General features: G+C 36.1%; 5 protein-coding genes and 3 pseudogenes across 9 annotated transcripts in view; 3 read left to right on the plus strand and 5 right to left on the minus strand.

The window, feature by feature from the left end:
• Window positions 1-6109: 6109 nt before the first annotated feature.
• LOC143549779 (multisubstrate pseudouridine synthase 7-like) lies at window positions 6110-15886 on the minus strand. Its single transcript, XM_077040590.1, has 19 exons — window positions 15715-15886; window positions 15349-15427; window positions 14016-14207; window positions 13758-13943; window positions 13122-13205; window positions 11876-12012; window positions 11710-11772; window positions 11127-11214; window positions 10934-11037; window positions 10736-10838; window positions 10563-10636; window positions 9408-9472; window positions 9116-9291; window positions 8252-8319; window positions 8102-8162; window positions 8006-8043; window positions 7079-7147; window positions 6793-7003; window positions 6110-6292 (listed from the first exon to the last, which is right to left on the minus strand). The coding sequence occupies exons 1-19, from the start codon at window positions 15798-15800 to the stop codon at window positions 6263-6265; spliced, it is 1914 nt and encodes a 637-aa protein (XP_076896705.1). The 5' UTR covers window positions 15801-15886; the 3' UTR covers window positions 6110-6262.
• Window positions 15887-19974: 4088 nt separating this feature from the next.
• LOC143549756 (3-hydroxyisobutyryl-CoA hydrolase-like protein 1, mitochondrial) lies at window positions 19975-25781 on the plus strand (annotated as a pseudogene). The gene is made up of 14 exons (XR_013138192.1): window positions 19975-20182; window positions 22327-22432; window positions 22565-22645; window positions 23758-23826; window positions 23915-23978; window positions 24065-24144; window positions 24239-24322; window positions 24407-24491; window positions 24581-24666; window positions 24758-24940; window positions 25015-25113; window positions 25184-25285; window positions 25382-25423; window positions 25507-25781. The product of XR_013138192.1 is annotated as a 3-hydroxyisobutyryl-CoA hydrolase-like protein 1, mitochondrial (transcript).
• Window positions 25782-26050: 269 nt separating this feature from the next.
• LOC143549757 (putative mitochondrial import inner membrane translocase subunit TIM21) lies at window positions 26051-28538 on the minus strand. 2 transcript variants are annotated; one of them, XM_077040581.1, is made up of 7 exons: window positions 28315-28538; window positions 28102-28250; window positions 26989-27167; window positions 26865-26913; window positions 26660-26779; window positions 26402-26577; window positions 26051-26319 (listed from the first exon to the last, which is right to left on the minus strand). In XM_077040581.1, exons 1-6 carry the CDS (start codon window positions 28454-28456, stop codon window positions 26419-26421), a joined length of 798 nt encoding a protein of 265 aa, XP_076896696.1. In that variant the 5' UTR covers window positions 28457-28538; the 3' UTR covers window positions 26051-26319; window positions 26402-26418. The 2 variants fall into 2 exon arrangements, with proteins under 2 accessions (XP_076896696.1, XP_076896695.1); XM_077040580.1 differs by having other exon boundaries at window positions 26051-26577.
• Window positions 28539-30212: 1674 nt separating this feature from the next.
• LOC143549759 (cell number regulator 6-like) lies at window positions 30213-33530 on the minus strand (annotated as a pseudogene).
• Window positions 33531-35688: 2158 nt separating this feature from the next.
• On the plus strand, window positions 35689-38443 carry LOC143549760 (putative 2-oxoglutarate-dependent dioxygenase AOP1; annotated as a pseudogene). Its single transcript, XR_013138193.1, has 3 exons — window positions 35689-36169; window positions 37117-37439; window positions 38132-38443. The product of XR_013138193.1 is annotated as a putative 2-oxoglutarate-dependent dioxygenase AOP1 (transcript).
• Window positions 38444-40047: 1604 nt separating this feature from the next.
• LOC143549761 (type III polyketide synthase A-like) lies at window positions 40048-42253 on the plus strand. The gene is made up of 2 exons (XM_077040583.1): window positions 40048-40597; window positions 41132-42253. The coding sequence occupies exons 1-2, from the start codon at window positions 40177-40179 to the stop codon at window positions 42109-42111; spliced, it is 1401 nt and encodes a 466-aa protein (XP_076896698.1). The 5' UTR covers window positions 40048-40176; the 3' UTR covers window positions 42112-42253.
• A 3577-nt stretch (window positions 42254-45830) lies between these two features.
• Window positions 45831-46647, minus strand: LOC143549762 (ethylene-responsive transcription factor ERF034-like). The gene has a single exon (XM_077040584.1). The coding sequence runs from the start codon at window positions 46451-46453 to the stop codon at window positions 45839-45841; it is 615 nt and encodes a 204-aa protein (XP_076896699.1). The 5' UTR covers window positions 46454-46647; the 3' UTR covers window positions 45831-45838.
• Window positions 46648-66949: 20302 nt separating this feature from the next.
• Window positions 66950-71685, minus strand: part of LOC143549781 (dnaJ protein homolog 2-like) — a 4984-nt gene continuing 248 nt past the window's right edge. Inside the window, exons 2-8 of one of the 2 annotated variants that reach the window (XM_077040592.1) lie at window positions 70803-70969; window positions 70527-70704; window positions 70279-70417; window positions 69168-69301; window positions 68939-69081; window positions 68125-68323; window positions 66950-67434 (exon numbers count right to left, since the gene is read on the minus strand). In XM_077040592.1, coding sequence (XP_076896707.1) covers window positions 67103-67434; window positions 68125-68323; window positions 68939-69081; window positions 69168-69301; window positions 70279-70417; window positions 70527-70704; window positions 70803-70952 — 1275 coding nt within the window. In that variant the 5' untranslated portion in view covers window positions 70953-70969 and the 3' untranslated portion in view covers window positions 66950-67102. Of the gene's footprint in view, window positions 67435-68124; window positions 68324-68938; window positions 69082-69167; window positions 69302-70278; window positions 70418-70520; window positions 70705-70802; window positions 70970-71685 lie in introns of both variants that reach the window. The other variant, XM_077040591.1, reaches the window with a different exon arrangement.

Genomic DNA, 71685 nt, shown 5'->3' on the forward strand with positions numbered 1-71685 from the left:
TTGTACTCTTATACATAATGATTATTTATATTGTTAATATATTTTTAGCACATTGATCTTTCATTTTAGATCAATGGGCAACGGTGCAAAAAAATAATAGAATAAATGGTCATAATATACTAGAGTACAAATAGTTTAATTTTAATAAATGTAGAATAAAATCAATAAATATTATTTTTTTATCGGCTATATATAGTACCAAAACTTGTTTCATGTGATAAACAGAAAATTATCTTCCATTGCATTTTTTTCTCCATTCTTTTACAATGAAGGTTTCTGGTTTTCTTTGGGTGATGATGATGGTAATCATGACAAATTTTATGGTGCAAATGTATGCAGATATGGCGGCACATTGTGACCCGAAGAAAGTACTTTATCCATGTTTTCCCTTTCTAATCGTTAATAGTACAGAAGCTCTACACGAAGAGTGTTGCAAAGTTCTCCATGAACAAGAACATTGCCTTTGTTACTACAACCAACCCGGACCAAATCAAATTCCCGGTATTATAGAAGCTGCAGTAGGTTGTAATATCCAATCGCCGTATTGTGTATTTGATTAATTTGATAAGTTAATCTATGAGAAGTTATTTGATTATGGTTTAATTAATTATGAATAATTGTTGTTACGAGCTCATTTGAATAAAATTTAATATATGTTGGACTCAAAAGTATAATTTGTTACATCGTTTGGGTTTTAATATTTTATTTGGACCAAAGATCCAATGAACGGAATATTAATCAAAATGCATAGACAAGATTGTGTGTTCATTTTTTCCATTCTAATTCCATTAAAAAGTTTATCAATCATACACGTTAAGATTACTTTTTTTTTACCACAATACACATCCTCTCTACTCTATTCCTTTAATCACCACACCTACACATAATCTGAACCCAAAGCCACATAATCATTGGTTGGGGAGTACCCATTACCACAACAATAATACAGTATTAACTTTTAACATCATAAATTCTAAATATTAATTAAAAAATGATAGGCAACAACATCAATTGACTACTGATTTATACTGAAGACAATAATATCCAAACCCGGGACTAATTAGTTGGGGAGTACACCACTTACTACAACAATAATGTTAAACTTTTAATGCCATAAGTTTTAAATATATAAGTAAAAAAGGATAGGCATCAACATTAATAAATTGACCATTGAGGCTACGTTAATAGTCACATCAGCGCCATATAATCATCTTCACTGTTCAATCTTTGTCTCATTTCTATTATGTTGTTAACCGTTGTAATATAATTTTAATAAAACGATTACAATAAAGTGACAGACAAATGGGCAACAAGCTGCGCCGCAACACAATCTTTGCTAATTCCACCATTTTCCATTCCTTTTTTTTATTTTCTATTTTTATATTGCAGAGAGAGAGAGAATGGTTTGCATGGGCTAGACCATTTTAACCGTTCACCACGCCATACGTGAAATGGAATTAAGGAGCGTGGTTTTATATATGACCATTCTTGACCAATTTGTGCCACATATGACCATTCTTCTCCCATCATTCACACTTATCCTATAGCCTAATTAAAATTTAAGACAATAATATCTAAACCTACGACCATTTGGTTGGGAAGTACGCCTTTTACGAAACAATAATGTTAACTTTTAACGTAAGTTCTAACTATAAATAAAAAGGATAGACGACAACATTAGTTGACAATTAATAACCATTGTCGTCTCCGAAGATCGTTAAAAAGTTTTAGGCTGTAGGCAAGAAAAGAATTTGTGTCTAAGTAAAAGAGGTTTTTAATTGGATTTAAACAATAAAATTTTCAAATGAACTTACTTGGTTATGATTTATATTGTGCAATATTTACTATTTTTATTATATAAATTGTCTTAAATAATATTTATTTATTTTTATTATATAAATTGTCTTAAATGAATTGAGTAAACAAGAGAATACATAATTAAAAAAATTAAAAATAAATTTGCATGTAATAAGAAGATCGAAAAACAAAAACACATCATCATATTATGCATGATCTCGTGGGAACAGAGAGCAAGTTCTAACTTGAACATGAAGCAACCTTTTCATACTGAAAATATTGACACACAAATATATAAACAAGAAAATAGGAAAAAGAATGCTTATATATGAATCACCAAAGGTCCAAAACCTTAATCTTAATCAGTATTCATTCTCATCCCAATGGCTGCCCAACTATGCAAGAAACCATTACCTCCACTTTCATTCTCATAAATTATTTTCTTTTATTAATATAGATATATTATTATTATTACTCTTTTGTTTATTTAAAACTTGTTTAAGGATCGATTATAACTTTAGTTTTCTTTGTTTTTTTGTTGCATTAAGGGGGTGTTTGGGATTCTTTATCTTATCTCTCTTTATAACTTTTCATTAAGTTAATAAGTTACAAAAGTGTAACTTATGGACTTTTCCTCTCATAGTATAAACAATCCCAAACACCTTATTACTTTTTAAAAAGTTAATAAGTTATAAGTTGGTAAAAATAAGCAATCCCAAACACCCCCTAAGTCAAAATCTTTAGTTTGTCTAAAAGAACTTTTACTCGTTTATAAATAAAGATCTTTTAACCTTCATAAAAATAAAGTAATTTGTAATTTGACCTTATTTTCAATACGCTTCATTTATTACATCTATTATACTGAATGATGTGTAAACATTAAATACGTTTTTGACTTGAGAAAGTCTTAAATCTAACTGTAAAATGGTGTCTCATATCTGACCAATACATTTCTAGCTGTTTTTTTATTTATTTTATTACCTAAGGAAATTAGAAATACAAAAATTAAAAGAAAATAAATTACCAAGGTCAAAAGCATAAGAATAAAAATGAAATGTTTACGGGTTTAGTACAGGTAAGGGGTATATATGTTTCATGTAATTGGATTGGTATCACCTAATAACACAGCTAGAAAAGTTGTTAACTATTCTCATAGTTGGTTACTTGTCCGGATACTAGTCTCGTCATTGGTGTCTAATGTTTCGGGTATTTTCTTCGGGTTCAAATCCAATTGTTATTTGTAACTCATAACTCCATTTTAAAAGTTATATTTATTCTTTTAAATATAATATTTATTGATTTTGCTTCACATTTATTAGAATTAAACTATTTGTACTCTAATATATAATGATCATTTATATTGTTAATAATTTTAGCACCATTGATTGTTCATTTAATCCATTGGCAATGGTGAAAAACTATTAATAGAATAAATGGTCATAATATACTAGAGTACAAATAGTTTAATTTTAATAAATGTGAAATAAAATCAATAAATATTACTTTTTTGTTGGCTATAAATAGTATCAAAACTTGTTTGTGATAAGCAGAAAATTATCTTTCCTTGCATTTTTTATTCGTTCTTTTGCAATGAAGGTTTCAGATTTCCTTTGGGTGATGATGATGGTAATCATGACAAATTTTATGGTGCAAATGTATGCAGATATGGTGGCACATTGTGACCCGGAGAAAGTACTTTATCCATGTTTTCCCTTTCTAGTCGTTAATAGTACAAAAGCTCTACACGAAGAGTGTTGCAAAGTTCTCCATGAACAAGAACATTGCCTTTGTTACTACAACCAACCCGGCCCACATCAAATTCCTGGCATTATAGAAGCTGCTGAAGGTTGTAATGTCCAATCGCCGTATTGTTTATTTAATTAATTTGATAAGTTAATCTATGAGAAGTTATTTGATTATGGTTTAATTATGAATAATTGTTGTTACGAGCTCATTTGAATAAATTTTAATATATGTTGGACTCAAAAAGTATAATTTGTTACATTGTTTTGTTTTAGTATTTTATTTGGGACTGAAGATCCAATGAAAGGAATATTAATTAAAATGCCTTGACAAGATTGTGAGTCTTTTTTTCCTTCAAGTGTTATAGTGTACACACAAAGAGAATAAAAATTACAATGTAAGAAACTCATGTAAGAAACTTAGGCCTTGTTTGGTTTGTGAAATTCAATCAAGAACATTTTGAAAAATCAAAATAGAAAACAATAATTGATGAATTCAAGGAACTGAGATTGAAATAAAAAAAAAGCATACTAATTTCATTATTCCTTTACCAAAGCTTAATTCAGAAAGTGATATATTTCAAAAAAAAATGATGTCACAGTTTAAAACAACTGAACCAAAAATGTATCAAATTCAACCAGAAGTTTGGATAAAAAAAACGAAGATGGTTATATTTTAGACTTGTAAATAAAGAGAAAAGGAGTTGTAATGATATTTTTTTTGGTACAGGGTACTTCTGTATTTTAAGTTTTTTTAACATTCTGATGTCATTAACAAATTTATCAACCAAACGAATTAAAATTTTTTTAAGGATTTACTTCAAATTCACATTCCAATTCATTTACACAGCATTCCGCGAACTAGGTGCCCCTTAATTATCATTTTTAGGTTTTCTTTAGCTCGGCAACTCAAAGCTCTACTTGTAAGTTACATATTTTTCTAATTATTGGACTTGAACTCTCACCATTTAAAAAGAAAAAAGTTTTATACGACAAGTCGATACCGTTATGTCAAAAGCTCTTTAGTAATTATATATATATATCTTTTAGTGTTTTGTATATTCACAAAAGTTAAAAATAAAATTTTACAGCAACACACACTCTCTACTATATTCATATAATCACCACACCTGCACAATATCTGAACCCAAGGCCACTTACCATAACGATAATGTTAACTTTTAATGTTATATAAATTCTGGATATTAATAAAATGATAGGACACAACATTAATTGACTATTAATTACAATTGAACAAATAATATCTAAACTCACAACCACTTAGTTGGGAAGTACACCACTTACCACAACGATAATGTTAACTTTTAATGTAGTAAGTTTTAAATATAGGTAAAAAGGATAGACGTCAACATACTTGACTATTGAGGCAGTGCGCTGGCGCTAATAGTCACGTCAACGCCACCTAATCGCCACCTAATCATCTCCGACATTCAACCTTTGTTATCTTCACCGTTTTCTATTGTTTTTTTATTTATTTTTTATTTGTATATTGCGTGCGCGCGCACAGAGAGAGAGAATGGCCTGGGTTTACAAAAGTTTACAAAAGCAGGACGACTTCCCTCCGAACGTATACTCTATTCGGTCTAAAGGTATCGGTTTTACCTCATACAAACATTGTGTTAAGTGTATGTAATCTTGATATAAGCATTGTTATTCCTCTTAGTTGTTTATTTATTTATTTTTTATTGGCAATGGTTGCGGTAGCGGCGGTGGTGGCAACAGTGGTGGTCGGTGGCGGTGTCGGGGTAGTGATGAGAGTGTGGTGGAGGTGATGTAGGGTGAAAGAGATGGTGAAATGAATGTTTAGCTTAGCTTTGTAATTTGGCTTCGTCAAGTGGTTTGATGATAGTAGGCGATTCAAGATGGCTAAATTGATATACCCTTTGAGCGGGTTAGACTCCAATTACATAATATAGAGAACGAGACATTATTTTTTTGAGACAATTTTATATAATAGTAACCAAGTTTTAAAAGTGTTCTAATTAGATCATTCAACTTTAAAAAGTGTTACAATTAGATCAATCAAATTTCATATTTTATTAAATTAAAGGTTTTAACATGTTCTTTTAACGTTTTTATTTTTTGTTTCACATAGGAACTCTTTTCATCTTTTTTTTTTATGTTGACGTTGAACGGTGACGTTAATTTTTATTTTTTATTTTTGAATTTTAATATAATTAACGTTTTTTTAATTTTTTAAAAAACAACTACATATATTGGAAATTCCGACCCCACATCTTATCCTTCATTTCTTTCTTAACAAACAAAAAAATCGGTAAGACTCAATTTCAAGATTTAGTGACCCGATTTGAGAAATATGCATGAGTGACCTAATTAGAACGCTTTTGAAAGTTAGTTACTATTTTATGAGATATTTCTTATTTTTTTATCGATTTTTTTCTTAACATTCAACAAAACTAGGAGGCCTTTTATAAGGCTTACAAACAAAGAAACGTGCATATGCATGAGCTACCAAAAACATGGTCAATACCACGTACGTATATTCATCCAATAATGCGGATTACACACGCATTATCCGATTAACTAAATGCTAAAAACCGGTTTCATCCCGAACCTATTGAGGCCTCCATCATTTATCAGTTGTCCAGATATGAATAATTTTTGCCAAATCCAAAAGCATACTCAAATCAACTGTTATAAAAACAACAAAATTTCATGAGCCAAAGCGTTTTCGGACAAGTCTACTGATTTAATGCCTTGTGGAAAGCAACCTGTGAAATCAAAAACCCGTAAGCACCCATGCAAACATAAACACGTGACGAGGAGACAACCAAAAACTATAATCTAGTTAAATCAGGAATGTAACTTTAGTTAAAGACTTGTGGAACCCACACCAACTTTATCTTCAACCTCCATCGGGTCCATTTGTGGGTCCCACAAGTCTTTATCGCTTTTTATTTTTATTTTACTTGGGACCCGCCTGGTTTTTTTAATGATATATGTATTTATTTTTTAAACAAAGGGTAGTTTGGTAATTTCATTTAGACTTAACTGGAAAATTAATACAACGATGTTAGATGCTAAGGACCATTTATGTTATGAAAATGCAACTATCGGGCCCATTTGTGAATATTTTTACAACCACAGGGATCAAATATGTAGTTATTAAACCTCCGGGAGCAAGCGTGCAAAAACCGTAAACCACAGAGACCAACCATGCAGTTAAGTCAAAAAAATAAAAAAAAAACTTGCTGTCGTGTATAATACTTACAGAAGTTGATGTTTTGAGCAACTCCCTGATTGCCATAGTCGCATAGCAAGATGCTGCAAGTGTGAAGCTCAACTTGAGGGCTAGCTGCTCCGTCAGCAACTCGTTTTCTTGCAACACCGCTTCTTCATTTGGTGTTTTGTTGGCATTTGTAACTATGTCTAAATCCGTCACTGTCAACGGGATACTTACATCTCTATACTTTATCAACTCCCTACAACAAACAATCTAGATTTAAAATTTCATGTATCTCGTGTATACATATAGAAAAAAGGAAGAAGCGAGTAACCATTCAAAATCCTTTGCTTTTCCAAATACGCGCCGATAAGCTCCAGTCATGCTGGTCAACGAGAACTCCCTATCATATTTTTAGTAGCATTTATTTATTACAAAAATACAATAATTGTGACAATGCTTATATGCACATCCATCTTAATACATGTACTTAAATTTAATTGAGGATTGGTATTTGGTATTATTGCTCACTGAATATGTTTTTTTCACCAATTTTAATGCATTGTTTATTTAACTTTTATCCACAAAGAAGTATGTAGGGCTGTAAACGAGCCGAGTCGAGTCGAGCCAGAGTGTGCTCGAGCTCGAGCTCGGCTCGTTTTCTTTATCGAGCTGAAAAATCGAGCTCAAGCTCGGCTCGTTTTAAAGCTTGAGTCGGGCTCCTTTAATTTGTTTAATTTTTTTTTATTTATTATTTTTTTTATTTTATATTTTACAAATTTTGATATATAAAAGACAAAAATTATAATTTTAGCATACATATTATATACAAATTATAAACTAGAGAATTTATAACTTTATATGTTTTATTTTAGTTATTCTTTTATAAGGTTTTAGGTATCGAGTGACATAATATATGTATAATTTTTATTTATTTATTTCTTGGCATGCTATTATTATATATAGATATTAAAATTTAGGGTTTAATCAAAACGAGCCAACGAGCCGAGCTAACAAGTCAAGCCAAGACCGAGCCACGAGCCGAGCTGACCCTGGCTCGAGCTCATTTAGGATCGAGCTTTTACAAGCCAAGCTATTTTCGATCTATTTTTAAGCGAGCCTCGAGCCGCGGGCTTTTTGAACAGCCTACTGATATCCAGTTTGCTAGCACCCTCTTAACAAGAGGATATATAGTGTATCATATGGATGTAATGCAAATCATGTATGCAAATAGAATAAAAGACGAAGCAGAATAATTTACTTGACGTTATGCGTACTCTCTGTCAAGCTGACACCATCCTGTCATGGAACATACATTATATTCGAGATTGATATGAGATTGTAGTAAAAAACACACCTTGTTGGCCAAATGTTGATAATACTGTTCAATGTCGTTATGTGGATAAATTACTCTTGAACTACCATATAAAAATGTCAAATATAAATAAATAAATAAATATTCAACAAACCAAAAGTTTGATGTAGCATCAAGTGTGAAGTTCCTTACCCAGGCAAAGGAAGGACAACATCGGTATAAGTGTAACGACCGGAAGCAAGATCTTCATTGTTGACAACCTATAAACAATAAAACAAACGTATTCATAATTAACAGAACAAACATGAACAGAGTTTGAGTTAATTTATTTTCGTGAACGTTTAGTAATGTGTTCACTTATGTTCATTAATTTTTGTTACGTTCGGTTTCAGTTTTGGCATTAATATTTTTTGGTTTATTATCCTAACATTAAACTTTATAGATTTATTAACTTTTATTATTTTACTAGCTTAACCTTTATACAAAATCTCGTAAAGCTAAATTAATATTCCCAAATTAATATAAGTTTGTTTGTATTTATTTATGTTCATTTGTGTTTGTTTACGTTTGTCTTATTGTCTATGTTCGTTTATAGAGTTAATGAACGAACATGATTGAATTATCTATAATAGTGTACAATTTCTATGCATATACTTTAGAACACAATTTAAATTTTATATAGAATTCAATTCTTCTATAAGGAAATAAAATATTTCAATAGTTCAATACTAGTTAGATGATTTTCATTATCTAATTATATTAGTTTTATAAATATATTCAAAGAATAGTAGATTAATAGTAACAATTAAACTAATATAATTATGTAACATAATATATTTAAAAAAAATTCATTATAGTGCGCTTTTTTATTTTCTCAGGCCCTAGTTTCTGGCGCCTAGCACCTTTGATAACTATGAAGAACACGAAACTTCGCCCAGTATATGTTCACGAACCGTCTGTTTGTGATAAAAGCTAAACGAGCGAACACAAACAAGGTCTCGTCCGATCCGTTTACAGCTTTAAATTAGCATCTTGTATGGTATAATTTAATCTGACCTTAACCGACGTGTAATTTTCTTCAGATGCATGTGCATCAGCCTCATCTAAATGGTTATTTTCAGAGGAATCATTGCACACAATGTCTTCATATTCAGAATCATCAACTTGCTTAACTTCGTTACAACTTTCCTCGTTGCAATAAACTAAATCCCCTAATACTACTTTATCAATCCCTGAAAAAACACAAATTTTTTTATACAAGAAATGTAATGCACAAAAATACATTTACAGGAAAGAAAAACATAAGCTATTGAAACATGTTTTTAAAATAATCATAAATGATTCAGACCGTATTTTTGCACTCTCATGCTAGCAGCATGGTTCCACAGATAGCTTTGGTAACTGTGCACATACCTGAAATGTAGACAAAAATCCATTTTATATGACAAAACATAAAGCACAAGTAGTTTGGTAAAATAGGCGGGCCGGGTCAAAACGGGTTCAGGCTAATGATGGGTTGGTATAAAAAAGATTCAACTTGGTTCGGGTCAGAATTGGCTGGTTTAAGAAAGGTTCATCTTGGTTTGGGTCAAAACGGATTCTGACTATAATAGGTTCCGGTCAACTTAAAAAAATGTATCAAATGACTAAATTATCAACAAAAATAACAAAATCATAGCCCTATTGCAGTATTGCCAACACAAGAGCCAGCAGCATCAAAAAGCATAAGTTAAGACTCAAACATCAAGAAATATCAATGGAATTAGAAATGGTAAATTACAAACAAAGTGGGGGCCTAAGAAAAAAAAAGCGCACTTGAATAATTTTTTTTAAATATATTATGTATTAGAAATATACTACTATTCTTCATATTAAATAAACAAAAGCCATTATATAACATTTAATATCACCATTTTAGTACCAAAATTCTAAAAGAATCCAGATTCAAGTTCAGTTCCAAAACTTGAAAAACAAAATGTTCAAAGTAAAGTACCAAAAGTTCAAATACCAAAATGTTGAAAAGATGAAAACCAAAAGTTCAAAAAGTAATAAATAGTAAAGGTTCAAATGAGCATTGTTCTTGATCCGTCATCAATACCTATTGAGGTGTCATCAACTTCAAGAAGCGAAGGCCTAGGAACTCAAGCGCATATATTGGGCCTCACAAGAAAAATGGGCCTAGGCGCAAGAAGCGAGAGCTTTTAATAACTATGCTTTAATTCATGATCCATTTCTTGAGGTTGACTCTTAATTTATGTTTTTTATGCTATTGTCTTTGGTGCTGGTGATAGGGATATGATTTTGTTCTATTTTTGATAATTTAATCACTTCATACATTTTATAAATCGACCCATCTTGACCGAGCCTATTTAGCCAGAACCCGTTTTGACCCGAACCAAACTGAACCTTACTTAAACCAGCTCATCCTGACCCGAGCCCATTTTAACCGGAACCCGTTTTGACTCAAACCTAAGTGAACTTTGCTAACAAAAGTGATACTTACATCATTCTAAGGGTCCTAGGTACAGCCTTCATAGCTTGCAAGTAGTTCCCGGGACTCTTTTTTAAACACTGCAGCTGATATAAGAGAAAAACATAACTAGTTAAAAAAATTTAAAAAAAAAAATATTAATTACTAAATAATAACATACGAAAGGAAATTAACAATAAACTTACTATGGCCTTTTCAGCTACCAGAAACCGAGGAAGTTGTCTCAAGGTCCCATCAATGTCCTCACTTTCTTTATAGTATTCCCTTATCCTCCTTATATCATCCCTTTGTGTCCAAAATATTATATTAAAGAAAACAAATAATCATGAAATACATTTTTCAAATCATTCAAATAACTTCACGACACTCAAATTGAAAGGATATCACCATCCCTCGGATCAAGAATCATGCCAACTGCCTCTTTCCATTCTCCACGAAGCAATTTAGCACCAATAAGGTGAGTAGGTACAGAACCAGTACCGAATCGCTGTTCCAAGATAAATGGAAAAGCTGATGTGGCAAGCAGAATAAAGTAAAGAAAATTGGAATAATAAACACTTAACAGAATATCAGTACCTGCATGCCAAAATAGTTTATGAATCCATGTTTTCCTAATGCATCTGCTGCTGCCTTTACCGTATCCTCTGAATCTGCAGCCACTCCCCTACAAAAAATTATTAAATAATCACATTTCTTTATGCAAAAATTACAAAAAATTATTAAATAATCACAATTCTTTGTGGAAAAAAATAATGTTGTAAAACTCGCTAGGCGGTCCCTAGGCGGCCGACCCCCTTGTAGGGAGTACTCGGAGGGTACTCGGCTTGTACTCGGACATGATAAATATAACATAAAATAATTATTGGATATTATATATATGTTAAGATAAGCATAATTCACGTCAAAATAAGCATAATTCATATGAAAAAAAATAATTCAAAAAATTCATGTTTTGTTGTTATTTTTAATTTTTTACTAAAAAAAATTATAAATAAAAATAATAATAAAACAATTGTGGCCGAGTAATCCCGAGTACTCCGACTTTTGACCGAGTTGGACCTTGGCGAGTAATGATGGCCGAGTTGGGAAAAGGCGGCAAGGTTGTTGGAATCAGCATAATGTAATTAAAATAATGAATCTTATGAATTTATGTACAAACCTTAGTGTGACTGTGAATCGGTTCCCGTGGAGTTGACCAAGAACAAGCCCTTCGTTGACATAACTACATGCAACACAGTGACAGATTCAGATTCTATGTGTTACGATAAAGATAGATTAAAGATGACCAGACCTAGAGGTTTAAAGTTTAAACTTATTGCGCTTACCAAAAGTTACCAACTTTAATTCCGATTAATCTTTTATTTAGACTAGCCAACTTATTCGCACGCTGCTTGAACACGGTTACTTGCTGAGTTGTTACTGCACGCTTGTCTTTTGTACCAGAAAATCCAAATGACCTTGGCTGTAAAAGTTAATATTAGTAACTGCAAGTGTGCGGATTGTTTATACATAAGACCAACCTTATAAAAACTAAATAACCGAAACGTGAGCACCCTTATTAAATAGTATAGAAGGAGAACAATTATGTTTGTTAAATTATATATTAATTTTTTTTTGTTGTCTTGTCAAAAGTCGAAACCGGTTTGAGTCATAACCAACCGATTTAAAACATGTAAACTTTTGTTTGCATTATCAAGAGTTACAAGTCGAGACGGCCCCAAAGTTGTTATCCTAGATAGTGATGGTAATCTTTCAAAAGCTACATCGAATGTTGTATACAAAGAAGCAATGTTGTAAAAGTAGGTTTCCAATGCCGAGTACTCCCCGAGTACTCGCTACAAGGTATGTCGCCGAGGCGAGTTTCTTTAATTCCGCCTAGTTTCTAAGAATTGACTAAATGTGGTCAACCTTAGTCAGAATCGCAACTAGTCGGTGAATTTGGGCCGATTTTGGCTTAATGACTAACAATTTTTAGAATAATTTATTACTTAAAAATGTATTTCTCTTATTTGTATTGATCTTTACCTATTTTGTTATAAATATTAGTAAATTTATGATATTCGACATATATATAATATCCAAAAACTAATTTTTTTTAGATTTACCATGTCCGAGTACTCCCCGAGTACTCCGAGTACACCCAACACCACAGTCGGCCGCCTAGGGAACGCCTAGCGACTTTTACAACCTTGCAAAGAAGTATTTAGAAATTTGTAATAAATTTTTATATATTTTTTCATCTTTCATGTCATATTTAAGTTAACTGATTACAAATTTATTTGATTTTCAAAATTTCTTACATTATACTTATTAATATGTTTTAAGAATAAATTTTTTAACCTGTGTGTCACACGCCATATAGGCTAGTTGTAACATAAAAATAGAAACTTTTATGACATTGTACGGGATATTACAAAACAAAAGTGTCGCAAAATTATATGGGATGCAAGGATTAACATTAACGTAAAGTAGTGAAAGAGAGAAAGCATATACTAAAAAAACTATTATTTTCACCCATTCTATCGAATATTATACCAAATAATGAGTAAGCATCACAGTAAGAAGCAAAACCTGAATCCCAAGCATCTTTCCAATCACGCCTAATGCCTCTTGTGTATCCTTGTTTTCCTTACATAGATGAAATCTGAAAATGCGCTTTCATAAATATAAATGAGACATGATTGACATTTCAAAACCGATTATATAAACTTTCTAGTTGTTATAAACACCATTAGCTATTGCCCATTAATTTGTAAATAAATGCTAATAATGCACACAAGTGACCACTAATTAATATGTAGGGTGAGGTTACTGTACAATAATTGCTTAACGTACGATAGGTACGCGACACGCTCAAAGGCAAAAATACTAAAACACTCAGCCAAAAACTAAAACTCTCAGCCAAAAACCTAAAACGCTCAGCCAAAAAACTAAAACGCTCAAAAACGGTTTTCATGAAGAAAAGTGAAAAATTGATCGATTAACGATCCAAAATTGTTTATTTCGGTGAACCAATGATTAATTGGATATGTATTGACGACTTCGAGATCTTGTGATGTGATTTCATGGATCGAATTTATGAATATAAGTATTCTTGTACCTAATGTACGTTTAGCAATTATTGTATTCTATCTTTTCTCTTAATATGTATATATGTTTATGATCTAGCAAATTGTAAAACTCAAAAGTAATAATGACCTGAGGAACTTCCCAATGATTTGGCCAGTGATCTGAACCCCGACTATCATAAGGTGTGTCACCTCTGCCTTTGCGTTTCTTAGAACCGCCATTGGAATTGAATCTCACACGAATGCATTTTGATGAGGGATCCGGTCCATCTACTGTGTCGGTAACCAAGAACCTGAGTTTTTCTTTAAAGAAATTATGCATCGCCTGCGTAAATAATGAAATTCAATTACAAGACATACAAACGCGCGCTATTAATTAATAAATAAATATTCATACGGTTCGGTGAAGTTTATCGGAAGATGGAGAAAGAAGAATGGAGGTGGGTCCCCGTTGATGTTGATGTATGAATTCCTTGAGGGAATGGGCATCGGAATCGCCAGCTAGAGCTCTAAAGGATTCGATTTCAGTATCATGATTAGCGTTGAGTTGATCTGTTGCGTTGGTTACAGGTTCCTCTGCTTCTACTATCTGCTTGATAATAATAAAAAATATAATCTTAAATATATATATAAACGAAACATCTCTACATTCTCTCAAGCTACCAGATTGCTTTATTTGTAAATAGAAACTTCTCATGCATTTGACCCGAATTCACGGGTATGGGTCACACCAAACCCAGATAGCCCTTAAACGGGTTATAACATCTCATTAAATTAAAAATTAATCTTATCAAATATTTGATATGAAAATCCTATAAAATAGGAATATAATAAAAATTAATATCCGAATTAAAAAATAACAATATTAGTTATAATTAAGAAACAATTTTATAGTAAAAAAACAACTGAGTCATGGGTCTCACCAAACCCCAGATAGCTTTTAAACCCGAGTTATAACATCTCATTTACTTGTGAAACCCTTTAATCATCAAATCCTAAGTTTATTATTAACTTCCTTACAATAAATAAATAAAATTAAATCCAAAAAAATATATAAATATTAGAAACAAATAAAATAAAACAACTTTGTAATACGGGGGATAAAAGCTAGTATAATATAGGTATATTGGTTTTTATTAATCCAAACTATTGTTTGTGGTCATTGCCGATCCCAATTAACGAATTGGCTGCTGACGGTCCCAATTTTTAACGTATTTGTTCCTAACGGTCCGCGACTAACAGAATCCTAGCGTCGTTAGTTGTAGGTCGCCTGAAAAGTCACATTTTTTGCCGAAAAACACCACCAAAAACAACGCCACAACCACCAATTGACTCACCGCCAACCAATCACCACCACTTGAGCATCATAAACCGATTACGACGATGGTTCTCAGGTTCCGTCGACCTCAATAATTTGCGCTTTTACTAGAAAACGGTTCCTAAATGTCCGATACGAAGTTACCAAGATGTTTGGGACGAAAATGTTGAGTTTTCAGGAAAAAAATGTGAGTTTTCCAGCAAAAAAAAAACGTTTTTCCGGCGTGTTAGAATTCTGTTAGTCGCGGACCGTTAGAAACAAATACTTTAAAAGTTGGGACTATCAGTGACCAAAAGATAATAGTTGGGATTGATAAAAACAAACATACCTATAATATAATATAGATAGATGATTAACAAATAAATAAAAGTGAAGATTATATATAGAATAATGATATATCTTGTGAACCTACCTCTGGTGGCGGTTGAAGTGAGATCAAATGAACAACATTCCCGTTCAAATCCACTTCGTTTACCACAAAATCAGAATATCTGAAAAAATAATAATAAAAATAAAAATAATAAAAATAATAATAATAATAATAATAAATTTAGCGAAAATGTGAGAAGATGCTTATAATAATAATAATAATAGCATTCGAGCTGAACAGCACTAAAGTTAGCTGGAACTTTAATAATAATAATAATAATAATAATAATAATAACAGTTATGAATCATGCCCCAAAGTTAGCTGGAACTGTCGAAAGCCGATTGCTTTGAATGAAGTAAACAAAATAATAATAATAATAATAATAATAATAATAATAATAATAAAGACCTTTGCTTGAGAATGGCTTGGAAACCAGGGAGGGGTGAGATGAAGCAGGAGATGCCTACGTCGGATTCTTCAAGGGGGGATTTCATTATTATTGATTGGGAGTGATGGTACTTGGAATAATAATAATAATAAGGTTTGGGTTTTAAAAGCAAGAGGTGCTGCAACAGGAGGTTTAAAGAGCGTTTGGGTTTTGGAATAATAATAACAAGGTTTCTTTTTTACTTTGAAAATTTTCAATAAAAAATAATTTTGAAGGTTGTAAATAATATATTTTTAAAATAATTAGTAGTTTTTAGATAAACGTGTAATAAATTATAAATTTTTGTTAAAATAAGTTTGGAGTGAGATATAATGATCATGTAAACAAATTTTAGTATTCTAAAAACTTTAAGCGAACAAATAAAACTATAAAATTGACGGAATATGAAAAATATAAAGGGTAAAAATAATTGTAAGCTTATATTTATGTGTTTTGTCTATAAATTTATATATTTGTTCATATATAATTATATATATAATAAATTAAAAATATTCGAGCCGAACTGAACCGAGCAGATCTTTGCTCGTTGCTTGGCTCGTTTACAAACCGAACCGAGCAGAGCGGCTCGTTTTCAATCAAGCAAAAAACGAGCGAGCGGCGAGCGGTTTGGGTGGCCCTAATTTTAGGGAACGGGTTCAATCGAACACGTAAAAAAAAGCTTTTTAGTATTATATATTTTTCAATTCGACATCGTTTACGTAGAAATTTCAACATCGAATCCGTAGAAATGTTTCCGTTGAACCCTTAGAAACCTTGACAACGAAATTAACCCACATTTCAATTATAAGTAATTTGATTTTTCTATACTTTTATTATGTGATTTGACCCGAACCACTTAACCGGACTAGACAAAAAAACAAGAACTTTAGTGATAGACAATCGATCGTTCGCCCCTCTAAAATTTTCGAAACCCGTAGAAAAAAAATCTTGGCTACGCTGTTGTTCCCAAGTCTCATTTAACGAGATGAGGGGAAGGAATGAGAGCTATGACAGAAAAGAAAGCTAGGGGAAGGAATGAGATTTATGACATAAAAGAAAGTGAATAAGTCAAATGACTTCTTCCTAGGCCTATTAGCGAACCTTCTCTCCAGGCATTATGAAACTAGAAGTATTCTTGTCATTGCTTCGACTCATATTCCCCAAAAAGTGGATCCCACTCTAATAGCTCCGAATAAATTAAATATGTACATTAAGATACGATGTCTTATTCTTCCACAACAACGAAAGCACTTTTTCACTCTTTCACGTACTGGGGGATTTTGCTTGGAAAAGAAGGCTATGGGAAGGAAAATGTGTGATTTATTTCATGTTTCTGAGTTTAATAAAAAGGAAATTAAATAAAGGAAACTAAACATTTTAGGTGTTTCTGAGTTAAGAGGAAAAGAAAAGAAATATACAATTTTCTTATTGTACTCTTTAAATAAACTATAAAATGGAGTTAGATATGATAGTAATTTAGGAATTGATATGAAGTTATTATTAGGCATAAATCTTTTCGCTCCTAATCTCTTCAATTTGGGAGGGTGATAATATGCTCAAATTTTCTATTCTTTTCCTTCTTTTCCTCTCTCCCATTATTTTCTTAAAAAATCTATATAACATGATTTTTTTCATATTTTTCACTCTTCTTGCAGAATGCGAAGGCTTAGTCTACATCTTCTACTACAGATGTCTGCAGATGTGGTTCGCATATTATAGACATTTTACCTATAAGAAAACAAACATCACCTACTACTGTGTAACCAATCCCTAATTTCCTTATTGCTCATTTGCAATTCCAGTTTGAGATGTATATTTTTAGGTTTCATGTGATTCGGGGGGTTTCCAAACTTGCTTGTTTTATTTAATTAAACATATCCCTTAAATAAGATAAGTTGTTGCTCTGATGGCTAACATGTGTTACGTTAATATTCTGGTTTTTATCATACTTGGGTTCGAGCCCTATTCCTGGTGACTACTTAACCAATTACTAGTTTTAAAAATCCCCATATTTTAAAATCCCCGTAGATGCACATCACGACATTTGAACTAGGTTGAGAAGTACACTAGTTATACGTTAACTTTAAACGTGATAATTTCAATAGATAAATAAAAACGATGGAAAGTAATATCAATGTAATTGGCCTTGTGGTTCAATCGCATATTCGTATGAGCGTGATAGTTGGTTTGAAATTTTTATAGTCTTAGATTCGAAACCATGCTCAATGGAGTTTTCCCACAATGGTGGGTTTTCTCTAGATGGTTTACCTGAATGAGTCAGACATGAAACGTCAAAATCAGTCATCACATGTCAAAGAGACATTTGGTATTTGACAAACCTTTTCTGAAAAATGATATTAGTTGGGTACTAATTACATTTAAAGACAATGATATTATTTGTCTATTAAAATATTTTTTAGGTAGATAAATATCATTAACGGTAAGTTTAATCATTTTCCTTGAACAAATAAATATCTTCTAATGGTCTAGGTTCACAAAATCCTTCTAGGTAATAGCTTAATATGGGTTTAAATGAGCAAAGCCACTCGTAAGTTACTCGTCTATTGAAGATTGACTCGTCTGTTTGTCGAGACTCATATAGTAAATAAGTTTAAGCTCAAGCTTCACACGTGCCAAGGTCGAGTTTTTTCGCTAGCTTAAACAAACTTTCTAGTTAGATACTTTTTATTTGCTATATATAATCGTTATTACTTTTTATAGTTGTACAAGAAATAACTGTATAGTATATTTATGCTATATATTACAATTATACTTATAAATATATATATAATATTAAAAACCAAATTTATAAATTAAATAATTAAGTATGTAACATCTAATGAACAAGCTAAGCCTAAGTAAGCTTAAGTTTATAAAACTACTCACGAGTCGAGTTTGAATTTTATAATCGAGTTCTAGTGCTTTACTAAGGGGTAATTTGTTATAGTATCTCCATTTTAAAAGTAATAAATGTGCTTGGATATGCGAGAATTTGCAATGAGAATGATGTAACCAAGCTTGTAGCCGTTAAACATGATATGATAGGGAAATTCGGTCAATGTGCGGCAACATTCCTCAGATCATTAATTTCATATATGTCACCGGAGCGCAAGTGTTTGGAGGCGACAACCGAAACTCGTTGTCAAATGTCGGTTTTTTGCTTTGTTAAAATCCATAATAAGAAAAAATTGTATACATTTATGAACAATATAACTCTGTGATTTCGTTTTTAGTATATGTCTAATAATATTTATTTTATAAAAAAAGTAATATTTATTGATTTTGTTTTGCATTTATTAAAATTAATTTTTTTGTAGTATAGTATATTATGACCATTTTATATTATTAATATTTATTTAATCGCCATTGATCAAAAAGTGAACGATATATCAAGGTTTTCACATCTTGATTTTTCTATGGTTATAAATAGCATTGCTAAACTTGTTCAATACTTCAATTTAAGACTATAAGCTTAAAAAAGTATCATCTCTTCATTTTGCAATGAAGGCTTCAAGTTTTCTTTGTGTCATGGTGATGGTAGTCACAATAAATCTTATGGTGCAAGTGCATGCGGATGTAGAGGAACATTGTTATGTGGATAAAGTACTTTATGCGTGTTTTCCTTATCGATTCGTTACTAAAATAGACAATCCACCTTCAGAGTGTTGTCAAATTCTCCAACACCAAGAAAATTGCCTTTGTGACTATCAGGAGCCTGGACCACTTCATATTCCTGGCATTGTAGGAGTTGCGAAAGGTTGTAATATCAAACTGCCTACTTGTTTACATAAATATTAAATAAGTTAATTGTTGAGAAATCATTTATATGTTTTAATGAATTATGAATAATCGTTTATGTAAGCTCATTTGAAGAGCATTTAATGTACTTAAAAGTATAATTCGCTACATAGTTTTTATCTGATATTTTATTTGAGACAAAGATCTAGTGACACATGTATAGTCGGTTTAGTTATAAGTTATAACAGATTATGAGTCACATAGTTTAATAGTTAAACATTTAAACCACTTGTCCACTTATACTCACATAGCTTTATAGTATCTTTAATTTAATTATTCTATAGTCTACACAATTTAGGCAATTGGATAAGCCTTTACGTGGACTAAGGGAGATAAACATCAAAGATTGTGATGTCGTGATAGACTTCTTCTAAAGTTCTAATCATGTTGTATAAGTATTTATGAGTACACATCTCTATTCAAATCTTATGCTTAATACATATATGGAAGCAAAACAATATAGCGAGTCTGAATGTTTGACAGAATACTAGCAAGATCTATCATTGATGCGCTTTTTCGACGTTGTTTAACTCGCTCGTATATAAACAATTGAAGCAATTGAAGAGGATTATTTGGTAGATCTATTTCATGAGGGTAGAAAGTATATCCGAGGCGAGGTCCACTTAATCGAAGCTTAATATCATTAATTAGGTGAGTTTCATTTGCTTTGTAAATAGTTTACACATGTTATAGAAAATGTTATTATAGTACATCAAATACCACTTCTTTATAATTACGAAGCATATGTATAATAAATAACACGTAATTACATATATAATTACGAAGTATTATATATGTTATTAGACATAATTATACATGATGTGTGAGCATTTAATAAATCGTTTTCATATAATAATATTGTATTCAAGTGAAAGAAAATAAATAAAAATAAAATAACTTAATACAACGAAGTATATAAAAATTATATGTGCTTAAAGGTAGTTTAATTAAAATAAAAGAAAATTCAAAATTGTGGTTATTTCAATTTTGTTTTTTTGGTTATAATTTAAATCAAATTATTGATGAAATTGTCATCTTCTAATTAAATCTATTAAGTTACATTATTTTCCAGATTCACTTTACATCTCATCTTAAAGTTTACTTATGTTTTTATCCGAACTATGTTAATATATTTTATTGAGTATGTGAGCCATTTTAGGAAAACAACTATGTAAGGGACATTATAATATGTGTATGGGCATAGCTTTACGACAAACATGTATGTTTGACGTTTAGTTGTGGTGGTTTGGACTGGTACAATAGTGAGATGATTTGTGTATTTAACTGGTATTTGATTATGTGGATACTATTTTATTTTTAATTAATATTCAATAACTATATATTTATTGTATTTAATACTAGAATTATTAGAGATACGACAATACGACATAAATCATTCATATCAAGTTTGATAGATTAAATTAATAACTAATACTATTAAAGTCTTCTGATATTTAATATCATGTAAATTCATCTCTTCAAATATCAAAGTCTTATCACCACTAATCCGAGAAACAAAATTCTTTTAATTGAAATTAAAAAAAATATGCTACAAAATTATTACAGAATATAAAATATACATTAAATATGAGTCTAAACTAAAATGTATCTGGACTAGATAAGGAACATCGAACATGCCATGAGACAAACACCTAAGAAGATGACCCCATACGTCTATAAATGATTTAGAAAGTAATAAATAAATACATTTTTATTTTTAACAGCCAACGAATTCTCCAAGTAAGCTATTTATTAAATTCATCACAACAAGATACACTCGCATTTCGAGTCGGGAATAACCTTAACCTAAAGTGAACACCCGCTCGAAGGCACGAGTTCAGTTCAAAGATCCAATTAGTTGACGCCATCTACTTGGCTAGTCTCTCATCATCACTCTGGCACCGTTGAAACTAAATGTTGGCGACGAGAATCAAACTTGGATCACATAAAATACCAAGTCTATTTCTGATCACTTCACCACCAGCACATAGGCCTGGAGTCAATTACTTAAATATAAAAAAACTCATATATTGTATTATTACTAGTTGGGTGCCCGCACGATACTGCGGGATATGCACGCAAACATGACATCGAACGCCTAAGCGGTGTTATTGTTTCTGTACGTGTGTGACTGCACAATAGTATGTGCATAACCCGATGATTGTATGCTCGTAATGCGACATTGGAAGCTTAACCGGTGCTAGTAAGCACGTCACACAACGATTGTAGGTGCGCACATAACGTTACATTAAACGTGTCTTGACCTACAATATGTTCCGTCTAACACTGTTCTAACCCCAAATCCGTTATAACTTGACCACTTTCGACCCGAACCCCTCCCGACCCGACCCAAACCAAACTAAATAAACCTTTTTTGTATTGAACTATTCCAACCTTAACCTTTAGACCCATGACCCGAACGACCGAACCCGTCTGACCCATTTATTGGTCCTTAATGGTAATCACGTAACACGTTAAGTTTTTAAAATAAAAAAATATAGCAATAACATACTCAAATCAAAGAGAATAAAATACTCATATTTAATGTTTTAAAAAAAACATTAACGTATGAAAAAATTAATAAACTTTTAAACATCACGGGGTAGTTGGTTTAAAATAAGTGATACATATCTAACAATTTTATAAATTTTTGAATAAATTAAAATCCACCCGAATGATTTTGTTAAAAGACAGAATTACCCCTTACGGTTTAAAAAATACAAAAACATATATATGTATTAAAAGTAGAACAGAAAAACATATGCTAGTTTGTGACCTTCATTTTTCACAGAGAGATGCATGCAGAGCTTAGCTAGAAGATCACGTCACCTTCAATTTCACCTTCGTTCCAACGAATTAGCACTTACAGCAACATCAACACCAGCAGCAACGCTTTTCTATCCGATCATCAATTAGTTACCACCGGCGATCCTGATTCAACCGTAACTCCTCCTTAGTTGTTATTAATATATTCATCACACACACACAAATCCATGATAATGAATTTAATAATGATAATGAATGAATTTGCAGGTGTTAGTTGAAGGCAATGCATGTTCCAGATCCGTCCTGCTTAATAGACCGTCGTTCCTGAATGCGCTTAACACCTCCATGGTATATATATATATATATATATTATTATTATTATTATTATCAAGTAGTGTAATTATATAGTGTAGTAGTGTAATTATGTAAGTTTAATTGTATAGAGTAATTATAATAACAATTATCATCATTATTATTATTAATTGCTGGCCGCCCTTTCTGATGTGGTGTAGTGGTAGGAAGACTGAGATCTTTATGATTTCCAGTTCAATCCTGAGGGCGTCCGGGTTTTACCATCAGTAGGCCTTCGGGCTGTAACTGGAGATAACTTGGAGGTGCTTACGGCTGGGTTGGGCCAACTGACAGTGGCCTTTTGCCATTGGGTCACCCCGTACGGAGTACCTAGGCGTTCTATGTTTGTTGGACGTTAAATAAAAGTTAATTAATTGCTAATCTAGTTTAGTTAGGTTATTATTATTATTATTATTATTATTTGCTGGTGTAGTTAAATTTGGTTATTTTTTTAATAGGAAGGGAGACTTAGATTTAATTAATTTTTTTAAATATGTTTGTTTGGAGGTCAACTTGATTATTTAATCTGTCCATGTTTCTGCTAATTTCTCATTTTTCATCCATGTGGTGATTTGTTTATTTCTTGATATTTAAATGCTTAAAATGCTTTGTTTGACTTATATGTTAACTGCTCTACTTTTTTGTAAAAAATCAAGATGATATTTATACTACATGTTTGACTGATTTTAAATAAAAAAAACGTTTGTGCGTGCGCCTAGGCCCTCAGGCGAGGCGTTTGTTTGCCATCCAGGCGATCAAGCGACCTTCGGCCCAGATTTTGGTCAGATTTCAGCCAAATCCTAAAAAATTAAGCAAAATTCAGAAATTTATGGGTAAACTAGTCGGAAACATCCTAAACTAGCCTTAAACAAGCTTAAAACATGTCGAAAAGCCTAAAAAAGGGTATGTTATGCTATACACCTGGCGTATCTCGGGCCCTGGCATTTAAAGCGCGTAGGCCCAAGGCTCAACCTTTGCGCCTTTGACAACAATGCCTTAAAGTAGAACATTTCGCCTTAATTAAACAGCATGTTGTTTGAGTTTTCCGTTGGTTTTCTTCTTGTTATCGGCTATAATTATGTTATTTGGGCACTGCTGGTGCTGTTCAGGGAAAGAGGTTGCAGAAGCTATATAAAAGTTGGGAAGAAAACCCCGATATAGGCTTTGTGGTAATGAAGGTAATTCTACAAACTAATACCAAACATTTGGATTCAGATTTTTACAAACTAATACCAAGTCACTGATAGTTCTGCGTATCTTTTATAGGGCAGTGGTAGGGCTTTTTGTGCTGGTGGTGATATTATTTCTGTTCATGATATGATAAGAAAAGGTATAAAGAGAAACCACTTATGTCGGTTTAAAGTTGGTACACTTGATATTATTTCTTACTGATAGTCTGATACAATGAATATGCAGGTAATATTGAAGGATGCAAGGAATTCTTTTGGACTATGTATAGCTTTATGTATCTTGTAGGCACATATTTAAAGCCACATGTAAGTAGTATACTACAACTCTACCTTCATGTTTAATCGGAAACGACGATTATTGAAACCAGATTGGATTACTGGTAGTTACTATTATCCATAGGTGGCTATATTGAACGGGATTACCATGGGTGGAGGGGCTGGAGTGTCCATTCCGGGAACATTTAGGGTTGCAACTGATAAAACTGTAAGCGTTTTTATACGCACTTTCTTTTTATTTCTATGTTTTTTTATTTTAATATGAACACTTGTAAGTTATAACATACTGCAGACTTTTGCTACGCCTGAAACGTTAATTGGTTTTCATCCTGATGCTGGAGCTTCCTTTCATCTTTCGCATCTTCCCGGTTATTTAGGTACTAAATTTACTCGTACTTTTCAAAATCGATTAAACATATGGTCAAAGGTAAGTGATGCTGAGTTTTATAAATTAATTTTTATGCAGGGGAGTATTTGGCTCTAACAGGAGATGCGTTAAATGGAGTAGATATGGTTGCATGTGGACTGGCTACTCACTATTCACCCAGTGCAGTAAGTTCTACTCATGACATATTAATTTTTCTTAATTTCATGATAACTATATATTAGTATATAATAAACTGTGATTTAAATTTCTTTGCAGAATGTTCCAGCACTTGAAGATTGCCTTAAGAATCTAGTAACCGATGATCCTTCTGTTATTGAAACGTGTCTATAAAAGCACAGTTATATTGACTTTCCGAATAATGCAAGTGTTATCAGGAGGACCGAGACGATTGACAAATGTTTCAGCTTTGATACTGTTGAGGAAATCATTGATGCTTTGGTAACAATGAAACTGTTGACTTGCATATTTGGATTTTATAAATAAGTTTATTAATAAAAGGGTAAAACCGACAGGAAAGTGAAGCTGGAAAAACTAATGACGGATGGTGCAAGTCAATATTAAAGAAACTAAAATACGCATCACCATTGAGCTTGAAGGTTGCTTTCAGATCTGTAAGTGTCTTCAAGATTTAGCTTCTTTATAAACTGAGTTTATTTTTATTTTATTTTGTTTTGTATTCAGATACGAGAAGGCCGGTTACAGACTTTTGATCAATGTCTAATTCGTGAATACCGGATGTCATTACAAGGAGTGGTTGGACATGTATCGGGTGATCTCAATGAGGTATATTATCACTTATTCACTTCTTCATCTAGTCATGTACCAATGAAAATCATATTTTAAAAGAGTATCACATTATCGGGTTAATATCTTCGTCAGGGTGTTCGGGCACGACTGGTGGATAAAGATTTTGCACCAAAGGTATCAACTTTTTATATCTTTTTCTTAAATGTTTGTACATCTTTGTTTATATGAACTTAGTTTTTACTTTTGAATATGTACAGTGGGACCCACGAGCTTAGAACACGTAACGAAGGACATGGTGGATCAGTACTTCTCTCGCCTCACTCCACTAGAGCCTGATCTGGATTTGCCTACGAAGCAACGAGAGGCATTTACATAAACGATAGCATGCTGGTAAAAGGGTACGGATTAGGGATGAACATAATTAATTTCTTAGAAAGTGAGAAAGCCATCAAGTTACGACACATGTATTTTTGGCAAACGATATAAATGTTCACATGTAATCACAAACCATTGTTTTGTTAAATGCATCACATACCAGTTTATATAATCTCGTACCACCATCGCAATTGTCTAAAACCACCTATTGAGAATCGATGATCGAACTAATCAAAGCCGTTTACCTTTGGTTATCCAATAACCAAAGTGTTTTGTCATGGTTCATTTTAAAACAATAACCGAACCAAACAAAACCGACTCATGTTTACCCCATTATAAAACGGCTTTTTGCGCCATTTCAGCTTTTAAAAAAAGGTCACATTAGAGAACCTAAATATCAAGAAAATAAATCAGTACAAGTCCAGGATTCAATAACCTTTTTTCCCATTCAATTGCTTCCTTTCAAATCAACCAAACAAGATTTTTATCATCCTCATTCCATTTACTACCTATCAAACATAACTTATTCGGGCTATGAAATAATTAGTGACAAAACCACCACCATTTGACACAAAAAGAGAGTGATAGAAAATGATACAAAATAGTCAAATGGAAAACAGACAACAGGATCAAACCCATTCAAGTGTCTTAAGCTTTTATGTATCATCAAAACAGAAGAGTGCGCTATCATTTGCCTGCATAAAACACAAAAAGAATCCGTCATCATCACCATTAAAACAGGCTTGATTGAAAATAAATAATTTATGTAACCTTTACATGGTGCATTTGTTTAATCAAGCGGGAATATAAGATTCAAGCAGCATCCTTGATGGGGATGGCGAGTGAATCTCAACTTGAAGATACATAAACTTCCATTGCTTATCCTCGTTGTCTTTAAACATTTCGCTGAAAACCTTACCGGCTCCGTGTGGGCCCCGGATGTAAAAATTAACCTACAATTATCCATTAACAAAATTAAAAAAGACGCGTTTTCCTAAACATAATTATATTATTAAAAAAAAGTTAAAGATTTACCTCAACATGCTCAACACCATCATCGTCCTTCCAGACTCTATTAGGGATTCGTTGGCGAGCCGCACGGTTTCTGGTTTCTTGACCGTATCCAGTTATAGGCGACCCGATCCTGACCCTAACCTAGTGTCCATGATAGATATTACGATAAATAATATTATATTTTTGATAAAAAAATGTTGTATATGAAACACGATAATGACGAAACCTGACTATCATCTTGAATCCTGCGCAGAGCCTTGTTAAAAACTTTATACCTAATGAACAAAAAATAATGAAAATCAGTAAATAACAAAGTATAAAAATATAAAACTTATGCTACAGAGTCATACTCTTTGGGTTCAAATATAAGTTCTTTAAATACACCATATCCTGCTGCAGCAGCAATTCCAAGTCCTGCCAGGATAACAACACTATACGAAGCTCCTTCAGTAAATGTCATTGGCTTTTCGGGTATGTTGTAAGTCGGTGCATCAAATGGATCTTCAACAGTTGTAACATCTTTCCTACTCTATAAAGTAAGACCAAAAACAGTTCAACACGTGTTGATATTAACATATAAAAACTTATAAAATAAACGACTTTAACAGTCTATTTTCTAATTCGCATCAATTAAACTCGTTAAGAAAGATTAACAGGCCTAGCTAGTCTCTTTCTGACACTTTCATACAACTTGGTTCACTCAAGACACTAATTTACTGCCTCTCATTACAGTCTGCTAAATAAATATCAAATATTGTCAGCCAATAACTGTTTTCTTTAACTTAAACACACAATCAAGCATTTGCAGACAAATATTTAGGCCTGTAACCGTACTGAACGAACACGAACAGGGGCATGCTCATGCTCGTATTCATGTTCATTCAATTAGCCTTAACCGAACAAGGACATATAATCGAACACATTTTTTGTTCGTGCCCATCCATTAAGAATATGAGCATGTTCGTATTCGACTATTCGTTCATGTTTGTCCATTTAAAACCTAAAGCAACAGTTCACTAATGCAAACAAACACAAACGAACATAAGTTAGCACTAATAAATACAAAAAAACCTAAAGCAACAGTTCAAAAATTCATCCAAAAACACATCTAAGCAAATTAAGATTTAATGTCATAAAACTTTCTTGTAATTAGATAGACCCTATTCCTTCACAAATGCAAACTCTTACTTTTTTTATTCACATAAATATAACTACTTGTGCATTTATTATAATTTAAATGAACCTAAACGAAAGCACATAAACGAACATAACAAGCATAAATGAGCAAACAAAATGTGTGTTCATGAATGTTCGGTTCTGCAGTTCGTTTACAGGCAGTGTTGTAAAAATCGCTAGGTGCTAGTCAGGCTAGCCAGCGACTAGTCGGGATTTTTGCAACACTGTAATTACAGGCCTACAAATATCACTAATTTCTATCATAACAAAATAACACAAAACACAACCTGCGAGGCATTCGCATTCGCATTGGCACTCGTCGACCGCGACGCTTTCGACGCAAACGATCTCTCGCCATTAACCCTCACATTCCCACCTCCATTAACCCGAGCAGCATGGAACCGAGACCTTAAAAACCCCAAAGCACCAAACTTTCCTGCAAAAAACCACACAAATCAATAAAATAAACCAAACCCATTAACAATTACACAAACCCATACCCGTTTCTTGTCTATTTGGTACTATTGCATCGGTTGTTAACCGCCGAATCGCAGTGGCAGTTGACTGGGAAGATGGAATGGAAGACCAGGATCTGTACAAGGATGTTAATTTGTGTAAAGAGCGTGTAGATGATCGAATCATAGTGTTGATTGATTGATTGATTGATAATGATAATGATAAACCCTAGTTTTGAGATTTGGGGGTTTTTGTTAAATAGTAAAGGAGAGAGAGTTTGAGTTGGGGAGGTTATGTCGGATATGACTTGTGGGGTGGGTCAGTTTTCCGCGTGTCGGTTTTTAAGTTTGAGTTTGGCTCGTGTATTATTACTGGTCCCAACATTTAGTTTTAGAGAGGTGATGATGGAGACTAGACGAGCATTTGGTTTTCATTAGTTGGATTCTTGTACTGACCAAATTTTATTTTACTGTATTGTCGTGGAGTCGGGAGAGTGTTTACGGGCGTTGGTATTAGATGAGGGTTTTTCCCGGATCAAAACACGAGTGTACCCCAATTTGATGAATTTAGTCAGTAGTTCATTTGAAGGACTAGTTGACCGTTTAAAATAAAAGGTAAAGCTTATGAATGGGTCCGTCTTGATCCACCATGAATTTTTTAACGAAATAAAATGGTTATAGATTGTTAGAGGAAGAACCAGACATTTAAATATTTTCATATGCTAATTGTCTGAAATCTCTCTTATTTTTGTTAATAAAGGAGAGGTTGGGAGATAACTCTTGAAGTGAATTACTAGTCGGGCCAATATGCGAATCAAGCATAGCTTTTATAGTTGCTTTATTTGTTTGAAGTTGTGTAAACCAGGACTAGGACTCCTGGTCCTGGTCGAACTAGAGATCTTGTGATTGGTGTGGAAAGGAAGACTTGTTCATAACATAGTTCAAGTCTAGCCTAGTTGCTCCCCATTTAGGTTCTATATATAGTTAAAGAGTGAATTCATGAGGCGATAAGGGCTTTAGGCGAAAAAAGCTTGGTTGTATTGACTGCAAGCGGGGATTGTTAACGTACTGACTCATGCTCAAGATCTGCTTATGACCCTTCAAGCCTATAGTTCTAAATAAAATGTCCATTTTCCCACGTAGTTCGTTGGTCAAACCAACAATTCTCTTTTTGGAACAATTTGCGAATCGAACAATGATACGTTTTTTAATTGTTTTTATATAGTTTGAGAAAAAAACTTTTAAACAATCCTAAGTTCGGCTCAAGCACGTGATGTACTTTAAAACGAGCCAAAGCTCGATTGTACAGTGTGAAACTAATACATGAGCCTAAAAGAGCTTCCCATACGAAGTTCGAGCATGAACTCGATAACTGAATGAGCTTTATTTGAGAATCAGGCTCGTTTCAAGTTTTTATCAATCCTATATTGAGTAAGTCGCGAATGACTTGACTCCTTCTCATCGCTACTTTCACTTTTAATATGTACCATATTTACCTTTTTATTTTTATGCTTATTTTATATTTTTCATATACATTTTTAGTTTCGGGAGAATTTTATTGTATTTTATTTATTTCACACACCTATTCGATACCGATAATAATTTTAATGAGCTTTAGCTCAAATGACATTTGAGGGGAAGTAAAGACTTGGATAGGAGGTCGCAAGGTCTCAAGTTCAAATCCAATCCCAACCAGGTCTTACCACAGTACCGTGGGCCTTTGGGCGTGGGTTTTCCTGGAACATGAGATGGTAGGCTTCATTACCCAACGTTGTCTACTTTCACGGGTGTATGAGGTTGCCTTTTATATCAGGTTACCTCGGGCAGTCGGACTTTATTCGTTGGTCGTTAGAAAAAAGATATTGTTAATGATGGCGTTAATGCTACATACACTCACAAAAATATAATGACATTTACGTCGCTAATGCACCACCCTTGGGGATATAATTGGCCCATGTGAATGGATTTGCAAAGAGGATTGTATTAGACCAAATTGTCCGTAAGGACCTCGCACGTCGCTAAGGGCTTTCTAGCGATGGAGGATTGATAAAGGATGTTTGTATGGTTAAAGAGAAAATAAGTGTTTTTTTAAGATTTATGAAAAGTTAATGTGACAGCTAACTAAGTGTGTATGTAAGTACATTTAGTTCTTTGCACTTATGATGGTTTAAAAGGATGATCTTAACTAATAACAAACAAATGTACAAATTGTAATGAATGGTTTTCTTGGTATAGAGATTATGTCTCTAGAGAGAGAAATAGATTATGAAACCTGTACCATAAATTAACTATGTTAACTCATTTCATACAAGTAAACAACTCATTACTACTTTTTTTTTCTAAAACTTGAGCACGATTATCTTAAGGATTTAAGATGTCTGCATGCGTGTTTTTCACTCATATACTAACCATCTGAAGCTCTGCATTCTTGGCGTTTTCACCTTCTTGTTGGGAAGACGAAGCACGTGATGAAGAAGTAGACACATCATCTTTTTCATTTCGTTCAACAATGGTCTTCATCTCTTGAACATGAGGCGGGCTCATTAAGGTCTTTTCAATGTTCTCGGCTAGATGCAACTTCATCTCACGATGCTCTTGACATAACGCACACCAATGCAAGCAACAATGTACTGCACAAGGGTCACAAGGCGAGTTCTATACAAAATAGTAAACAAAGTTAAAGAATATGCATGTAGCATTAGTTAATTTTATGATATGAAAATGCTACACAATATACCTTTAGGTGATATTTTCTTTGTAGTGTTTGTCTTGCCATACCGGTATAAATACCACACATCCACCAAGCAAAGAAAAGACACTCGGTTAGGAGACAACGTGCCAGGGTCGATTCCTGGGATGCACGCAGTTATTCCGGCTAAGGCCATGCCACCTTCGACACATAAAGCGTGACACATACATGCATTGTTTGCCGGAATCTCTTCATTTAAGGTCTCTATGTTACGCCCAAACAACATACACGGACAAAAAAGTCCGGTCACGCCAAAAACAATATTCAAACAAAATGCTACAAATTTAAGACATTTGATAGGTGTTTTTGGACCTTCTTTTTGTGAAAGATGTTTTGCATATGAAACATAGTGAACTCATGATGAAAGATGGCAAAGTCAAAAGAGTTGATCATATGAAAGTGATCCAATTGAAATCCTTTTTTCTTTTTCTTTCTCCCCCCTTTTCCGCCGACTCTTTGGCCTTAAGAACGCTGGTTTTAAGAATGAGTGATTGCCCTTCTCCGACCCTTACTGTCCAACCTGAGAGCGGACAGCTAATGCGTTCCACTTATTGAACAGGGTTCTATGGTCGGTCCGTGACCCCTGGATGCCGAAGGCGTCCTTGGGGTAATCTCGTAGTTCCTACGGGGTGGAGATGATGGGGTCGGTCCATGGATTTTCCTTCCTTTTGCCATATTTCGCTCAAAGGGTTGAAGGGAGATAGTGCATCAAGCTGTTCGCAAGGGCCAACTTGATCCTCTTCCCCAGGGATCCCCGATAAAGGAACCCTAGGAGAGCCGCCGACTCCAACTACTGTCCATGTACGATCCATACTAGATCTGACCCTTTTTCAATATAACATGTAATTTGATTTTTCCTAAATTAAAATATGCAGTTTTTATAATAGTTCGAGATAAATTTTATTAATAACCAAGTTATACTCAAAATCAATTATCGTTAATATTGTAAATTAAAAAATATAATATAGTTTTAATTAAACTCAGTTTTCAATAAAATTTATATAAGATTTTCTGTAAACATATCTTTAAACAATAATCAGCATAAACTACTAGACAAATTCTAATTAGATCATCGACGGTCAAATCCATTGGTGATAATGACACTCTTTGTTTAGTCGTGTTATTTGTTAATTGAAATATTAAAAATAAATAAATAAGAAGAAGATGAATTTCAATTGGAGTTCACGCTTCTTGTGTAAATCTTGACTTTTCTCATCTTTTTATATAAGTTCGTTATTTGTTTGTATAAACTCAGGGCCGGCTCTAGGGTAGTGCGAGCTGGACAACCGGCTGAGGCATATAAATTTAGGGGGCCGAAATTTTTTTATGCATATCACCCACGGTTTTTTTAGGAGGTGGTAGAGGTTTTCCAGCAAAGATAAACTGTTGAGGCACAGTAAAGAAGAAGATGATGTTAATTTTGAGAGAGAATATTATTTTATTAATTGAAAATGATGGTCTCTGATTCTCTGGACTCTTTTCTGACACCAATACTCAAGAAATCAAGAATCACTTTATACACATACGTTTTTTTCTTTTTAGTTTTTTTATCTAACTTCATTAAAGAGGTGATTTATGTTTTGTTTTTATTTAATACTAAATGATTTGATACGCCTTTAACATTTTTATTCTTTTAATTTTATTAGATTATTATATCTTTTATATCAAAATTTTTTACTTTATACTTACTATAAATTTATTCAACTTACTCTATTTCTAATTAAAAAGCATGCTTATTTTCTTGGAAATATTTGCCTAAAAGAATATTTTTTAAGAAATACCTTGAACAATAGTTGAGTTATTCGAAGTATTATCTTTTAAATACCAATGAATCCAAAACTCAAATACGCTAAAGGAATTTTTTTTTTAAATTATTGGTGATCATGTTTTACATTAATTGATTAATTATAATTTGTCTATTGTCTAATCCGTTTAAGCTATATGCAACAAAAAAAATTATATTGGGTCTAAAATTTTTTTTATCCGTAATCCGTTTAACCTATACGGGCCTTTTTTTATTTCAGCCCGACCGAGGTATTTAAATCCTCGGGGCCGGCCCTGTATAAACTCTAAAAGAATTCACGTTGTATATAGGTAAAGAAAAAACTTACAACTTTTGGAGTTGTCCGCACAACTAAATAAACCCGTAGACCAATCCTTATCGGCTGGTGGCTCATATGATGAAGGTAAGGCTTGCCCACATTCTGGACATCTTCGAGCATTTAACTATGAAAATAACAAAAGATAATAAGTATTAGCATGCACACACATACATGCATCATACACACATATATTATCGTTTTTATAACCTGATGAACATCGATAGGTTGATTGAGCTCCCCGGGTGTAACATCTTGTAACGACGATTCTTGCTCTTTGGTAAGCTTCACATAAGACTTGTCTCCCATTTCTCTATGTTCTTTTGAATTGTATATACATACAAAACATTTGTCATTTGCACATAACTTCCACCATTTTTTTGTGTACAAGTGTGTGTTTCCACGTCTAAATATGTGTGTATTCTCATCCCTACATCTTAGTTTAAGAGAGAAAGTCTCTTGTTTGTTTGAAACGTGTGAACCAAATTAACTTGACCTTAATAGTTACAAGTTTAGCTTATTAGAGCATTCTCATTCCGCCCTTCATTTTATTTGAGGGGTGTTTTTATAATTTAGAAAGTGATTTAGGGTGTTGTGAGTGAAGAGTTTTTATATTTTAGAGAAAGTAATGATTTTTCTGTATATTTGAAAAGTTACTGTTCATCCCCTATAATATTTTAATATATTTTGAGAGTGGTTGTGAGTGAAGGAAAGAGAAAAGGTAATGATAAAAGGTATAAAAAGTATTATTTAATTGAAATAGAGAGTGAAAATGTAGTGAGTTTTAGTGTAATTTTTGGTTTAGAGATAGAGGGTGGGATGGGAATGCTCTTACTAGTAAATGAATATCACTGATGCCTACTGACGGACTACATTTGTCAGGATTGACATTTAATCCCACAATATACGAAAGAAAAAACAAATAATAAATTACATATCGGCAATTAATACCTATGTAAATTATGGGTTGAACTATTCTACAAACGCTAATAAAAATGAGAAGTGTAAGAAGTCATAGTTAATTGAAATGTGTCAAGTGTGAAACATAAGAAAAAATGTATAAAAGTAACCGTATACATTTTTTCTTTTCACATGAAAGTTATATGCTAATTCACCCATTTTAAAACGTTTGTAGCTTTTCCATGTGATTTTTTTTTAAAATTCACTATAATAATAAGCGTTTTTTTATCTATAATGAGTATGATTTTGTTATATAAGAATTAAACAAAAGTTATGTCATTGTGTCTTTTTGTTTACCGTTGTGTTTTTTTCGTCATCGTGTCTTTCTGATTGTCATTGTGTTTTTTTTTGTCATTGTGTCGTTCAACACATCATTGTGTTTTTTTTAATACCAATGACACCGTTGTGTAATTAATAATAATATGCAAATATAATGATAAAATAACAACAAATTATCTAATACCTAAAACACAATGATGAATACATATTACACAATAATCTGAAACATAAACCACAATGATGAATACATATAACATAATGACCAGAAACGTAAGACACAATGATGAATATATAGGAAAACCCACTAATATTTTATTTTTTATTTCTATTTTTTATCACAATATGATATTCATATTAAAGATAAACGCTTGTTATTATGGTGAATTTTTTTCTAAAATCAACGTCGTATGAAAAAGTTATAAACGTTTTAAAATGATGGAGGAATTGGCGTGTGTCTTGCATGTCTAGAGAGAAAATAATCATAAGTGAGTTATTACATTCATGCTATTCTCATCAAGTTTTAAAATTAATCTCAATCATTCAAATATAAATCAATAGACTAAATTTCTTCTCACATTTTTTTACTTTTATTGTCATTTGTATTTTAACATTGTCGGTAAATTCAAACGATAGAGACAGATAACGATATTGATATTGATATATATTTAATGTTTCATATTGAGGGTGGTTGAGTGGTATGCCTAAGTCAAATAAAAAAAATATGGAAGAAAGTAGATCCCCGAGGTCTATGACAAAGTGGACATGCATTAATCGAAGAGGATTAATATATTTCTTGGATCACAACTAGGGTTGGAATAATTTTGTATTATTTGTATTTGATTCCTATGACTTAAGATTTGTAAACATTAGATCTTGATTTGATCATTAATCATTAATGCATATACAAATCTTTCTTTCATTCACTAAAATTATTTGTCAGTCACCTATTCATCGTTTGATCTAATGCAGCGGGCATTCGGGCATAGTCAAATAGTATCATTAGTTGTCTTTTTCAGAAGTGATTTAAGAGAGTGTTTTCATATGATTTATACACTCATAAAACTTAACTTTCTTAAACATTTTATAACTTATAACGAGATAAAATAAGACTCCTAAACATCTCAAGTTATGTCATTATTAACAAAAAAAAAAGTGTGATAAGATCATGGACCCATTATTGTCAATAATGATATAAATAACGAGTGGATGTCATGAAATGGTTTGGTTTATTCACAAATAATTGAACAAGGGTACCCGTTAAACAAATATGTTCAAAGTTTTGCACAATTAACAAACCTTTAAAGCGAGAGAAAACTACATTTTACCAAAACCATTACTATTTCCCTTATCTTGATAAGATCACAATATTTCTACATACTCAAAAAAACATACAAAACATCTCTCTTTCTCTCTTACACGGACGCGCACACACACACATCATAATCATGATTTCCGTATCAGAATCCAAACTTCCTGTAATTAACATGGAAGACTTGGAACCTGGAACGGAATCATGGAACATGACTAGTCATAAAGTGAGACAAGCACTTGAAGAGTATGGTTGTTTCATGGCTATATGCGGAGTGTTTTCGCAAGAAGCCAAGAAGGAAGTATATGATACCTTAAAAACCCTATTTGATCTTCCGGTCGAAACCAAAATGAAGAACACTTCTGATAAGCCTTTCCATGGCTACTTGGGTCCTTTACGTTCTCGTCCTCTTTATGAAAGCCTGGGAATTGAGTGTGCTACAAGTTATGATAATGTTCAAAGCTTTACAAACCTCATGTGGCCATCTGGAAATGAACTTTTCAGGTAATAACATATGCAAATATGCAAATATAGAATTATTTTTTTTTATTAATAGGTGATTTAGGATCTTAACTATTCATGTTCTCATATTTTTCTTTAAGTTGTTTGTTAAAGATGGTAAGTCATTCGGGTGGTGGGCTACGACAAAAAATCAAGTTACCTAAAGTCGCAGCCCTGCCGAACGACTAACCTACTTTTACATTGAAAAAATCACCTAAAACATGGATGATTCTCCTAAATCAACTATTATTGTTGGAATTAATTACTGAACCGTTCCTTAATTATATGCGACTTGCGGTAAAAAGAGTCTAGGAGTGTAAGTAAAGTTAATCAGAGGGTTACAGATAATTATAATCAAGTTCGGATTAATTATCTTAATTGTTCTTATTAGAGTCCTAGTTATAGTTTAAACTGGTTTATGTTTAGCTAAATATATCGAGTCATGATAAAAGCTATAATCAAGTGTCGAGTTTTTTTTCTTGGTTAATAAAACTGGGAATGTTTATTCTTAAATTAATCTTTTTACTAATAACACGTTCATAACAATATTTCACCTTCGAGATGTATTACAACCGGTTATATATAATGAGAGAAAAGATAGAATATAATAATTACTTAACGTACATTAGGTACAAGAATACTTATATTCATGAAATTGATCAACGAAATCACATCACATGATCTCGAAATTGTCAATATATATCCAATTAATCATTGGTTCACCGAAACAAACAGTTTGGATCGTTAATCGATCAATTTTTCACTTTTCTTCACGAAAACCGTTTTTTGAGTGTTTTAGGTTTTTGGCTGAACGTTTTTGTTTTTTGCCTTTAAGCATCTCGCGTACCTATCGTACGTTAATGAATTATTGTACAGGAACCTCACCCTGTATATAATTATCATATATTAATTATGAACTCTATTTTTTTCATGAACTCTATTTTTTTCAGTAAAACTATGCATTCCTATGCAAATATGGTTTCCAAACTAGAACACATGGTGAGGAAGATGGTATTTGAAAGCTATGGAGTTGAGAAACACTACGAATCGTACAACGAATCAATGACTCCTCTTCTAAGAGTAATGAAATATAGGCCAGCGAAAGCCGACGAGAGTAATATGGGTTCTGTGACTCATACAGAAACACTTTTTGACCATACTTAACCAAAATCATGTGGATGGATTAGAGGTTCAGATTAAGAATGATGATGAAATGGTGAAAGTTGAGTACCTTCCGTCGTCCTTTGTTGTCATGGCAACCGATGCATTCATGGTAACGTTACAATATTATTCGTATCTAGTAGATATGGTGATCGGTCGATTGCTATTTCTTTTCAAAAAACAAGCGTTTCCAAAGAATTTATTATTTAACTAAGACAAAATAGCAAAAGACGTCATTTATGTTTGAACATTTTTTCAATGGACGTCATTTAGCAAAAGAAATGGCAGAAAACGTATTTTATGTTTCAAATTCCGTTCACGTTACGTCCTTTGACAGATAATTATCTGAGTTAGTGTCAAAGGACGTAACGTGAACGGAATTTGAAACATACAATACGTTTTCTGCCATTTCTTTTGCTAAATGACGTCTATTGAAAAAACGTTCAAACATAAATGACGTCTTTTGCTATTTTGTCTTTAACTAATTAGTAGTCACCAATGAGGTGGGTGGTGGTTTATAGGCAAAGTATGTACGTTATTATTTGTTTAAGTTTTAGTTATACGGTCATGTTTCATCATTCTGCTAGTTTCGGTCAACTCCTCCATATCAAGCGAACAGAAACATGGTCACATAGTACATAGATGACCTGAAAAGTATTCATGGTTGTGTTTTTCATATAAGGACACTGATTGTTTTCTAAAGATGTAAAAAAATGGATTTAGTGACTTTTAGGATGTGCCATTTTGTAGAATCAAAATTTGCAACTCTTGGTAATGACTTAATTTGTTTGTGTATATATTTAGGCATGGAGTAACGGTAAACTTAGATCGCCTCGTCATCGAGTGGTCATGAATGGACAAGAAGATAGGTACTCCATAGCGTTATTCACATTTAAGAACGGGATAGTAGAAATCCCGGAAGAATTTGTAGACGATGAACACCCTCCGAGATTCAAAACATTTGATCATTTCAAGTTTATTGAATCTTATGCTAAAAATCCAATATACTCGGATGAGCGTGCAATCAAAATGTTTTGCGGAGTCTGAAACTGGATAATATAAAGTATATGGAGTTGAAGTTATTAAGGTTGGAGTCATTTGAAATAAGAGTTTGTTAGTATTCGTTCCACAGTGACTCGCAGAGCCCGAGGAACCAAGGATTTATATTTAATAGAATAGGCTTTGCGATTCAAAAGGGGATAGCGGCGCAGCTTGTTGCTCGCTTACCCATTATCCAGATGTAGTTCGGTTTGTGTTATATATAAAAGGATCAATATTTTCTCTAGGGTGATATAAGTATATAACTTACATGTAGACCTTGTTGCATACTATGAATATACAAAGTACAAACATTCTCCTTCTTTTAGTTTGCTTTGTAATTGGCTTAGAAAGCCTACCTATGCTTTGAAAATAAGAACTTACAACAAGTACAACAGTTTCATTGATGATTGTTTCGTGATGTTGCCAGTGTTGGGTTCGAATTAAGCATGTCTCTTGTGACGTGACTAGCCAGATCAATCATAAATTTTTACAAACGAGAAGAGAACCGGCTCCTTAGAAAACTGGCCTACTGATGCAGCGATAAAATGATAACGAAGATCTACCACGTTGATTATGTGAATGCCCGTGATGAACTTCATCAAAAACTCCCAATTCTCACCCAACGGTCAAGGAAAACGAAGAGAAAAATATTTATTTATGAAATTCAAGTCTGGCCATCCATATTATATCAACATCATATAAACAGGCTTTCTAATATGAAATGGGCCCAAAAAAAGCCACAGGCCAAACACAAACCCAAAAAATAAAAAGATAAAAACTGACGAAAAACATAAAAAAGGCTCATAACTTTATTTAGGAGGCGTTTTTGGGCTTCGTACATGGGATAAACCGCCATAGGCGTTTGCCACAATGTGCTCCTCGTCTCAAACTTCAATTTGACTGGTAGTGGGCTTGAAACGGAGCTTCGTGAGCCAAGTTATGCCCGTTTGCGTGGGCCACCTTTGGAAGCACGATCCTGGACCTCCAAATATAATATGTCACGCTCTTCAATATTTGGGCCTCCATCACCTACGTTCCTGGATAGATTAATTAACCGTTTGTTTCTAAAGACATCGAAGTCTCTCCATTAGGTGCAAACAATCAATTTTAATTCCGAGGTCACGAATTATAACAAATTAGTTTTCAACACACCAACACGTATTAGGTATTCAACAACTCATTTGGCAAAGTTTAATTCGAAGGCACTGATTCTAACAAACGATAGTTCATACCAACAAACATTGTCACTAGAGAGACCAAGAACAACATAAGTGAAAAATGAAAATCAGAGAAGTATATAAGTATATACAACATACATTTGTGATGAATCACGGTTGAGAAAAAAAGTATTCCCGACACATGAAAATATTGGAAGGAAACCTTCTCTAGAATCTCGCATTCAAAATTTGCAATGGATCGTTAAGGAATTGTTCATCTCCGATTTTGCCTCACCCCACAACTACCTAAAAAGTCTATAACGAAATCTTATCTGAAATCTAATCCGCAAAGCCCCTAGTTAAATGTGCTACTTTTTATTGCTTTATAAAATATGATTGGGCTTGTTTGTTAGAGGTGTCCATTGAAAGTAATTGTCTTTGGTCAATTCACACACAAAATTGTTCAAAATCTTGGATTTAATTCATAAGAGCCTCAACAATTATAATATTAAAATTAATGACTTGATCATAGATGCATACAGTTAAGAACAACCTTGGAAAGTAATAATCTATAGTTAAATATTGTTAGATCAAAATAGTTAGTTGAAATCAGGTTTCCCACTAAAAGAAAACACATATTTAACAAAATAAATGATTCTTGATTTACTTATTTCATCACACTTCCAACACACAAATTATGAACCCAAACAATCCAAGAAGTATTTCTTATGCGATTTTATAACCTTTTCATGCTGTTTCACTTCTTCTCCAAACCAAACTTTCTCCAAGAATTGTCTAAATCATTTCATTATATATACATCCAACTTAATCAACTTATCTCCATCAAACTTTCAATTGCTCGTGAAAGTAACCATGCCGAAGATTAATGGCAACGGTGTGTCTAACTCATCATCAGCAAATAGGCGTCTTCCTACCCCAGGAAAAGCCACCGTGCTAGCAATAGGCAAGGCCTTCCCGAGCCAACTTGTTCCACAGGATTGTTTGGTTGAAGGCTATTTCCGTGACACAAATTGTGTCGACTTTGCCATGAAAGAGAAGCTTGAACGCTTGTGTAAGCAACTTTATTTTATTGTGACGACATGTCGTTGCTAAAGGGTCTGGTGACGACAAATCATAGGACATGTTATCACTAAAAGTTCGTCGTATACTTTTCTTCTAGTGAATGAAGGAAAATAAAATAAAATGCCATTTAGTTAGATTTTTTATTTTATAAAACAATATAAAAATAGATATTTGGTTCCGTCAAATCGGTAGCAAACACCCGTTTTGCTACAGATTTGATCCATAGCTACATATATCATCGTTAATCTATGAAACCGTATGTTAACGATTTTAGCTAAAAAAAAGGGTGTTGCTATTTTAGCTAGACGTTTTGCTACGGATTTTTAGCTACATATTTTTTCCTATAGAGTTTTTTCAATGAATAATTTGGCTATGGGTGTTACCTACAAGTTTTGCTACGATTTTTGCTACCGATTCTCCTAGGAATCTAGCAAAATTTCGTAGCAAATACATATTTATGAACTAGTGAGAATTTATTTTTGTAATTTTTTTTTAAATCTTTTTGTTGGTTTTAAAATGATAGGTAAAACAACTACTGTGAAAACTAGATACACAGTCATGTCAAAGGAAATCCTTGACAAATATCCAGAACTAGCAACAGAAGGCACAGCAACTATTTCTCAAAGGCTCAGCATAGCAAACCAAGCCGTAACCGAGATGGCGAAAGAAGCTGGTTTAGCATGTATCAAACAATGGGGAAGACCTGTTGAGGACATCACTCACATAGTCTATGTTTCCTCAAGCGAAATCCGTCTTCCAGGAGGTGATCTCTATCTCGCTAGCGAGCTAGGGCTACGAAACGATGTTAATCGCGTAATGCTATACTTTCTAGGATGCTACGGAGGCGTCACAGGCCTCCGTATCGCTAAAGATATTGCGGAAAACAACCCGGGTAGTCGAGTGTTATTGACCACTTCCGAAACCACCATTTTAGGGTTTCGACCACCAAACAAGTCCCGACCATATGACTTGGTGGGGGCAGCTCTTTTTGGAGATGGGGCTGCAGCAGCTATTATTGGTGCGGACCCCATCTCCAATGTTGAGTCCCCGTTTCTGGAACTGAGCTACGCAGTGCAGCAGTTCCTTCCGGGGACTCATAATGTGATTGATGGAAGATTGACTGAAGAAGGGATAAACTTTAAACTTGGACGCGACTTGCCTCAAAAGATTGATGATAACATTGAAGGGTTTTGCAAGAAGTTGATGGAAAAAGGTGGTGGTGGTTTGGAGGACTTTAATGAGTTGTTTTGGGCGGTGCACCCGGGCGGTCCGGCGATATTGAACCGGTTGGAAACTACATTGAAGTTAAGAGGGGAGAAGTTGGATTGTAGTAGGAGGGCTTTGATGGATTTTGGTAATGTGAGTAGTAACACTATATTTTATGTGATGGAGTATATGAGGGATGAGTTGATGAATAAAGAGAATGCTGAAGAGTGGGGGCTTGCTTTGGCTTTTGGCCCTGGGATCACTTTTGAAGGCATTCTTTTACGTAGCCTCAATTAAGTGAACACAAGTTATAACTATTCAAGTATTAATATTTATATAACACTAAGTAAGAAAATATAAGTATTAGAATGCATGTTTCATGTTAATCATGAACTTTACAGCCTTCAATATTTCTAATTATTGCAAGAAGATTATGTTCAACTATTAGTTTTAATAGCTTTTACTTTTAAGTGTTGATGTAGCAAGTCATGTGAACACAAATTTACTATTCAAGTATTAATATTTATATAAGTAAGAAAATATTAGTATGTCACTCTTAGAATGCATGTTACATGTTAATCATGAACTTTGTAGCCTTCATTTCTAATTATTGCAAGAAGATTATGATCAACTATTAGTTTTAATAGCTTTAACTTTTTAAGTGTTTTCGGATGTAGCAAGTCGTGTGTTTCCATGTTGTCCACTGATCGGGCTATGTTCACGAATAAACTAGTGAGATTTACAGTTGATTCTGATTCCGAGTCTAGAATTCACATGAGTTATGTGTCACACAACATCAATACTAGAAAACTGATTATTGCGACAATATTTTTATGTGGCAAAAAGGGTAACGAAACTTCTAGCTACCAAGTACCAACCATCATTGATCTCTATTCTAGTTAAAATCGACAACGATAAACTAAAAATATTGTAGTTTACGAAGTTAAAAAAATGTATGTGTGTAGATAGTATGTAAAGTTATATAAATAATAATAATAATATGTAGAAATTAGCAAATAATTTTAAAATATACTAATAATATACATCTTTGGAGAATTGGAGGCCCAATAAAAATTAGGGTCCAAAGTCCAAACTATAATGTATATTAGAGCATCCACGACGCTACCTTTGTCGGTTTTTGCATGCGACAAACGGGGGTGGGAAACGAGCCCGCGTTGTGGTCGTTCTTTTATATATATAAATTTACTAGAGGGATTGTGGAGGGGGTGGGTAAGAAAAGTTTGGAGTCTGATGTGTCGATTTTTATAGAGTTAACGTTGTAAATGATCTTAGGTCAGCCATGACTAGAGGCTTACTTAACCGGTTTTGATTTACACTATGAAATAAACTTTTAAAAACATTGTTTTTTTGTTTGTGTTAGGAGAAAGCATATTATAGTAGCATGCCGACACTGAATACAAATATCATACTTTTGAAATCATTGATTTTAAAGAAATACAAAACTAATCTAATTGAATATTATTTCTTTATAATACATAAATTTCTACAAACATGAAGAATCCCATTGATATTGATGTGAGATTTGCCGACGTGTCCCATGAAGGATTTGATGTTTTAAAATGATAATTATAAGGGCCCCTTAAACCATTAGATTCCAAATTCACAAAGTTATTGTAAGCTAGCTTGACCCCTTTGATAGATGTCTTTCTAGTTGATCAACTTAATTATTATTTTATTTTTCTAGAGCTAAAGGCACTCAATAACTCAAAAGCATAATAATAACCGGGGAGAACAGGCTAAAACGGATTTCGATTGAACTTATTCTGACGACACTGAAACCAACTCGTCGTTTATATCTTGTGAACACCCTTGGTTGCGAGGAACCTTGTTCCGTTATAAGCATTTTGTGAGTCCTTCTGTGGACAAACTGTAAAGGTCATTGCCTTAGAGGTTAGTCAATTGTTGTATAAGTAGGTTATGGGCAGGGCAGCGACGAGCCGATGACTATGTATGGAGTGGTGACGATCATTCATGTTATGCATGTTATGTTATGTGCAGATCTAGATATTAAAATGTTTTGACTGATGATGTGTGGTTAAAATATGTATCCTTGTGATATGCGTTCATTAAGTTTTCATGTTAAAGCTACATCATGATGTAAATGTTATGTTTGTGTTGAAGACCCCTTTCAATGGTTTGTAAAAACTAGAAATTACACATCGAAGCTGATTTTTGTATGCACACCAGGTTAAAGTGTATTGGTTCCTTAACTAGTAAGGTTTAAGAAACGATATTTGAAGCTTATCTTCGCCCCTTCATTCCACTATGTAGAAAAATCCTTTATTATTCGAATATATATATATATATATATATATATATATATATATATATAATCATGAAATGACGTATATGATGCAAATACATGACCGTTAGATGTATACAATATTATTATTGATAAAACTAGTACAATGATTGTGTTAACTTTTAGTTTTGTTTTACTATAACATAATAAAGAAGGGGGTGGTCATTTAGATTATATAGCATTAACATCTTGTCATGTTCTTTTTGCCACTTTCATGTGTGGGTTCATTCGAGTAGTTGGTATGGTTTTTATATCCTAAAAGGCAAATTAGACAAGAATAGTGATGACAAAAAATCATTATTGCATTATGAGGTATCTATATATAGTAAATGATATTATGATAATACTTAATGTAATTTAAGTTAACCAACATGTCAACTAATCAAACAAACCAACGTACTAGTATAATCTTACTGATAGCAAAGATATTAGTAGGGTCTAGAAATCTTGTTAACTAATCAATTACGTCAATATAGGAATCGATTAATCGAACTGGAACCTAGACCCAACCCGAAACCAAACCAGTTCGGAATCTAAGTTAACTATTAGTTTGGGAGCGGTTTATAGTTTTGGAGCAGGAACCAATCTGAAACCGGTGTGTATGTACTTATGTATAAACCACAAATAAGTAGGACTAAATCTGTAAATGCTCATAGTTATGAATGATATCCAAACATATGAATATATGCATAATTTATATATGTAATTTAGCATTTTAAATGTTATATATTCTAAAAGATATCAAAAACTTAGACATGTAAACCAATAGCTTGGTGATCTAATGGTAAAGGTGTATAACCATCAATCAAATGATCGTAAATAGTTTTACTTGAGGCAAAGAATAAGGAAAAAAATTACATGTTAGAAGTAAATATGTGTAAAAATGTAATTCGCATTACAATAATTTAAGCACTATAATAACTATCAAGTACAATCATATATAAACGACACATGACAACCACAATAATATTATATTATATAAATATTAATTTCAATTTTTCCATTATAAAGAAAAAGCTAATTCAAAACATTGATATGCTATTAGTTTGGGGACAACGAAATAAAAATCAATAATTAATTGTCAAGAAAAGAAAAGGTATAAACTTCTTTTGGGTCCTACCTCTACGTCTAAAGACGTTGATGTATTGATGATCTAGTATACTATTGTAGTATTTTTTACATCATGTGTTATATCTTATGCTTATGCTTATGCTTATTGTAGAAACAAAAGTCTCCATGTTATAATATATATATATATATATATATATATATATATATTTAAATAAAGTATATAAAAGTTGCTTGAGTTTAAAAAGATGATCAAACTATTGTTTGATTATAAGTAACTCAATGGGTGAATTCATTCGTTTACGGTTTACCTGTCAGAAGTCGTCGTCGTTACTAAGTTTTAATTAATTACAAAATTATCACCGCAGTAATTTGTAATTTTAATAAATTACTAGTTTAAATAAAACTCATATATTTTTTTATGTCTCTCACGCAATTAACAATTTTTTTTTTGTAACGGCTAAACTACTCCCAACTCCATCTGACCTGTCTACAGACGCGATTAACTTTATATGGGATTTAGCAAGTATATGACAGTCTGATCTCCTGTTAATATATTTACCAAAGAAATTAAACTATTGTACATTAACTTATATATGTGTCACACTGTCACACTGTAAAAGGTACAGTATCTTATAGAAATGGCTCTTGAGCTTCAAACCAAAAGCCAGTGTCAACACAATCCATTAGCTGCCATGATGAAGGATAATACACGAAATCATCGTTAACGAAAGAAAGATCCGGCAAGTGAAAGAATGTATCATCATCATTATCATTATCTTCTATAGATTGTGAGGCCACTGATTCTTGAGTGTTATCCGTTGATGAAGATGACAATGACGACGACAAGTTGTTTGATGAATCTTGGCTAGGTGGTTCGGCTTGGTCTTGACAAAATGAGGCTGCTGCCTTGGCAGCCGCTTCTTGAATGTCTTTAGGTGATGTAGTGGCCGGTTGTGGAAGTAGGTGCACCATGTCTGGAAAATTGAGGAATGCGGAAGGTCCTTTTATTGAGATCGCTGCCACATCATGGGCTCGAGCTGCCATCTCAGCTGTTGAGAATGTTCCTAGCCATATTCTTGATTTTTTCTTAGGCTCACGAATTTCTGACACCCATTTGCCCCAACTTCTCCTTCGTACACCACGGTATGTTGGATGTTGTTCGTCTTTCGATCTTTTTGTTCCTTTTCGATGAATGGTAGTGGTAGCAGCGACGGTGGTGGTAGTTACTTGGCCTTCATGTTCCATGTTTAAAAGATTAATGTTGTTGAATGGTGGAACATAGAGTTAAGATGTAAATAAATGAGTGGATTTGAATATGATTCAAGCATAAAATGATGAAATTGGTTTAAATAAGGAAAAGTTATTTGGCCTACATGAGGCATCTTATTCTTCTAGCATTATCTAAAGTTGTAAAAATGGATAGATAAATAGAAAAAGATGTCGGGAGGATTGGGTTGATTTGTTAATAGTTTTATATTAATATATGTATGGAAATGGAAATACTTTGTATTATAAAAACTATATTAATAAAGAAAAATTATTCATGTGTATCAATTATCAAACATGTGATTGAACACCTTTTTTTCTACATTAAACTAGTATTTACACCCCCTGTGTTGTACATATCCACCTCACTCGAAAACATAAAGTTATCACCACCACCTCTTTTGTTAGCCATCCCCTCTCCAACAGCTAGTAACTAACGTTAACCATTAAAAAAATTGAACAAAAAGTAGACGTAAAAACATTGAACTACATACGCTCATTGCATCGTGTTAACACTCAATATTTAGACCGAAACATAAAATATAGAAAACAATAACTAAGTCAACTTAACATCTACGCGTGGCGATGAGGCTGTTAAACAGGAAAATAGACATAACGAAAACCACACACATGTGTTACAGCTCGTTAACTCGTTAAATTTAAAAGTAAACATTAAACAAAAAAATGTAAAAGATAAAAAGTATAGAGCACCAAAGTTGAAAGTGGAAAATGTTGACGACTAAAACTAAAATATATTTGTGACATATTTGTAAACTATTAAAAAGTACAGGGACCAAAAATAAAAGTTATATAAAAAAGAATATTACATGATACAAACTTAGATGCACAATATACAAAAGACTAATACATAGTTCTCCCACTTTTGTTATTATATAAATTTCTTAAACTTGTAAAGATAAAAAATAACTCACCCGGTGTGTTAAAATCTTGAAGATGTCTAAAAGGCATTTTTCATGCATTTACTTGTGAAAATGATAAAAAAATATAATGGATGGTTTATTTCTTCTTAAAATGGTAAAATTAAGATTATTTATATTGTAGAAAGAATTTAGACCTGTTTTAAGTTGTAACATGTCATCATTTTATATGTTTTTTTTTATGATATTTGTCTTATCTTAGTCCACTTGTGTCTATAAAACTAAAAAGATTATAACTTATGCGAATAAACATATTGATATATTTAAATATATTTTGTCATATATGTATACCTTGATTACAACCACTAGTTCACACAATTCATGTGATTTTACAGTTATTGGTCTTTTGCATAATTGAAGAGGTAGGTCCCAGCAGAGCCCAGTTGGACCCGCAAGACTCACCTCAAACAGGGACGTCTGCGCAGAAACCAACTGGATCCGCAGGACCAACCATGCTCAGAGACGTGACGTCCTTACGCGCAGTACGCAAGCTGGTCCCGCAGGAAATGCCTCCCAATGGTGAAGGACTCCGCCTGTCCCCGCAGCCTCGGATACAAGCCATTAGGGAAGGCCACCCGCGCAGCAAGGCTACACGCACGAGGCACTTAGCTCTCAATCGTTCAGTGTCACCTGAAGGAATGAGCGAAGCCGGGAACAATCCCGCACAAGGGCGGGAGGGGGAATACTCCCGCCCAAATAAGCCAGTCCGTACGATACGGGAAGATCTTCTGTACTGTACCTGACGAGGTATGGGAAAAAGATCTGACTAAAGATACGACAGCTTATAGACAACAGTATGGCGAGCAGCATGCTCCTACACTGTATGTCACTATTAGCCGCTGCCTACTCACCAACTCTTGTCATACCACGTGCGTAGCTGGCAGTTGGTGGAAAAGGAATAGTATACAGCAGGCCTGGTCGCTATCAGCCGCTACCTACCCACCAACTACCAGCAGGGCACGTGCGTAGGCTACTGTTGGTGGAACAGGAACACTGTTGCAGCCGGCCATACCTCCTTGGAAACCTACCTTCGGCTATAAATACCACAAATGGTATGACCATCTCATCTTATCATATCTTATTACATTATCATCATATTATACCTGATATCTGCTCTAGCAATCTCTTAATATACTTTTATATTTAAAGAGCAATCTAGTCTGATTCTCACGCCGGAGGGTGGTCACAAGGAGGAACCCCCCCCCCCCCCTTCTCAGTGACGAGCTCACGGTGTCTGTTTTGCAGGTTATCAGAAGAACCATCTTCAAAGGGTCTAACCCCTCGTGGGAAACATCTATCTAACCCCCAGGTTATCAGTAATCTGTCCGGGGTCCGGTTAGTGTTTCTTCATTGGCGCCATCCGTGCATAAATGCAGGAACGTCCAAGTTTGCAAGGGACATTGCGGAAGCAATCGCCCCAAAGAGTGCCAAACAAATGCCTAACATAGGCACATATGACGGTATATCTGATCCAGACGATCATTTGAACAGGTTCATAGCGGGGGCAACCGTCAGCAATTGGACGGAACCCACGTGGTGTTACATGTTCCAAATGACGCTTGTTGGGGCTGCTAGAGCTTGGTTTGATCGCCTACCGGTCAACCACATCTACGACTGGGCAGACTTCCAGCAGAAGTTTAGCCAACACTTCAGCCAGCAACGGAAGTATACCGAGGAGCAATGGACAATCCTCAAATGCATACGAGAAGAAGATGAATCTCTGCCAAACTTCATCACTCGCTTCAACTCAAAGAAGCTAAGTTTGGGCAATATCAGCGAAGATCTTGTTCGCGCTGCCTTCATCCAGGGCGCGCATGACCCAGAGCTCATCCGCACCCTAACGGGTAAAGATGGCATGCCATCCACATGGGATGCCATCATGACAGCAGCAAAACGCTATGCGGAAACGGAAAAGCAACAGGGTAGAGATCTCCCACAGAGCACAAACCTCTACACTCAAAAGACGAGAGAAGACAACGTCCTCACCGCCCGACTAAATAAAAAGCGGAAGCTAGGCATTTGGCAGTCAAGGGTAAACTTTGACACCCCATCCGGCTTGCAACATCGATTGGGCGGAAGGGATAATGTACAGCCGCACCGGAACTCCAGATGGACGCCACTCACCAAAAGCGTCACTGAGATATTCGCCACTGAAGAGCTCCCGTGGCCAAAGCCTCCAATAATCCGACATCGTCACGATGCTGATCGGAGCAAATACTGTGACTTTCACAAGACAAAAGGCCACAACACTGAAGAATGCATAGACGTAAAAGACATGGTTGAAGCATTTGTCAGAGATGGGACGCTCGCGCACCTCGTGGCGCAATAATGGCTGAGCAGGCGGGTGCGTGTAGAACCCCAGCTGGGGAAAACACGAATAAAAATTCCAGCTTCAATGTCGAGACTACATGCTGCGTAAAGAACGAGATCCCGAACCAGGTGCGTATCGGCTCGATGGCACTCCCATCCCAACAACATGGAAGGGAGCTCATTTACACAGTTCGCATGTAAATCAATTCCAATTTGTAAAGAAAAGGCCAAGAGCCACTTCTAATGGAAATGATTCTCTTTAGAACATCGAAGCTGATGATTTTACTTTTCTGAACACTAATATGACGATATTCACATTGTGAAGTCGTTGCGTGGGAAGGCGGTTCTACCCGCACAAACCCAATAATGTGAAAAAACCTTCACGCAGGTCAGTTAAAGGGGAAGAGTTCAATTATCCCATTAAATGAAAGTGCCGGTCTATCCGCATGAATCATGAAAGGAAACTGAACACTAACCTATTGACAACCGCGCGTCGAACGGTTCAAAACAAAATTCTTAAAAGGATGAGGAAAACCTACACGCAGGTCAGATATGGGTAAAGTTTTGCCATCCTACTAAGTGCAAGTGACGGTTCTACCCGCACAATCACGAAAGGGGAAGCAAAACTTCACACCTATTATCAACCACGTTCAAAGGTTAACTTATCCTCAAAGGATGAGGAAAACCTACACGCAGGTCAGATATGGGGAAAGTTTTGCCATCCTACTAAGTGCAAGTGACGGTTCTACCCGCACAATCACGAAAGGGGAAGCAAAACTTCACACCTATTATCAACCACGTTCAAAGGTTAACTTATCCTCAAAAGATGAGGAAAACCTACACGCAGGTCAGATAAAGGTCAAAGTTCAGCCATCCTACTAAGTGCAAGTGACGGTTCTACCCGCACAATCACGAAAGAGGAAGCAAAACTTTAACCCATTATCAACCACGTTCAACAGGTTAACTTATTCTACACTTGGAAAATTGCTAATTTAAACTAAGTATGCAAGTCATAAGTTTATAAAGCAAGAAACCCAAAGAAGGAAATAACAATCTTATACGCAAAAAGATTTATATTTCACAAACGAATTATTACAAGAATGGCCGGGTAACTACCCGCCTACGAAAAGAAAAATAATACATCTGTACAAGCTAAAACTATCCTAGCAGTGGGAAGGGATCTTCAGGATCAGGCTTCAGGGCCGCTTCCACTTGGACCCGCTCCATCAGAAGAACGGGGCGGTTCGAGGAAGGCTTTAAGGATAGCTAACCCATCATTAGCAGCAGCTACTTGGTTCACCTTCTCCACCACTGGATGCGGGAAGGCGGCGTATTGATTTACTGCTTGGTCGTATATGGCTTCAGTATCAACATTGTACAAAGGGAAGTTGGAAGGCGGGAAGCCTTTCTCAACGAACCCTAGACCAAGCAGGAAGCCGGCCCGTTCCCCATCCTCGTGAGAAGCGTTGAGGGCTGCGCTCATGGCATCATCGTAAGTAGTCTCTGAGAAGACCCGATGCACAACCTACAAAGAAAATATACAAGTGTCAAACACCTTTTCTATGTACAAAGGAAAGCGTGAAGACGTAAAGCTAAACATACCTGAGGCAACGCCTCTCGAAGAAGCCATTCCTTGGCAACCAGAGCTTCTTGGAGGGCGGCTTGAGCTTGGGTACGGGCGCGTTCGGCTTCGCTTTTGTTAAGGTTGGCAAGTAGCACTTCCTTTGCAGCAGCCTCTTCAACGCCCTTAAGCTTCCGCTCGGTGTGATCAAGCACGCCCCTCTGGTCCAGGATCTCTTGAAGCTTCTTGGCATCCTCCATCGCCAAGGCATCATGAGCACGTTGGAGAGCCTCCAATTTGGCCTTGAGCTCCTCGTTCTCCACGCGTAAAGGCTCAGCAACGGCTTCAGCCTTGGTGGCCCTCTCGGTTGCGTTCCTCGCAGTCTCCTTAGCCAGCCGAAGCTGTTCGTTAACAGCTTGGGCAGCCTTGGAGCGGGCCTCGAGTCGCGCTTGAATCTCAACCTCGAGGGCCTTGAAGGCCTTCTCCTTCTCCGCAGCAGCTGCGGCCAACTTTTGGTTCTCCTCCCGAAGAGCCCGCGCTTGAGATACTTCCTTGGCGCGAGCTGCTTTTAACTTGTCGTTTTCACGACAAAGCAGCTCGACGCGCGGCTGCATCCGGGCCTGGAGAACCCGAAGCTCATTGGTTAGCCTACCCTCCTGGTAGCTAGCCATGGCTTCCCCCAACGCACCATGGGGAGCAGCGTGGCGAGCCCATTCCACGCACTCCACAGGGGTACGAAGGGTTGTTCCTCGGCGTATGTTCCATCGCGGAACATACACTTCATTGGAATCCGACACTGCAAAAAACAAAAAAGCAGTTAGGAAAAGATGATAAAAAATAAAAGTGAAAAAGGGCCAAAGGAACCCTACGCACCTGTAGGGTCTATAACAGGCCGATAGCCGCCGAACCCATCACCTGAACCCAAAGGAAACCCATCCAAAAGGTCAGGCAGATGGGAAGGTGGCAAAGATTGGCGAGTACTCCCATGCGTACCTGATGGGCCGGCCGTCGGTGCCGGTGGCGGGGGCATGGTGGCAGCCGCCGCAGTCGCTGCCGCAGAATCCGCAGCAATCGTAACCGCCGGCTCGGTGAAAGATGCTGTAAAAATCGCACTTACCACCGGCGGTGACGTCATCTCGGCTGGAACAGTCGGCTCAAGGGACTGAGCAACTGATCCAGCGGAAGCAGGCGCAGGCGCCTGGGTTGTGACATCTGCCCTGATCCGACCCGACCCAGGTACCCGTTTCTCTTATCCGATCTCTTTCTTTTATGATTTAATATTTATTTATACTTATATTTTACTTTTAATAATAATATATATATATTTTCCTTCCCGCCTCTCTCTCTCTTTCTTTCCGCCGTCCCATCCCTCTTCTCTCTTTCCGCCTTCTGTTCCCTCTTGTCGCTGTCCCGCCCTTAAGACTTGTTTCCTCTTTTTCTTCTAACTCTTTGCTTGTCCTTTGGTTCTTCCCGCCTAAGGATGTCTGCAGCTCCACGCGCCAGACTCCTTACATAGGAAGCCTGCGTGAAGACATCTTGTTCCTGCGATGCGTGAAGAGAACTCTTCTCGCAGCGCGCTAAGAATGCATGTTCTTCCCGCAATGCGCTAAGAATGTATGTTCTTCCCGCGATGCGCTTAGAATTCTTGTTCTTCACGCAGCACGCGAAGGATTTGTGATTCTTCCCGCAGTGCGCTAAGGATTGTTGTGCCAGCCTTCGCGCTCGCGCACTCAGCCTTCCCGCGCTTAACCCTTTGAGTTTTTCTTCTGTTTAATCTAGCCGTTTGCTTTTGTGTTGTCTTATCTTTTGTGTTGTTGACCTAATCTGCTTTATGTCTGAATAGTTACTTTCAGCGCAGCATGCGCACCAACCCCATTGGTTGGCAGATAAAGTGACTGACATTATCTTTTGAGATCTGCTTTTGCCATGCTTGACCAGTACCTTTATCTGACCTGCCCATGCCTTTTTACTGTTCGCTGTCAGCTTTATCTTGCCCTCTGCAGCTGCCATATCTTTTGATATCTTTACTTTTCAGAACTTTTTACCGTTGATATCTTTTCTTTTACTTTTTGAAATCTTTTCCCCTTTTTCTAGGGTTTATGTCTCCTAGGGTTTTCCTATAAATAATAATAATATTTTCATAACACATCACACACAAACACTTAATCTCTCTTATTATCTCTTCCTCCCTTTTTGCTCTCTGCCGTTGTCCTCCTGCCGTCTCCTCTCTTGCCTCCGTCTTCCTCCCTGTTCTTCCCTGCTTTTCCGGTAATATATATATATTATATAATAATTTACTTATTAATTATGCTAACTTATAATCAAGACTTAAAACAAATCATTAAAACAATAATCTTATTTATAGGTTAACTTGTGCTTGTTTAAAGTTGGTTCTTGCTTTATCTATCACCGCATCATTTATCAAGTGAGTAATCTCGTATCTAATCCCTTTTTGCTTTTAATGTTTTGGGATGTTCATGTGTTCATACAAACTTAGAGTCTTAAACTGTTTATGAACTTTAGTCGCGCAGTATCCCATGTGTTGAGGACGTAGACTTGGCTGTTTATTTGTATGTGTGGATCATTAACCGTCTTGTCGGTCTATTCCGCAGTTTTCATGGTACCATTAGATGAACACGGGAGAACATTCGTTTATGATTTTCTCTTTTGTTTACACATGCACAGTTAGTCTTGTTTGTGAGCTCAATTGTGAGCACTGGCAGTCTTGTCTCTTAGAGTTGGTCCCGATCAGATTACACCCTTGTTGAAAACCAGACATACACATGTTGCGCGCAGATTTATTGTTATCTATGTATTGTATTAAACTTGATTTCTCACCAACACGCAAGTGTTTGACGTTTATTTTAACACATGTTCAGGTTTGCAGTAGCTGTTTTGGAGCTTGTGGACACGTAGGACGTTTTTACTTTTGGACCTAGAATTAAAATGTATCAAGACAAGTTAATGTTGTTTGAATGTTATAATTTATAATATATTGATTTATGTTTGATTTATGTTCTTTATTTTCCCCGCTGCGCGTGCGCGATAAAATGTGTATTAATAAATATTGACACCAATAGTGTCACGAGTAATGAAACAATATGTGGCGCCCCGATGTATAATCCGCCTTTGGTCGGGGTGTTACAGATTGGTATCAGAGCTCGTTGACTTTAGGATAGGTGGTTAGACGTAACGGCCTAGAATACCTAAGAGTCCCTTCTCGCGCATGAGAGAAATCTCATGTTTGCGCGCTTATTGTTAATTACTCGTTATTTATGAATATGCTCGCACTTGCGCAGTATATGATTTTATGTTTTATTCCGCGATATTTCGATTTTTGTGAATTTCGATTTTTATTGATTTTACTTACATATTCGTTTGTTGGGATTGAAAATCCGAAAAGTCATGGTGATACATGAATAGTTGATTTTCAATTTCCATTTACGATTATGTTCTGAGGTTGGAGACTTGAAAAGTCATGGTGATACATGAATTGTCAACCTCCAATACTCATTTTCTTGTATATTTTATATTGAAGATTGGAAAGTCATGGTGATACATGAATCGTCAATCTCCAATACTCGTTTACTCGTATATTTTAAATTGGGAATTCGGAAAGTCGTGGTGATACATGAATTGTCGATTTCTGATTCGAATTTGTTACCTTTATTAAGTCTGCATTTAGGGTCATTTATTTTACTTTAACTTTTGATAGTATCTAACTCCGTGAAACCAAGCTTTTCGAGGTTAAACTTTGTGCTAAAACTAAGATATTAACTAAAATTAAAATTTTTATAGAATGCCTCCGCTATCTCGCCGATTTCAGAGAAGAGAAGCCTCGCGCATGCGTAGACAGCAACGTTCCCAGGAAATGGCCGCCGCAATAGCCCAAGCCTTGAGCCAAAACAATACCAATACCTCCAGTTATAACATTAAATACTTCAACGCGGGTAACCCTCCAAAGTTCACAGGTCTCGAAGGAGCCACCGTGATGCTCCAGTGGCTCGAGAAGATAGAAAACACTTTCCTTCACACCCAATGCCCCTCAGAAAGACGAACCCTATATGCTTCCAGTGTCCTGGAATCCAGAGCGCTTACATGGTGGAATGGAGTAGCCCATGCGCGTGGCGCAGAAGCTGCTTCTAGCATGACATGGGAGGAATTCAAGGAAATTCTTACGCGAGAATTCTGCCCTCCCAACGAAATTAAGCGCCTGGAGGAAGAATTCTGGAACTTGAAGCAATACAGCGGTGAAGCGCGCGAGTACGCGACGCGCTTCCACGAGCTAAGCTTACTGGTCCCTCACCTTGTTACCCCTTCACGCCGAGCAATCGAGAAATTCCTTGGGGGTCTCCCCATGGAAATTCAAGATTCTGTATGGGCCAGAAACCCAGTTACCCTCTCTGACGCCATTGAGTTGGCCGCTGTGCTCAGCGACAACCATGTCAGAGCAGGAACCCTGTTCCTGCGGGGATCTGAGAAGACCAAACCCACCAAAACTGCCCCTGAACCCGCAGAAACCAAACCTGAACCCTCAAACCGTAACAACCTCAAGCGCAGGCGCAAGGCCTATGCGCTTACCAACCCGCCCATTGTCCAGCAACCCGCATACCAACCCCCAGATTACGCGCCTAACCCTCTGTCAGCCTACCCAACTCCCCCTGTAGTTCACAACTATGCCCTAACCAATCCAGCACTCCCTGCCCCGCCTCCTAAGAAACCTTACACAGGAAACCATCCCTTTTGCCCAACCTGTAGATTTCACCACCCAACCCAAACCCCGTGTCGACTTTGTAACCGATGTGGCCGTACTGGTCACACTGCTGAGAACTGTAGAGTCCTTCTCGCCAATCCGATTGCGCCAACACCACCAGTCTACCCGCAGAACCCACAACCAACCTACCAAAACCCACGACCCAGATCGTGCTTTAACTGCGGTGATCCCAGTCATTTCCGGAACGCGTGCCCGAGACTGCAAGTGCAAATCACACAAGCGAATCCGGTGAACCAGATTTCGAACCAAGTGACGCGTGGACGAGCTTTTAACATAACCGCGCACCAAGCGCAAGCGAATAATGACGTAGTTAATGGTACATTTTTACTTAACGGATTTTATGCTTCTGTACTTTTTGATACTGGCGCCGATCGAAGCTTTATCTCTCGCGCCTTCGAGCAGAAGCTTGCGCGACCACGCAACGATTTAAAAGAAGATTTTTCAGTTGAATTGGCTAACGGTGAAACTGTTTTAATTAACTCGGTGATTAAAGATTGTACGCTTAATCTTAACGAAAACGATTTTCTGATCGACCTCATCCCTATGCCTCTTGGAAGCTTTGATGTTATTATTGGTATGGACTGGCTCTCGAAGAATCGCGCCGAAGTTAATTGCGCCAAGAAGTTGATTCGCATTCCTCGAGAAAATGGTGACCTTCACATCTACGGCGAAAAACCCTCCAGTGGTCTTAAACTTATGTCTTGCGCCGAAGCCCAAAGACTCTTGCGGAAGAAGTGTATTGCATTTCTAGCCCATGTGGTTAATCCTGCTGAAGAAAGGAAGCTTCGCGATATCCCTGTTGTGCGTGATTTCCCTGAAGTTTTTCCTGATGATCTTCCTGGTATCCCTCCCGCTCGTGAAGTCGAGTTTCGTATTGATCTTGTCCCTGGCGCTTCCCCCGTGGCTAAATCTCCTTATCGTCTTGCACCCGCTGAGATGCAAGAATTGGCAAGCCAACTTCAAGAGTTGACTGCTAAAGGATTCATTCGCCCTAGCTCTTCGCCCTGGGGTGCTCCGGTGTTGTTCGTTAAAAAGAAAGATGGATCGTTTCGCATGTGTATTGATTACCGCGAGTTGAACAAACTCACCATTAAAAACCGGTATCCCTTACCGCGTATTGACGACCTCTTTGATCAACTCCAAGGTGCCTCTTGTTTCTCGAAGATTGATCTCCGCTCTGGCTATCATCAGTTGCGCATCCGCGATGAAGATGTTCCGAAAACTGCTTTTCGAACTCGTTATGGCCATTTTGAATTCTTGGTCATGTCCTTCGGTCTAACCAACGCACCCGCCGTTTTCATGGATCTTATGAATCGGGTGTGTAGGCCTTTCTTGGATAAATTCGTGATCGTGTTTATCGATGATGTTCTGGTGTATTCTAAGACCAAGGCCGAGCACGAGCAACATCTTCGGTTGGTGTTGCAAAAGCTCCGAACCGAGCAGCTCTATGCTAAGCTTTCCAAGTGTGAATTTTGGTCGGATGAAGTACAGTTTCTTGGCCATGTTGTTAACAAGATGGGTATTCATGTTGACCCATCCAAAATTGAAGCAATCAAGAACTGGATTACGCCATCCTCTCCTTCTGAGATCCGTTCCTTTCTGGGCTTAGCTGGTTATTACCGGCGCTTCATTTCGAACTTCTCGAAGATCGCTTTGCCTTTAACAGCTCTGACGCACAAAGGTAAACCGTATATTTGGGGCTCGAAGCAAGAAGAAGCCTTTCTAACGCTCAAGCGTTTGTTGTGTGAAGCTCCTGTTCTTGCACTACCTGAGGGTAATGATGATTTTGTCGTGTACTGCGATGCCTCCAACCAAGGTCTCGGTTGTGTTCTTATGCAACGAGGCAAGGTTATCGCTTACGCATCGAGGCAACTCAAGGTTCACGAGAAGAATTATACAACTCACGACCTCGAACTTGGTGCAGTTGTTTTTGCCTTGAAGATCTGGAGACACTACCTTTATGGTACTAAGTGTATCCTCTACACTGACCATAAAAGCCTTCAGCATATCTTTGATCAAAAGGAACTTAACATGAGACAACGCCGATGGAACGAACTCATCAGCGATTACGATTGTGAGATCCGGTATCATCCTGGTAAGGCTAATGTGGTAGCCGATGCGCTCAGCCGAAAACCCTGCCAGCTTAACTGTATTTTGCCGCGCACGCATCTTCACTTCGCGCCGATTCAAAGCAACCTTGAATCGCGTATTCGTGACGCGCAGCGCGCATCCATCAGTAATGGTAATCTTCGCGCCGAGTTAGCGTGTGGCGCGGAAGCACTCTTTGTCCCTAATCTGAGTGGAATTCTCTGCTATCTTAATCGCATCTGGATTCCCTTTGATGAGAATCTTCGCGCTGATATCCTGTGTGAAGCGCACAAATCTCGGTATTCTATTCATCCCGGCGCTGATAAGATGTACAAGGATTTGCGCATAACTTATTGGTGGCCCGGTATGAAAAAGGATATTGCTGTGTTCGTAGCTAAGTGCCTGACTTGTTCTAAAGTTAAAGCTGAACACCAACGCCCATCTGGTTTGCTCGAACAACCAGAAATTCCTACGTGGAAATGGGAATGTGTAGCGATGGACTTTATTACCAAGTTACCTTTGACAGCAAGCAAACATGATAGCATTTGGGTAATAGTGGATCGATTGACTAAGTCTGCTCACTTCCTGCCCATTCGTGAAAACTACCGTGTTGAGCAACTCGCGCAGCTTTATGTCAAGGATATTGTCTGCCGCCATGGTACTCCTTTGAGCATCATATCCGATCGCGATGGCCGTTTTATATCTCGCTTTTGGAAATCTCTCCAATCTGCGCTAGGAACTCGCTTGGACATGAGTACGGCATATCATCCTCAGACTGACGGTCAGTCTGAGCGAACTATTCAAACTCTTGAGGATATGCTCCGATCTTGTGTTCTTGATTTTGGAGGTAATTGGGATTCGCACCTGCCTTTGATCGAGTTCTCTTATAATAACAGCTATCATTCCAGTATTGGTATGGCCCCATTTGAAGCACTTTACGGTCGTAAGTGCCGCTCCCCGATCTGTTGGAGCGAAGTGGGTGAAACTCAAATCACAGGACCCGAACTTGTTCAAGAGACAACCGATAAAATCGCCAAGATCCGTGATCATCTGCTGACTGCCCGAAGCCGACAGAAGAGTTACGCAGATCGTAGGCGAAAGCCTCTCGAATTTCAAGTTGGTGATCTTGTTCTCCTCAAGGTGTCGCCTTGGAAAGGTGTTGTCCGCTTTGGGAAGAAGGGTAAGCTTGCTCCTCGTTATGTTGGTCCATTCAAGATTCTCGCGCGTGTGGGAAAAGTTGCCTACAGACTTGACCTGCCGCCCGCGCTCAGTAATGTGCATCCAACGTTCCATGTATCCAATCTCAAGAAGTGTTTAGCTGACGAGAACCTTCACATTCCACTTGATGAAGTTCAAATTGATGAATCTATGCATTTCGTTGAGAAGCCTGTTGAGATTATGGATCGCGAGGTTAAGCAAACCAAGCGCAGTCGTATCCCTATCGTGAAAGTTCGTTGGGAGTCCAAGCGCGGAGCCGAGTTTACATGGGAAAGGGAAGATCAAATGAAGATCAAGTACCCGCACCTGTTCTCTGCGCAACCTACTTCGAGATAAATTTCGGGACGAAATTTCTTAAAGTAGGGGAGACTGTGACATCTGCCCTGATCCGACCCGACCCAGGTACCCGTTTCTCTTATCCGATCTCTTTCTTTTATGATTTAATATTTATTTATACTTATATTTTACTTTTAATAATAATATATATATATTTTCCTTCCCGCCTCTCTCTCTCTTTCTTTCCGCCGTCCCATCCCTCTTCTCTCTTTCCGCCTTCTGTTCCCTCTTGTCGCTGTCCCGCCCTTAAGCCTTGTTTCCTCTTTTTCTTCTAACTCTTTGCTTGTCCTTTGGTTCTTCCCGCCTAAGGATGTCTGCAGCTCCACGCGCCAGACTCCTTACATAGGAAGCCTGCGTGAAGACATCTTGTTCCTGCGATGCGTGAAGAGAACTCTTCTCGCAGCGCGCTAAGAATGCATGTTCTTCCCGCAATGCGCTAAGAATGTATGTTCTTCCCGCGATGCGCTTAGAATTCTTGTTCTTCACGCAGCACGCGAAGGATTTGTGATTCTTCCCGCAGTGCGCTAAGGATTGTTGTGCCAGCCTTCGCGCTCGCGCACTCAGCCTTCCCGCGCTTAACCCTTTGAGTTTTTCTTCTGTTTAATCTAGCCGTTTGCTTTTGTGTTGTCTTATCTTTTGTGTTGTTGACCTAATCTGCTTTATGTCTGAATAGTTACTTTCGGCGCAGCATGCGCACCAACCCCATTGGTTGGCAGATAAAGTGACTGACATTATCTTTTGAGATCTGCTTTTGCCATGCTTGACCAGTACCTTTATCTGACCTGCCCATGCCTTTTTACTGTTCGCTGTCAGCTTTATCTTGCCCTCTGCAGCTGCCATATCTTTTGATATCTTTACTTTTCAGAACTTTTTACCGTTGATATCTTTTCTTTTACTTTTTGAAATCTTTTCCCCTTTTTCTAGGGTTTATGTCTCCTAGGGTTTTCCTATAAATAATAATAATATTTTCATAACACATCACACACAAACACTTAATCTCTCTTATTATCTCTTCCTCCCTTTTTGCTCTCTGCCGTTGTCCTCCTGCCGTCTCCTCTCTTGCCTCCGTCTTCCTCCCTGTTCTTCCCTGCTTTTCCGGTAATATATATATATTATATAATAATTTACTTATTAATTATGCTAACTTATAATCAAGACTTAAAACAAATCATTAAAACAATAATCTTATTTATAGGTTAACTTGTGCTTGTTTAAAGTTGGTTCTTGCTTTATCTATCACCGCATCATTTATCAAGTGAGTAATCTCGTATCTAATCCCTTTTTGCTTTTAATGTTTTGGGATGTTCATGTGTTCATACAAACTTAGAGTCTTAAACTGTTTATGAACTTTAGTCGCGCAGTATCCCATGTGTTGAGGACGTAGACTTGGCTGTTTATTTGTATGTGTGGATCATTAACCGTCTTGTCGGTCTATTCCGCAGTTTTCATGGTACCATTAGATGAACACGGGAGAACATTCGTTTATGATTTTCTCTTTTGTTTACACATGCACAGTTAGTCTTGTTTGTGAGCTCAATTGTGAGCACTGGCAGTCTTGTCTCTTAGAGTTGGTCCCGATCAGATTACACCCTTGTTGAAAACCAGACATACACATGTTGCGCGCAGATTTATTGTTATCTATGTATTGTATTAAACTTGATTTCTCACCAACACGCAAGTGTTTGACGTTTATTTTAACACATGTTCAGGTTTGCAGTAGCTGTTTTGGAGCTTGTGGACACGTAGGACGTTTTTACTTTTGGACCTAGAATTAAAATGTATCAAGACAAGTTAATGTTGTTTGAATGTTATAATTTATAATATATTGATTTATGTTTGATTTATGTTCTTTATTTTCCCCGCTGCGCGTGCGCGATAAAATGTGTATTAATAAATATTGACACCAATAGTGTCACGAGTAATGAAACAATATGTGGCGCCCCGATGTATAATCCGCCTTTGGTCGGGGTGTTACATGGGTCGTCGCCTCAGGTAGGCTGACCGAGCCTACCGTCATCGGCGGAGAGGTACTCCTCTGCGCTCCACCCTGGAATGCGTCAACATCCACGCCTGCACAAGAAGATAAGTGTTAACAATAAATTTATGAAGTATGATAAATCTACAAAAACAAGGATGTTTGTACTTACGGGTTTTCTTGAGCCTGAACGTATGGACGGGCGGGGACGAGCCCGATGGAGCCGGTCTCTTGATGCCGGTCACCGTCGTCGTCAATGGTTCTCCGGAGGTAACAGTCGTAGCTTCCGGAACAGTGGTCTTCTCACCACCGGGGTTCCCCGCCACCTCTTCACTATCTGACTCGGTGTCAGATAGGAGCACCGGATCAGCTGTGGAGGCCACCTTCTCCTTCCCTTTCCCACCGGCAGCCTTCCTCTTCCGCACCAGCGGAGGACCATCTGCGGATTCCTCAGAAGAAGACAGGATGTCAGGGATTCCAGCAGCAGGTACAGCATTGAGGGGTTGAGGATAGAGTATCGCCTTACCTGGCCGCCGTTGGCTCAGGATCTCGTGGCCCAGCGGATAGACCTCCACAAACCGATCCGCCGTTTGCTCCAGGATGGGCAACTCATTCTCGTCTAGAGCACGAGTGCCCACCCGCACGGGACCGTCAGCTTCCCGCGGGTACAGGAGCGACTCCAAATCGTTCCCCTCTGAAAAGAAAAGAAACAGTTAGAAGACAAACTCATATTAGCAAGAAAGACAAGACATACCATAAGGAATAGAGTTCAAACCGTATTTGAGAAGGATGGGAAACCGGGACGCATCCTTCCATACCCGGCTCATCCCCAGCATCACCATCCCGGACTCCGCAAACCGGTAAACCGGAGATTGGACCCGGGATATCTTCGCGAACCATTCCGCCTCCTGGTAGCTGGAAGCATGAAGGCTCGGAAGCGATTGCCACTTCTTGAACTTCATGGCAATGGGGATGGCGCGGGCAGAAACGTAGAAGAACTCCCGCTTCCACGATCGGAGACTGCGCTCGCAGATCTTCAAACCCTTAATACGGGTTGTCAGGGTGTACCACCCCTGGATGCACCTCCAAGTATAGAAGGTCATCAGGCGGTCCACATAGGGCTCAATACCCAGAATCCGGCACACCCACTCGAAGTGCCGGATCTTGGCAATCGCCATCGGATGCAACTCGGTTAAGTGCACACCGTGCCTCTCCAGGACACGGTACACAAACTTTGTCAACGGGAACCTAAGGTTCCCATAAACAAAGAATGCAGCATATACCCCGATCTTGCCACTGGGGGCATCGTACACAGTCTGGTGGGGTTCAGGAAACTCAGGCTCAAGAGACTCAAGCATGAATTTCCTGACAACATACTGGTACTGATCGACAGGTAGAGCACACTGGCACTCGCCAGCAGTACTCCTATCGTCGGCTACAGCTTCAGCATCATGGGAAGACATTTTGCAGAAAGAAGAAAGCGATTTCGGGAAAATGCTTGCCTGAAAAGGGGAGTATTTGCCAGAAATCGCTAAGAAGAGAGGTGAAAGTGTGGATTACAAAGAACCCTCTCCCCCTTTATATAGTAATCGCAATTAATGCGGTGAATTTAATGCGGAGGAGAGAGAAATCGAAGGTGCAATGAAACTATGACACGTGGCAAAAAGCAAGCTGGAAACAGCTGTTGAAAGGACGTGTGCCAGTAATTTCGCGGCCACGCGCCAGAAAAATCGGGCCCACGCGCCTGAAAAAGCGTCTGGAATGACCATATAATGTCACGTCACCATAACTTCCTGCACGTCCTGACACAGTCAGAAGAAACCATCGCACGACGTTTCAGAGGTTTGGATTGTTCCTATCTTTCCACAAACCTTTCGAATTTCAAAATTCAAAATTTAAAAATATTAAAAAGTAAGCGGGAAAATACCCCTTACCTTGGCAAACAAGTAACCGTAAGACGGATGCGGGTACAGTGTAAAGGCAAAACCCTTCACATACCTAGCACCCGCAGGGAATTTAAGCCAAGTAAAACCTTGGCAAACAAGTAACCGTAAGACGGATGCGGGTACAGTGTAAAGGCAAAACCCTTCACATACCTAGCACCCGCAGGGAATTGAAGCCAAGTAAACTTTGGCGAACAAGTAACCGTAAGACGGATGCGGGTACAGTGTAAAGGCAAAACCCTTCACATACCTAACACCCGCAGGGAATTGAAGCCAAATATTCCTCGGCAACCAAGTAACTATAAGACGGGTGCGGGTACAGTGTAAAGGCAAAACCCTTCACATACCTAGCACCCGCAGGGAATTGACGCCAGGAATACCTTGGAAGTAAAGTAACCGTAAGACGAGCGCTGGTACAGTGTTAAGGCAAAACCCTTCACATACCTAGCGATCCGCTGGGAATTGAAACCAATAAGGATCTTCTGGGCAATGCTTGCGGAAGCGGAAATAACATCCCCGCATAGCGGGAACGTCGAGAACTACGTTGTTTGAAGCTCCAGGATGGAATTGGTGGTTTTAACATAATTGATCACTATGTTCAAAACTACCAAAACCTCATGGAGAGTCCACACAAGTGGGACTCAACGCTCCTGACTTGCGAGGAGGTTACAGACCTACCCGCATCATACCCAAAGACCAAGCAGGAAACTCGGGAATTTCTGCAAGTGACAAGGACTTCCGCGGGAAGAATCCCCATGGAAAACCTTAAAAAACCCTTTTCAAAACCCTTTGCTTAAGTCCAAAAGTTCACCTCACTTTATTAAACACGCATGAGAAGAACATTGGACTGGGGGGACTTGAAGAGGTAGGTCCCAGCAGAGCCCAGTTGGACCCGCAAGACTCACCTCAAACAGGGACGTCTGCGAAGAAACCAACTGGATCCGCAGGACCAACCATGCTCAGAGACGTGACGTCCTTACGCGCAGTACGCAAGCTGGTCCCGCAGGAAATGCCTCCCAATGGTGAAGGACTCCGCCTGTCCCCGCAGCCTCGAATACAAGCCATTAGGGAAGGCCACCCGCGCAGCAAGGCTACACGCACAAGGCACTTAGCTCTCAATCGTTCAGTGTCACCTGAAGGAATGAGCGAAGCCGGGAACAATCCCGCACAAGGGCGGGAGGGGGAATACTCCCGCCCAAATAAGCCAGTCCGTACGATACGGGAAGATCTTCTGTACTGTACCTGACGAGGTATGGGAAAAAGATCTGACTAAAGATACGACAGCTTATAGACAACAGTATGGCGAGCAGCATGCTCCTACACTGTATGTCACTATTAGCCGCTGCCTACTCACCAACTCTTGTCATACCACGTGCGTAGCTGGCAGTTGGTGGAAAAGGAATAGTATACAGCAGGCCTGGTCGCTATCAGCCGCTACCTACCCACCAACTACCAGCAGGGCACGTGCGTAGGCTACTGTTGGTGGAACAGGAACACTGTTGCAGCCGGCCATACCTCCTTGGAAACCTACCTTCGGCTATAAATACCACAAATGGTATGACCATCTCATCTTATCATATCTTATTACATTATCATCATATTATACCTGATATCTGCTCTAGCAATCTCTTAATATACTTTTATATTTAAAGAGCAATCTAGTCTGATTCTCACGCCGGAGGGTGGTCACAAGGAGGAACCCCCCCCCCCCTTCTCAGTGACGAGCTCACGGTGTCTGTTTTGCAGGTTATCAGAAGAACCATCTTCAAAGGGTCTAACCCCTCGTGGGAAACATCTATCTAACCCCCAGGTTATCAGTAATCTGTCCGGGGTCCGGTTAGTGTTTCTTCAATAATAATGGTGGGCTCACACGATGTGTTTTTCCAAGATATTTGGTTTTAATGATACTTTTGTTATTATTTATTTTGAATATAAAATCATGTAATCATTTTGTTAATTAATCTAGTGTTTGATTGATTTTAGGTCATATTTTGTTGGTAATTGTTTAAAATTATATAAGATTAATATATTCCTAATTCACTCACACCCACAATGAACCATTTTATGCTTTTGCTTTTGTTATTCATTTACCTCTTTCTTTTTCTTGAAATAATATTGTTGATGGCATTTTTTTTAATGAATATTGTACTATAGAGTTATGTCATTGCCACTCATGACTATCTTTGCGAGCATTTTTCATACGTGTTTTACACTTTTTAGTTGAACAAAAGGTGGTTATACAGTTACATGTCCGTTTTGATATCATGGTTAAGCGATAACTAGTTTTGTTTCACAGTTATTCACCTGAAATTGATTTTATATTGAACACTCTACGTGCCTTCCACGACAAACATGAGTCTTGAATTTGAGTTAGCTATAGCACTTCAAAAAAAACTTGAAGCAACTTCTGATATTGGTTCACTCGAGATTGTAACAAACATTACTACACGATGGAAGCTAATATATTGTGACAAACACTATTACGGGATGGAAAAACGTCGATTCTGATATTGCTTCCCATTCAATATTGTAACAAACACTACTACACGATGGAAGCTAATACATTGTGACAACACTATTATGTGATAGAAAAACGTTTAAAGTTAAGTTAGGAAATTTATTTTTATTTCATTTGTTAGAAATTAATGAATCTAGAGGTGGGCAACCGGTTAACTGAACTGACCAAAAACCGAACCGAAACCGAACCGGTTTGAAACCAATTTTGTAAAAACCGGTTTGGAACCGATTGAAATCGTCGGTTTGGAACCGGCTTGTAATTTTTTCCACCAAAACTGGTTCAAACCGGTTAACCGAACTGGAACCGGCCACAACCAGGCAAAAACCGGTCAAAACCTGAACCGAACCCGATTATAACATGGTCTGAAACTGGTTTCAACCCAAACCGATATTAAACTGGTTTTGACTTTTGTTGACAAAACCGAACCAGTTTCAATCCAAACCGGTTTTGAATTTTAAACTGATTTGTGCACCTCTAAATGAATCAAACCATCTTAATTCCCATTCTTAATATCACTCAATTTTGCTTACTTATTAATAATCAGAGATGGAATTTTAATGTACTATTAACAAATTAATAAGTCATTTAATAGTATTTATTTGATTTAATGGAGTAGTTAGATATTCTTTTTATTCTTTAAAAAAAGGATGATGGCTTTGATAATTAAAAAATATACAAAAAAATAGTTTCATTAACATTTTTAATCTTTTTGTCTGTCACTTTGAATATAGACAAATTATACATGAAATAGTAGTAAACACATCCAAATTATGTAAAAAAAAATACAAACCAAAGTACCAAACCAAAACACAAACATATAAACCATAAAATGTAAATCAATATCATAAGCATAAACCAAATATAGCAAAACAAAACCGAGTTAACACTCAAAATCTCAAAATAACATAATAATCATTTTACTAAAATCAAACATATCTCTACCATTTATAAAATATAAAATAGGAAATTACTGCTGGTTACAACCAACACGCGGCATTGCATCCTCATCATCATCTTCATCATCATAAGCCTCTTGGCGTCTCAGGTGCTCTTTCCTTCTCATTTCTTCTTCCATGTTCACATTGTGTAAAAGGGTTTCTTCGCAGTCATCCACCGACATGTCAGATGAACTTGCGTTGGGCCCACCAGACGGTAAAATGGTCGCGAGATTTTTGCATTTTTCAGGGGTCAAGAACCCTGTGTCGGGAAAGGCGACGTTGAAGTGGATCACGAGCTTACCCTTCATGAATGGCCTCTGCCACTGTGGCATTCCCTCGTCGTTGATTGCTTTGTATTGATCTGAAATTGTTGAAAAAGGTTAAAAAACAACGGTCAAAGTCAAACTTCAAAAGTCAAATCCATATAATAATCCTCAAAACTCTCTAACTCAAAATTCAAATTATTTAAAACAAAAATAAAATAAGAAAAGGGTCTCAGAATCACAAATATTGAAAATGCAAAAAAAAGAATGTTAATAATAAAAATTGAACTTTTGACTGTTTGACCATAAAAGTCAAATATATACACAAGTCATTATCCTCACAATCTTTAGCCTCAAAAATCAAATCTTTTTAAAAGAATAAATAAAAAAAGAATTTTATAAAACAAACTTGGAATCGCAAAAGTTGAAAACGCAAAAAAAGGTCTTAATTTCTGTACTGTTTGACCATAAAAGTCAAATCTAAACACGAAGCATAATCTCACAACTCTTCATCCTCAAAATTCAAATCATTTCAAAATTATGAATAAATTCATAAAAAGGTTTGCGAATGGGTTTTAGATTTCTGTACTAGTTAGCCTCAAAATTTAAATTATTTCGAAAAAAATAATAAAAAATTTAAAAAAAGGATTTCTAAATGTCGAAAGTTCAATTTTTTTTTAAAAAGAGCTTTGATTTCTATACTGTTTGACCATAAAAGGCAACTATGCGACAAAAAAAAACGTAAATAAAAAAATTCAAGATAAAGGGTTCTATAATATTCTTGTTACCAGGTTTGATGACTTTTCCAGGGTTAGTTTTGATAAGAAGCTGCCTGCCATCAAGATGAGTAAGAACGAAACGAATCCCGCAAAGAGCTTCAGTTAAACTGATATTATGTTCCACGTAAAGATCATCTTGCTTTCGTTTGAACTTCGGGTGCTCTTTCAATTGCAATATGAAAACAATATCTCCGGTAACAGTATCAGGCTGCAAAATAAACAAATACCGGTCAAAGTCAAAGTCAACCTCTACAAAACCGAACATTAAAAATCTTCAAATTACGTGACAAAAAAACGTTGAAACAATGTTGGTAACTAGGGGTGGCAAATGGGACCCATGGGTTGTATTAAAATGTATACAATGGGTCAAACTAAAAATAAAAAAGAAAATGATTGAAACGGGTAGAAATTTCTCTGAGTTTTTTGGTTTTTTTTTATTTTATTGGAATGAGAAAAACGGAGGAAACGTTTTAGTACTTTTACTTTTTTAGTTTTCTATTTATATTTCGAGTTATGATTTTTTAATTATTTTTTTTGAATTTTTTAATAAGGGGTTTTTGAAATGGGTCAAAATAGGTTGAGATTTCAAAAACCCCTAGTTAAAAAATTTTAAAAAATAATTAAAAAATTATAACTCGAAATATATAGGAAAATCTTAAAAAGTAAAAATACTAAAAAGTTTCTTCCGTTTTTCTCGTTCCATTAAAAAAAACTCGAGAAATATCAACCCGTTTTGACCCGTTTCTTTTTTTAGTTTAACCCATTCTGACCCATTATATACAATTTAAAACAACTACATTTGCCACCCCTAATATTTACTTACAGCTTCATCAGCTTGACCTTCAAACACAATCTTTTGGCCGTTTTGCATTCCCTTTTCGACATGAACCTCGAGCACTTTCTTCTCTTGTGTAACCTTCTTTCCTTTGCACTGTTGGCATCGGTCTCTCTCATTGATCGATTCACCTGTTTAATATAATAATATAATATAACTTCAAGATTTACAAGAGTAGAAAATATATTTTTTCATACAAAAAGGGTGATAGAAATACCAGATCCTCGGCATTCAGAACAGACGTGCTGCATTTGTTGGATCATTCCGGGAGCGATTTGACGAGTAGTGACCCGCATACCAGTACCTTGGCATCCGTAACATCTTGATGAAGCACCGCTCTTTGAACCTTTCCTGATATATTAAATAAATTATTGTTAAAATTTTATTATCACATCGTATGTGCACGCAATAGCTTCTTTTGAGCTTAGCTTGGTTTGTAAACGAGCCAAGCCCAAGCTATGTGTGACTCGCTAGTTAGCTCGGCTCAGTTTAGCTCGCTCGGTTGAACTTAATTTGGACTTATCTATTATGTTGAACTTATTATTTTGCATATGTTTTTGGAACTACTGAATGTAAGTTGAACAAGGGGTGTGTGTGTGCGGTTTGTGGTTGAAACCGAACCGAAAACCAAAACTTCGGTTTTTAGAGTATTTGAAACCGTTCAGTTTCGGTTTTTTTGGTTTTCATTTTGGTTTCGGTTTTTGCCATTTGATCTTGAAAATTTTAAGTCAAAAAAAAGTTTTCAAAAAATAATTAATTTAGGTATAAATAATTTTGTTAATTAAAAAATAATAGGCTATTAAACATTTTACCAAAAATATTTATGTTACATGTTTATTAAATTCTTATAAATTACTTAATATAATATACAAAATAACAAAAATTTAGGAAGTCGGTTCGGTTCAGATTTTTTGGTTTTTATTATATGCAGAACCAAAACCGAACCGTTAGTTCGGTTTTTACAAAAACATAAAACCAATCCGTCGATTTTTGTTTCGATTCGGTTTTTTTGATTTTTTCGGTTCCGGTTGCACACCCCTAAGTTGAACTAATGAACTTGAACGATGTTTGTGAAATATTTTTAAAAAAACTGAGACAAGCTCAAGATCAAATTTTCAGCTCAGTTCCGAGCCAGGCCAGCTCGGTTTGAGTTCAAGCCAAGCACAAGCTCGCCCTGGCTCAGCTCGTAAACAGCAGCATTAATTTTATAATATTATTCAAAAAACTTTTGGCCGGTTTGACTGTTTCCGGCTTAGATAATATTATATTAATTATTTTGCTCAGTTTTTAAGTAAACCAATCAAAACTATACAAACGTTTTAACATACCCTTTGCACTTCTTGCATAATATATTCCTCGACAGCGAGAGTTTCTTTGTAATGCCGTTATAAACATCCTCTAAAGAAACCTTAAGAACTTGTTTTACATCTTCTCCTTGTTTCTTCCGAGTCCTCGAACTTCCACCGCCTAAATAAGAAAAAACATTTGCATAATAATTAGCGAGTAAAAAATTTTATTTTTTTATTTTTTTTCGGTAAAGAATTTAGATAAATAAAGAGTTAAAAGAAACTCTTACCACCAAAACCACCTCCAAAACCACCACCAAAAAACTGCTCAAAGACATCAAACGGGTTTCCAGAGGAACCGCCGCCACCGCCCATGCCCTCTTTCAAGGCATCCTCGCCGTATTGATCATAAATTTCTCGTTTTTCGGGATCATTAAGAACTTCATACGCTTGAGATAATTCTTTGAACTGAAATAAATAAAAAAGTTTAGAAATAAAATCACTTTAATATTTATATTACTATTTGTTACAAAAACAAAAATTGCATGGAAATTATTAGTACTCACCTTCTCAGGATCTCCACCTTTGTCAGGATGATTCTTTATGGCGGATTTACGGTACGCCTTCTTTAGTTCATCTGGAGTTGCGGATTGTGGAACACCGAGAATTTCATAGTACTTTGTATTGTCACTTTTCTTAGGAACACGTCCGAACATGATGGAGGTTTATAAAACTACATTAATAAAAAGAATGTAAGTAAATGTAACATGTTACAAATTAACACATAAAACATAAACATAACCAACAACAAATTAATAATAAGCAACGAAATCAAACAAAAGCGCTTCAAATTCAATAAACAAACACGTAACTACTAGACGTGATCCGAAACCGAAAAATCAGACCGAATTTATAGATAATGTATTCAAACATACGATTTAATGTCTATATAAACCCAAACTTACGATTCGGTTTTATTTTGCATGTAACAAAAATTGAAAAGATCAAACCAGACCGAATTTACAGATAACGTATTCAAGCCCGAATATATAATAATCACTTAGTTATAAATTAAAATTCATTATCACGCGTCAAAAAATATTTTGGCCCACAATTTTCAAACTCTTGGTAAAACCGAAAACAAACGAAACCAAACTGAACCGAAAACAAACAGTTCTCAAACATTAAAAAATCAAAGTTTCGGTTTTCAGCCGAAACCGACCCAAACCAAACCGTGCTACACCCCTAGAACTATCACCCTTCAATACTACATTATGTTTAAATTAATAACTAATAATTAATCTAAGCTCAATTCATTAGATCAAACAACTTATTTTTATTCTAAACAAATTTACAATAATAATAATAATAATAATAATAATAAACTAAATCTAGATCTTACAATCAAAAGGCTAACTTAAAAAAGACCCAAAACTATAACCAAACATA

The sequence above is a fragment of the Bidens hawaiensis genome, unplaced genomic scaffold, assembly GCF_021521415.1.
Source record: "Bidens hawaiensis isolate Kalapana, Puna unplaced genomic scaffold, B.hawaiensis_p1.1 tig00015775_1, whole genome shotgun sequence".
NCBI classification, from domain to species: Eukaryota; Viridiplantae; Streptophyta; class Magnoliopsida; order Asterales; family Asteraceae; genus Bidens; species Bidens hawaiensis.

What these genes read in the sequence shown, in the direction of transcription:
- LOC143549779 (XM_077040590.1), bottom strand. Translation starts at nt 15,800, where the DNA reads ATGAAATCCCCCCTTGAAGAATCCGACGTAGGCATCTCCTGCTTCATC. An exon ending in ACTGGCCAAATCATTGGGAA is followed by an intron (nt 13,206 to 13,757) that starts GTTCCTCAGGTC and finishes TATTTATGAAAG; the next exon opens with CGCATTTTCAGATTTCATCT. An exon ending in TAAACTATTTTGGCATGCAG is followed by an intron (nt 11,038 to 11,126) that starts GTACTGATATTC and finishes ATCTTGGAACAG; the next exon opens with CGATTCGGTACTGGTTCTGT.
- LOC143549757 (XM_077040581.1), bottom strand. Translation starts at nt 28,456, where the DNA reads ATGATTCGATCATCTACACGCTCTTTACACAAATTAACATCCTTGTAC. An exon ending in ACCAAATAGACAAGAAACGG is followed by an intron (nt 28,251 to 28,314) that starts GTATGGGTTTGT and finishes GGTTTTTTGCAG; the next exon opens with GAAAGTTTGGTGCTTTGGGG. An exon ending in ATGGTGTTGAGCATGTTGAG is followed by an intron (nt 26,578 to 26,659) that starts GTAAATCTTTAA and finishes GGATAATTGTAG; the next exon opens with GTTAATTTTTACATCCGGGG.
- LOC143549761 (XM_077040583.1), top strand. Translation starts at nt 40,177, where the DNA reads ATGATTCTTGATTTACTTATTTCATCACACTTCCAACACACAAATTAT. An exon ending in AGAGAAGCTTGAACGCTTGT is followed by an intron (nt 40,598 to 41,131) that starts GTAAGCAACTTT and finishes TTAAAATGATAG; the next exon opens with GTAAAACAACTACTGTGAAA.
- LOC143549762 (XM_077040584.1), bottom strand. Translation starts at nt 46,453, where the DNA reads ATGGAACATGAAGGCCAAGTAACTACCACCACCGTCGCTGCTACCACT.